Source organism: Eubalaena glacialis, chromosome 10 (assembly GCF_028564815.1).
Source record: "Eubalaena glacialis isolate mEubGla1 chromosome 10, mEubGla1.1.hap2.+ XY, whole genome shotgun sequence".
NCBI classification, from domain to species: Eukaryota; Metazoa; Chordata; class Mammalia; order Artiodactyla; family Balaenidae; genus Eubalaena; species Eubalaena glacialis.
In genome coordinates, this window is record NC_083725.1 from 117,228,057 (window position 1) to 117,295,397 (window position 67,341).

The following is a 67,341-nucleotide window of genomic DNA, read 5'->3' on the forward strand; positions in this document are numbered from 1 at the left end:
GAGAGAGGGACAAGACAAGCTAAAATGAACCCTGGAGGTCTCTGATGGTCCACAGGGCACAGGGATGGAGGGTGGGAGTAGGCAAATGCTCCTGCACACCCCAGGGCCATCAGGGAGGTTGAGTTGGGCTAATGTCTACTCAGAGCGATGGGAAAGGGACAGAGACCTGTAGATGCGGCCACAGCAGGACGGGTGGGGTAGGGGAACACCAGCCAGGGCCACCCCCCCTCCTCCACTTCTCCCCCTCCCCTCCCCTCCCCTTCAATTGCCCAGACCTAGCACCCTGCCTACACAAGAAGACCCTGAGGTCTGGCTGTCCCTGTTAGGCCCTGGAGAGCTCAGAGGAGGAGGCCTCAGTGCTGCCTGGTGAGACTTCAGTTCCTATCATTTTGCATGTGTGTGTGCAGGTGTGTGACAGTGTGTGAAAGGGTTGTGTGTGAGTGTGTCTTTGGAGATGGGGGTGTGTTGTCTTTGTCAGGGCTGTGGAATTTGCTGCAAAGAGAGAATGTAGCAGGAAGGGAACTGTTCAGGTTATTTTTTGATATAAAATTGCAACTGTTTCTTTATTTTTTTCTTTGCTCTTTGTAGCTCATTGAATACCAGACGTTCAGAACCGGGGAAGGTAAATTTCAGGTTGCTTTCAGCTCAGGTCAAAGGAGCAAAGGAAGCTCTTCTGGAAGAAAAAGAGGAAAAGGGTTTTGTGTGTTAAGGGATAAAAAGGGTGTTGGCGGGACCTGAGGGAAGAGGGTTGTGAATGGGGGAGGGGCGGAGACCCTAAGTCCTGGCCCGCTGGGCGGGAATCTGGAGCCTGTTCTAAGGCCCAGGCACTTGCTGCCGCCTTGGCCGAGCCCTCCCTGGGTCCAGAACTGTCTGCCTCAGAACAGTGCCTGTATGACCTTTGCCTGCACCACCTTTGCCTGCACTAGTCCCAGAGGGTGCAGTCAGGAAATGATCGTATCATTATCCACTTAGAAAGTTATAAATTGACGGTGTTTTTCAAGCTTTGCATCGCCCCTGAAGAATCACTGCTGGGGTGGGGAGGGCTGGGTGGTGTAGGAGATGTCAATAGTGAAGAAAGGAGAAGAGCACTGGTCCTTAAGCAGGAGTGTGGTTCTCCTGACTCCGCCGAACTCCTGCCTGGGTTTTCTTTCTGCCTCTGGACGCCCCCTCCTCCCTGCCAATCCCACAGACGCCTGGACTCACTAGGTCCAACACAGGACATACGATGTCCTCCCAGTGGCTGCCTCTCCTCCTGGGTCCCCATCTCAGTCTCCCTGGAGGCCTCCTTCCCCACACAGTCACCAAGTCCAGAAGCTTCCACCTCGATGTGTTTGGAGAACTTGCCCAGGGCCCAGCCCAGGCCCCACCTGGGGCCTGGCTCCCCTGCAGTCTCAGCCCTCTCAGCCAGCTCTGGGGGAGGGAGAGGGGTCTTGATGAAATACCGCCTGGACAACCCTCACTGAAGCTTTCTCCATCACTGCCATGGGGGGATCCAGAGTAGGGCCTGAACCCCCAGAAAGGGGTTGCCCGGTGGACAGATGGGGCTCAACAGCGTTGGTGCTCGTCGTGGAATCCTTTAAAATTGCCCTCAATCCTGATGGAACTGAAGGACGGTGACCAGCTTGGTGTTACCGTGCCAGAAATGTGTAACCTTGCCAGGGATACTTTTGAAAAGGGAGGGTCCAGTGTCCCATTGTCTAGATAGATTTCAAAAACCATATCGTTCTCCTGTCGTGATTTTTACCATGCCTACTTACCACAAGTGGTGCCCGCTTCCACATAGGGGAGTGAAACAGGTTTCCTGTGAAGGTAAGCGTATCTGAGTTGAAGAAATGAGGTAATTTAGAGAAAAAAAGTAAGAAGGAAGCAGCGGGGTACTCCAAACGGCAGATGGGTCTGAAAACCCAACTTGGGGTGTGAGTTGAGTGTGCGCGCGTAGGTGCACAGGGGATGTGTCCGTCTTTGTACAGCATCTGGGAACAAATGTCTACACGCAAGGGTTTGTGTCTCTGGGGTCTGCGACCCCAGCAGGGGAAGGGGCTGGACTGCGCGCTCTCTCAGGCCTCTGTAAGGTTCTGGAACCCAGCCCTAGCTGTGAGCCCATCAGCCCCGGCTGGAAGTTCGGCAATCGGATGCATCCGGCTGGGACTGGCTGCGCGGCGGGGTTGAGGGGCGGGGGAGCGGCTCACGGCCAGCGCGGTGACTCAGCACGGTGGGGCGGGCCGGAGCGGGGCGCGCCCACCCGTATAAGGCGCGGGGCCGCCGTCGCGGGCGCTGGAGTTCTGCCGCCGCCGCTGTTGCTGAGGTCCGCGTCGCCATCAGTGAGTCCACGCCGCCTGCGGCTCCCAGGGGGATTCCGAGGGGGCTCCCAGGGTTTTGGGGAGCAGTTGGGGCTCTCGGGGGGCCTACAGCGCCCAGAACAGGGGATGCGACCCCAGGGAGGACGGGCGGGCGCCCTCTCCCCCGTAACACGCCTCTCCCAGATGCTAACAGACTTCTCTCTGCATCCTGCAGTGCCGCCCTACACCATCGTCTACTTCCCTGTTCGAGGTAGGGGCCTGTGACGGGGAGGGAGGGGAGGCAGAGGTAGGAGGCTGCAGCAGCCCACGCCCCTCACCCACCTGAGGGCGTCCCCAACCTCCCTTTTTCCTCCATCACGTGGCTACTAGCTCCGCCTTCCCTGTGCCCCGGAGCTGCCCCTTGCTGGAGTACGCAACTGCCCGGCCCTGGCCCGTCCCTCCGCAATGTGCTGGGAGATCATCGGAGGAGTCCTCACCTCCTTGGCTCTTTCCCAGGGCGCTGTGAGGCTGGGGTCCCTGCCCATCCCCACTACCCCGCCCTCCCCTCCCTCAGGGCGCTGCGAGGCCATGCGCATGCTGCTGGCCGACCAGGGCCAGAGCTGGAAGGAAGAGGTGGTGACCATGGAGACCTGGCCTTCACTCAAGGCCTCCTGTGTGAGTACTTCTGTCGTATCCCGGGTCAGGGGCTGGGCACTGGGGGGCAAAACTAGGGTGGGGGGCAGCCAAGCTCAGCACCTCTGACAGAGCTGTGCATTCCCCCCAGCTGTACGGGCAGCTCCCCAAGTTCCAGGATGGAGACCTGACCCTGTACCAGTCCAATGCCATCTTGCGTCACCTGGGCCGCTCCCTCGGTGAGTCCTGAGGCTGCAGGGGGCCCAGTCCGGGGCAGGGGTCGGCGGGCATCAGTCAGAGTTCCTGAGCATCTGCTCAGTGTTGGCCCCCTGAGCCTCTTCCACTTAAATCAAATTGTCCTGCAACCCTGTGGAGCGGAGGCAAGTGGAGGTTATCTCACTCGCCTAAGGTCAGACCCGGGTCTGTCTAGCAATCCTTGCCCTGTAGCAGGCCACCTCCCACTGAATTCTGAGCATGGACTCAGATGGTCCTTTTCTTCATCCACATCCTCCTCCCTCCTCCCTGGCGGAGGCTCACAGGCAGCCACGTGGCCTGTCTGGTGGGTCAGGCTGTAGTGGCTAGTCAGGCGCCCCGTCATGCTGTCTGCTCTCCCGCCACCCCAGGGCTGTATGGGAAGGACCAGCGGGAGGCGGCCCTGGTGGACATGGTGAATGACGGCGTGGAGGACCTTCGCTGCAAATACGGCACCCTCATCTACACAAACTACGTAAGCACGGACACGGGGACGGTCACTGAGGACAAAGAAGAAAAGGGGCTGGCTTCCTTCTCACCCTACACAACACCTCTCACGCAGCTCTGACTGATCCTTCCCTTGGGCTGCTTCTGGCTGTGTGGGTGGGTCAAGAGCCATTATGGACTGGACACAAGACTCAGCCTCCCTGCCTGGGGGAGGGACCCAGTCAAGTAGCAGGCAATGGCAGAACAGCGTGAGGACAGGAGACATCCAGCCACAGGTGGTCCCCGATCCGCAGCTGGGGGAGGTCAGGAGCACTTCCTGGAGCCAGGTGCAGGAGGAGGAGCATCTACAGTCAGCTTCTAGAAGGGGTGCTGGCACTTGCAGGTGCACGAGGTATCAGGCACGGAGCACATTCAGGGACTTGGGACCAGTTTAGCAGAGGCAAGGCGTGTGTGCCTGTGTGTGTGTGAGAGAGAGAGAGGGAGGGAGAGTGTCAGGAGATGGAGCTGGAGGGGGCAGCAGGCCCAGGTCCTGAAGGCCTTGAACCAGCTGGCTTGGATGCTCTCTTTGGGGAGTCTAAGCAGGGCAGTATCTGTGAGATCTGGAAAGATCCTACAAGGCTTTTGCAACAGTCCGGTGAGCGATCGTGGCAAGACTGAACTAGCGAAGAATCGGCAGCTGTAATGGACAGGATGTGGCAACAGCCTGGGGTGGGGGGTGAGGAGAGGAGGGGCGGGGGCTGGGTGAGCAGCGATTCACTGAGATGGGGCAGACAGGAGGGGACGTCTCAGGGCAGGGGCAGAGGCAGGGCGTGCAGCTGTGTGAGCGTCAGGAGGATGATACGCAGTGGCATCTTTCTGGCAGGAGGCGGGCAAGGAGGACTATGTGAAGGCACTGCCCCAGCACCTGAAGCCTTTTGAGACCCTGCTGTCCCAGAACCACGGCGGCCAGGCCTTCATCGTGGGCAACCAGGTGAGCTGGCCCTGTCCCGCCCCTTCCCCACCACCCTCTTCTTACAGATGGCAAACCGGTGCAGAGAGAGCACATGAGCCATTGGTTCAGCAAAGCTGGGCAGACCAAGGGACCGGCTCAGGCTCCCTGCCTCACACCTCCCACACCCACTGAGTCCCTGCCCCTCTCTGCCCTGCAGATCTCCTTTGCCGACTACAATCTGCTGGACTTGCTTCGGATTCACCAGGTCCTGGCCTCCAGCTGCCTGGACTCCTTCCCCCTGCTCTCGGCCTACGTGGCCCGCCTCAGCGCCCGGCCCAAGCTCCAGGCCTTCCTGGCCTCCCCGGAGCACGTGAACCGCCCCATCAATGGCAACAGGAAACAGTGAGGGCTTGTGGCACCCTCAGCAAGAGGCAGGGAGCTGCCTGCTTCCCTTTCCCCAGGACCAATAAAGTTTCCAAGAGAGAAGCAGTGCTGTGAGCATTGAGTTTTCTGGGGAGGGGGCTCCCTGATCCTCTCAGGCCTGCGGGAGGGACAGGCAGCTGGACAGGATACTGAAATCCTAAAACACAGAGTGTCTTCCTGGAGCCCTCAACCAGCTCTGTGTTTACTGAACTCCAGAAACAAAGAGAAAAAAAAAAAAAAGAAACAGAGAAATCAACCATGGTCCCTGCTCTGGAGATCCCCACAGTCTACAGAGGACAGGATCACTTACATAAACATGCTTTCTGCTATTTCTGCTCTTAGCAGGCCACCTGCCAGAGGGCCTCCATCCAGGACTGCAGGAGCTGAGGGGCCCTTGGCCGAGGAGGGGCGTGGGGAGGAGCTGAGCCGCTCAGAGCAGCCCCGGGCTGGGTCGGTGGGAGGGTCAGTCACTTCTGCTCAGGTGGGGCTCTCCTTTCTTCCCTGTGCGTCGTGGGCATGGGAGCCACACTGGGCGATCCAGGCAGCTCGCCTCCTGCCTTCTCTCACCATCTTTGTCAGCTGGGCAAAGAGAATGACCCAGCCTGGGTGAGCTGGCTGTGGGGTGTCCACAGTGGGGAGGCATTGGGGTGCAAACAGGTTGTGGCTCTCGGGGCTCCCACGGATGGCTGGAGGGGAGGGCCTGTGGGAGGCCCCCTTGGTGCAGCCTGGAGGAGCAGACCCTTCTCTGGGGAGCCTTGCCCAGCATCAGAGCCTCCTGCCCAAAGCAGGGAACCTCTCAGTAAGTCAGCCTCTCTTATTGCTGGGAGAACTCAAAGTAGGTGAGACTTCCAGGAAATGTTATTTGAGGGCCCAGAGGGAAGCAGCTCTGCAGTGACTAAAGTGTCCTGCCTGCATGCTGCAGGGGTGGTGGGTTGGCAGAGAGGTACCTGCACCCATCCCACATACAGAGCCCCAGTTCAGGGGCCATTCATGGTGTCAGAGCAATCATGGCTCCAGCATCAGGGCAGCCATGAGTCAGTTCATGCCTAAACACCCTCGGAGCACCCCAGGAGCACAGAACAGCTGAGAGCAGTGCCATTGGGCAGGTGGCTGAGGAAATGGGTTAGAGGCTGGAACAGACGTTGCCCGTGGGGGACATTGGCTTCAGGAAGTGTGGATCAAAACTAAGAGGCATGTATCCCTGAACCATCTATAGCTGCCCTTGCAAATAAGGATAATAATTGCTAAAGCTAATGGAGTACCTTCGATGCCAGGCATCATACTAAATGCCTTAGTATATTACCTTCCTTAGTCCTCACCACCCTTGCGTAGGTACTCTTATCCCTATTTATGAATGAGGTAACTGAGTCACAGAACGTTTAACTTGCCGAAGAGTGAATAGAGGCACCAGCAGGGTTATCACCACATTATTGCCTGTGATCACAACAGGTTGAAAATAGAACAGGTGTCCATCAACAGGAAACTGCGTAAGTACATTAGGTGCACACACACAATGGATTTTGCTACTGTGAAAAAGAACAAGGAGGCCTGGATCAGGCCTTTTGGGAGCACGGGGCTGAGCCAACAGAGTGCAGCCCTCTTTGCAAGAGACTTTTTTCTATTGCTCACCAATGATATTTGGGAAAATGACACTTCCCTGACCCGTCTACAGTTGGGAGGGGCCATATAACATGTTCTGGCCGTGTTGGACTGTGGGCAGAGTGGGTGAATCACTTCCAAGGACACCATGGAGCAGGACACGTGGTGTAGTTGAGCAGTGGCCTTGTGGTTTTACACTGCTGGCATTTTACAGTTGTTATTGCAGCATAACCTGACCCATCCTGTCTGATCTATCCTTTTTTCTCAGCTCAGGCTAATGGAATCCAGTCATCTCCCAACTTTGTCCTGCCTCTGAAGGTGATCAGGGAAGGGGAGGGGGCTATGACTCTGGGGTATTCTCCCCACTCCAACAGTAGGCCCCTCTGGCTCTCCCAGACCAGACCCTGAGAGCTGTCAGTGATGGGGAACTGAGAAAGTGTCTTCATCTGGGAGTGGAGGAAGACACCCAAGCTGAGGGAGGTGATCAGAGAGAGACTAAAGGGTCCAGCCCTCTCCTTGGCCTGGACATTTGGCTGCAGGGCCAAAGTGGGACAGATTCTCCTGGAGACAGCACCTGGACCTGGAGACCATGGCTAGGTGACTTTGGCCACTGGGGAGAGCAAAGGATGGTTTCAGAGCCGGGCCGGGCCTGCTCCTTCTGCCTGGAGCACACCACCCTTGCACACCTCGTCCACTGCATCCCAAAGGCCCGCCCCCATGGACTGATAGAGACCTTCTGCACTCCACCATCTCCTGACCTCAGCACCTCCCTCACCTGTCTTTTGGAAACTCCACTTCCCTCCTAGCTGGTTCTAGCTGCCCTCTGTGAAAATAAAGACCAGCACATGACAGCAAGCTGTCTACTCAGAGCTGGCTCCAGCAAGGGAATCGGCCACTGCCAAAGGCTGGCTCAAAGGCAGGCAGAGGAGTGAAGAAACTTTATGGGGGAAAAGGGAGACTTCAGCTGTGCCCTGAATGGAGGCTGTCGGCCCGGGGAGCTGTAGGTGGGCTGACTGGAAGTTGGGGCATCCTATGTCACTGCTTAGGGGAGCAGATTTGGATTCCTCTGGTTGGTCCTAAGTTGGAAAAGGGGATAAAAATTAAGGAAGCTGTCACTTATTAATCAAGTCCTGGACATTTGGGGTGATTATTTACAAGGGTTATCATTGGCTTTCCGGATTGTTCCTAGAGATAGCAGTCTGACTTCCTACAAGTCTGACCTATAATGGGCTGGCTTCCTGTCCGGTTATTGTAGATAAGAGGTTGGTTTCCAGGCAGGTTGCTGCAGGTCGTGGGTCAGATCTTTTTCCATACATGGTCTGGCCATTCTCCGTTATGTGTTCAGTCTCCTCTGCAGAGAGGTGACCCCAGCTACAGCAACTGGAAGCCTTTTCCTCAGGCATTTACCTTGAGTGGAGAAGTCCCGTAAGGGGAAAGCAGGAACCCACACATTCTCCTTTGAGGAACAGTCCCTGGCTCATTTCTGGGCCCTGGAGGAGACTGAACACTCAGGGGGCACCAGAGGATCAGTCTCAGTTGCCCATGAGAACAGCGAGTCAGAGATGGTGTGCCAAACAGCACTGCTTCCAGGACACGTGAGGGACTCGGGAAACTGCAGGAGTTCGTGGTTCACGTTGCCAATGTGTCTGCACCTGCCACACCCGGCCTGGAGGGCCCTGGGGGCTAACCAGGAGCTGGGCTTCCCCAGGGCTCTGTGCAGCAGGGCTGCTGGCTCCGGCCGAGGTGGGCAGCCCTGAAGGGCCCTGGAGAAGGAAACTCTCCCCAGGGAAGAACTTTGAGTGGCACCTCTCACTGCCCACTTTGCCAGGAAAGACAGAAGGCCAAGGTCAGCATCCAAAGTCCTGGGCAGAGAGAGGCCAGTGCTCAGGAACTTGGAAGGGGCAAGATGCGGGGGCGGGGGGAAGCGGGGGAGGTAGGAGCCGGCGTTGAGGTTGTTGGCATAAAGGATTAAGGGAGGGCCTTAGGGTGGCCAGTGGGATGACCCTGCTGCAGAACAAGGCTCCAAACAATCGGGGGCGCTGACCTCTAGAAGGCTCGCTGCTTCCTCCTACCCCAACCGACCCAGTGTCTACTCGGTGGGTTTCCAGGCACCTATTGCTGCAGAGCAAACTTGGTGGCATCACTCTCTATCAGGAATCCAGGCCGGCCGCCGTAGGCCTGATGCTGCACAGGCCTGGTCTGGCCTCCCGCCCTTGGCTACATCAGTGGGCGGGGCTAGCAGCCTGCGAGCCGCGGGCGGGTCCCCAAGCTCCATGCGCGCCTCCGCCGTGCCCGGCGGCCCAGCTTCCGGAGCATGCGCAGAGAGGTCCGTACCCGGCTGGGCGAGCAGCGGAGGCCTCCGCGAGAAGTGGAAACTGATCCAATGACAGGGTCCGTAACCAGCAAACCTGCCACGAAGTTTGCAGTCCCCTCAGTCACCCAGAACTTCCGTCAAACTTCCTGCTCGCTCCTAACACGACAAATATCAACGGACAACAAACAATTGCCAGATATTTGAGGGAAATCTCATAAAAGAGAGAAACAATAATAAACAGGAGGGGGGAAAAGGAACTCAGAGAAGATACTGTGCAGGCTGTGCATGAGAAAACTTCAAATAAACTTTAATCAGTGTCTTCAGGGAGATAAGAAAAGTTATTACATCTGGAGGATAAAAGGAGGCTATTAAAAAGAGCGTTTCCCGGAAAAATTAAAAATATGATAGCAGAAATGAAAAATCTCAGGGGCTTGCCTGGTGGTGCAGTGGTTAAGAATCTGCCTGCCATTGCAGAGGACACGGGTTCTAGCCCTGGTCCGGGAAGATCCCACATGCTGAGGAGCAACTAAGCCCGTGCGCCACAACTACTGAGCCTGCGCTCTAGAGCCCGTGAGCCACAACTACTGAGCCCACGTGCCACAACTACTGAAGCCCGCCCGCCTAGAGCCCGGGCTCCACAACAAAGAGTAGCCCCTGCTCGCCGCAACTAGAGAAAGCCTGCGTGCAGCAACGAAGACCCCACGCAGCCAAAAATAAATAAAATAAATAAATTTATCAAAAAAGAAAAAAGAAAAATCTCAGACGGTAAAGTTGAAAAATACATATGAAAATAGAACAAAAAGATAAAAGCATGGAAAGATGAGAAAAACAGAGTATTATTCTAGGAAGTCTAGAGAGAGGGAGAGAAGAGGGTAGGGAAAAATCGGAGGGAGCAGATTATCAAATGAATAATACATTTACTCAGGACTGAAGAAGATGAGCTTTCACGTTGAAAGGCACAATGAGTGCCCAGCACATTGAATGAAGAAGGACCAAAGACTGATACAAAAGCAGATTGTGAGATTCCAGAGCCCCAGAAGGCAAATGAAGACCCTGCAACCTTCCGGAGAGAGAAAAACACCACACACGAGGGATAAAGAATTTGAAATCGCGTCAGATATCTTGTGGTGGTGATGAAACATGTCCACAAATACTTTGACGCTCCGGCATCTCTATGCCCTCCCGTGGAAGCTGGGCAGGACTTTGCTGCTGCCTCAGTGAAGAGAAAACAGTGGAAGCCACACGATGGGGCTTCCCAGGCTAAGTTTGAGAAGGTCACACAGCTTTGCAGTTTCTCTCGAGACACTTGCTTCAGTCATTGTGCAAAAGGTCCAGCCACCCTGAGGCTGCCACACAGAGAGCCCATGTGGAGAGACCAGAGATGGGGAGAAAAAGGGAGGGAAGGAGCAGTGATGAAGACACACCTGCTCCCAGCTGCTCAGCCCTGGAAGTGACACTCTTCACTTCTGCCCCATCCAGATACAAGGGGGCTCTGTGTCCAGGAGGAGGAAATAAGTTTGTCATATCTAGTCAGTCCCTACCACATACAACATCAGATCTATACATATACAGGAACTTGATGTGCGATAGCAGTGACATCACAAATACTGAATACGTTTGAAGAGTTATTTAGTATTAGTAAAACTGATTCACCGTACTGAGAAAAATGACTGGATTCTTATCTCACGCCATTTACAACAATAAACTCCAGATAGATCAGTTGTTCTCAGCTGGGGGTGATTTTGTCCCCCAGATTATGCTTGGCCACGTCTGGAGATATTTCTGTTGTCACAACTTATGGGGTGCTGCTGGCACTTAGGGATGCTGCTAAGCATCTCACAATGAACAGGACAGCCACTCACAGCAAAGAACCGTATAGGCCCAAATGTCCATAGTGTCAAGATTTAGAAACCCTGCCATAGGGTTCACCTATATGTGAACGAGAAAAATAAAATAATAACAGGAAAAAAGTAAGAAATTTCTTTATGACCTTGGACTGGGGATGAAGTCCTTAAACAAGGCCCCCAAATGAATGAACGTGACTACATCAAAACTGAGGATTTCTCTTGTACAATGATGATTACTATTTATCAGATTATCAGATAAATGATAAACTCAAAGGAAATATATTTGCAACATCTGACGGGGGAGGGAGGACCAGTGGTTTACAATGTTGGAGATGGTGTTCCCAGTAATCTTTCAGAATCCCCCCAAAGGGGGACTTCCTGGTGGCGCAGTGGTTAAGAATCCGCCTGCCAGTGCAGGGGACACGGGTTCCAGCCCTGGTCCGGGAAGATCCCACATGCCTCGGAGCAACTAAGCCCGTGCGCCGCAACTACTGAGCCTGCGTGCAGCAACTACTGAAGCCTGCGCGCCTAGAGCCTGTGCTCCACAACGAGAGAAGCCACCGTGATGAGAAGCCTGCGCACTGCAACATAGAGTAGCCCCTGCTCGCCGCAACTAGAGAAAGCCCACGTAGCAATGAAGACCCGACACAGCCAAAAAAAACAAAACAAAACAAAACAAAACACAAAACCCCAAAGCCACAAAGACCATAAAAAACCAAACACACACTCCATCTCTCATGTATGTAGGAGACATCTGAAGTGATTACAGTTATGAGCTTCTGTGCACCAAATAACATACCCTGACGTTCATAAAGCAAAAGCTGATGGGAAGACAGGGACTTAGGCAACTGGAAACAACAAATGTCCAACTCTGAAATAAGAAAACAGAGAAGGCACTGTCCTTTCAATTGCTCATGGGACGTTTACTATAGTAACCATATGTCATGGGGCAGGGAAAGTTTTAGAACATTCCAGAGGGAGAGAGAGGAACAGTACAGACAACAGTCTCTCATTATAAGGCAATAAAATGAAAAATAGCAAAACCCAGGGAACGAAAAGACTGTAATGTTTACAGTTATAATATTTATATTTATAAGTATATTTATAAATCTCTCTTAAAATGGCATGGGACTTCCCTGGCAGTCCAATGGTTAGGACTCCACGCTTCCACTGTAGGGGACATGGGTTCGATCCCTGGTTGGGGAATTAAGATCCCACATGCCGTGGTGGGTGAGGCCAAAAAAAAAGAAAAAGAACGGCATGTCAAAAAAGAAATCAAAACCAGAATTGCAGAACTTCCAGCAAATCATGATAAAGAAGCATCATAAATCGGAAGTGTTGGTCTGCTTGTCTTGATTACTCTAGCTTTATAATTAATCTTGCTATCTGGCAGGGCAGATCCCCGCAACCCTCTTATTCCTCTTCAAAATTGGTTTGGCCCTTCTTGGCCCTTTGTTCTTCTATATCCATTTTAGAATCAGTTTTCCCAGTTCCATGAAAAGCCTTGATGGGATTTTGATTGGAATTGCAAAGAGTTTGTAAATTAACTTGGAAAGATGTGATATCTTTATGACATTAAGTCACCCACCTGTTAAAGTCCCCTCAGCAGCTGCAGTACTGGCTAGAGGCAAAGGGAATATGGGATTCTTGAAGGACGAAGGCAGCCGTAAATACTGGCTATGGTGTCATGACCCATTGCAGAAGTGGCGCCCCTCCACGTGTCCTTTGTGGCTCTGAGTTTTGTGTATTGGGAGGAAATTGTCTTTGGAAGGTGCAAAGTGGCCACGGGAAGAAGAACATGTACCAGAAGATGAATAGCTCAACATGTCTCTAATAAACACTCAACTGGTTTTTCTTTTTGCTGATTTATAAGGTAGGGCCTGGCGTTTCAAAAAACTGAACCTTGAGTCTCACATTTCTAACAGCTTGGGATTAGTCAAGGGGTGTGTAAGCTCTTCCTGGTATCTGTCCTCCCAAATAGCCGTCAAGGGCTACACGGGGCAAAGAAGAGACTACAGCTTTTGTGTTAAGGGACAAAGGGGGTGTAGGCAGAACGCCAAGGGACAACTTGGGGATGGGAAAAGGACCAACATGGAGACACTCCAGATACCTAGACCTGATCTACTGGGTGTCTGAGTGTGGATCTGCTTCCAGGGAGGTGTTCAGGTGGGCTGAGCGGACTGTACCGGTCCCTGGGGCCTGTGCCCAACTGAGACTTCACAGGTCCTCCCTGTTGGAGACTGCAGATGGTGCCCAGTGCTTCAGGACCAGTATGAGCCAAAGAGGAACCCTGAGACACTGGCAGCCTGACAGGGAGTGGTTCTCAAGCCAGGACGAGAGTCTGCAGAGCATGTGAGGGCACCCTGCCCTGGAGAGCAGGGAAGGAGGCTGGGTCACATGCATCGTTAATTGTGTTGCTTGCCCCAAATGCACTCACATTGTCCTGTGTGTACCTCACCAGCCATGACTGATCGACTTTACTTTCTCGAACTTAAATTAATGGAAAAAAAGATAGATTTCCAGTTCAAGATATTAGAGTAGAACCTGAAATGCACCCTGTCCTTCTCAAACACATCAAAATCAGAGAAGGAAAAAAAGCGTTAATAATGATATTCCAACCACACAGAAATGAAAAGGGGAATTCTGTGTAGACTTGAAATAAGGCTCTCTTTGAAGGAAAGAAATAGGAAGAAACCCACAGCCTGGGGCGGGAGCTGAAGCCTTGTGACTTAGCCAGGAAGCAGGAACACAGCCAAGCCAAATGCACAGGCTTGGGGCCAAGTCTTCAGTCTGTACCCAGTGCTGGGTAGCAAGGCTGAGAGCCTCCCGTGACTGAGGCCAGGTCTCCACCAGGAGCATGAGGCAGGGGGCCAGAAATGCCCTCCCTGCCAGGTCACAAACAGGGCCAACCCAGAAAACAGGAGTGCAGAATTTGGGATGGAAGTAAGTACAGAGGGAAGCAGTATGCCTGTTTTTGTTTCATATTCAGCAGGAGGATAGACGTATGAACTAGCTTTTGCTGGAAAAAGAAATTTTGTCATGACTGTTAAAAATGTAAGGGAGGGGACTTCCCTGGTGGCGCAGTGGTTAAGAATCCGCCTGCCACTGCAGGGGACACAGGTTCAAGCCCTGGTCCGGGAAGATCCCACATGCTGCGGAGCAACTAAGCCTGTGCGCCACAACTACTGAAGCCCACATGCCCAGAGCCTGTGCTCCACAACAAGAGAAGCCACCACAATGAGAGGCCCGCGCACTGCAATGAAGAGTAGCCCCTGCTCGCCACAACTAGAGAAAGCCCACGCGCAGCAACAAAGACCCAATGCAGCCAAAAATAAATAAATTAATTAATTTAAAAAAAAAAAAAGGAAGGAAAAAAATGTAAGGGAAACCACTAAAAATAGAAATAAAATGTATAACTTTCAAACCAATACTGGGGAAGAAGGGAATAGCACAAAGAAAACTCAATTAATTCAGTAGAAGTCTGGAAAATAGAGGAAAAAGAAATAAAAAGAATGCTAAATAGAAAACACAATATAATATGGCAGATATATGTTCCAATGGCAATACCAATAAATGTAAACAGGCCAGACTCTCTTTTTAAAAGACAGAGATTGATTGAGTTAAAATAAAACAAAATGAAATTTAATTAGATGTTGTTTTAAAAGCCATCCCTAAAACAAGAGAAAGATTGAAAATGAAAAGAAAAAAAACCCCAAATACTAATAAAAAGAAAGCTTGTGTAGCAATAGTAATATCAGAGATCATAGACCTCAAGGCAAAATTGTTAAAAGAGATGCAGAGAAATATTTTATATTAGAAAAAGGAAAGATCCATCAAGAAAACATTCTTTAAAATATAGGTGTTCATGGACTTCCCTGGTGGTCCAGTGGTTAAAAATCCGCCTTCCAATGCAGGGGATGTGGGTTCGATCCCTGGCTGGGGAACTAAGATCCCACACGCCTTGGGGCAACTAAGCTCGCATGCTGCAACTACTGAGCCTGCACGCCACAGCTAGAGAGAAGCCCACGTGCTGCAATGAAAGATCCCACATTCCACAACAAAGATCCTGCGTGCCGCAACTAAGACCCGAAGCAGCCAAATAAATAAATAATATTTAATAAACTAAAATAAAATAAAGTATAGGTGTCCAAAATTGGCTCAAGGAAATAAACAAATAGCCATAAAAGAAATGGAAATGGTGATCAGATCACTCCTAAGCAGAGCCCCCAGTTTCAGATGGCCTTACGGTGAGTTCTAGTGACACTTCAGGAGATGATAACTTTTACCCTCAGAAAACTCCTGCAATGTATAGGAAAAGGTGGAAAGGGGCACACCTCATTTTAACAAAACTGGAAGAGATCTCCTGGAGAAAATCTGAGCTGGAGCTGGAGAGGTCAGCACGGGCCTTGAGTGCCAGGGCCGGGGACTTGGGCTTTGTCCTGAAGACACGAGGGAACCATGAAGGGTATCAGGTAGGAGAGGGGCAAAATGGATCCAAGGTTTACAACAATCCTGCTCGTTCCATGGTGCAAAGAAGTGATTGCGGGGGCCGAGACTTGAGGCTGGGGGACCTCAAGGAGGCTTTGCAAAATTCCAGGTGAAAGCTGATGGGGGTCACTGCCATGGGGCGGGGCCTGAAGGCACGGGAACAGGGTGTGTTCAGAAGGCAGAGTTGGCAGGATGCGATGGATATGGGGACAGGGAGGCATCCTGGATGCCTCCCAGCTTCTGGCCTGGAGGCTGGTAGGGGAGACAGACATGGACAGTGGCATAGGATGAGACAGGTGAGAGACAGGGTCTGGGATGCCTTGGAAGAGGGCTTCCTGGAGGAGGTGATACTGAGTGGAGCGTGGCAAGTGGGTGCTCTAGATGGGTGGGGACTGAGGGTCAGGAGACCTCAGGCCGAGTTCTGGCAGCTGTGCCGACTTGGGCAGGCAACTCAGCGTGGCTAATATACTCTGTCCTCTTCTGAAAACGGGGGCTCATCATTCCCATGCCCTGGGTTGTGGGAGGATTAAGGAGATAACACATGGCAAGTGCTTGGCACAGAGCCTGGCGCTGGACGAACTGGAGCTCCTGCCCCTCACTCTTAGTTTCCCACGGGCCCATGCCCAGCATCTCCCATCCACAGCATCCCCCGGCTGCCTTCTCCCCATGGCCTTGTGTTCCCTTGACCCCGTTAGACAGGGATGAGGAGAGAATGCACCCTCTGGCTCCATCTTGCCCCCCTTCTGCCACCCCAGAGGGAGGGATCCATGGACTCGGGTCTGAGCTCCGGATTAGCTGTGTAATCCCCAGCTCTGTCTGGGCAATCTCTTTCCCTGCCCAGGAGAGGGGGCCTGGGGCTGGCAGTCAGGACTGCTGGGCCCTGGGCCTGGTACTGCCCTACCCATCTGTGAGCCCTCAGACAAGGTGCCCAGGCTCTTGCCGCCTCTTTTTGGAAACACCACTGACATCCTGCAATGACTGTCACATGTGTGCCGTGTCTGGGGCACTTTGGGAAGGAAGAAAGGCCTGGGGTTGATTCTAGCTCTACCACTCAGCAGCTTCATACCCATGGACAAGAGATGAAACCTCCATGGGCCTCAATTTTTTTCATGTAGAAAATGGAGTTAACACTATCCAGGGCTACTGTGGGGAATATATGAGAAAAAAAGGGCATATTACTTTGTAAATGGCACATCTCTCAAGAGATAGGAAAGGATGGTTACAGGACAAGAGAATAGAGGAGCTGGGGAGGGCAGACCAAAACCGACATGCTTATCATGGGACTCAGAGCCAAAGGGTTCCAGAGAACTGACAAACTGATTAACATGAGTTCATCAGGCTTCCAAGACTTCAAGAGAAGGCAAAGAACAGAGGCCCTCTTCAGGTCACGGGAGCATTGCGGGGTGGGGAGGGAGTGGGCAGAAATGCCCTAAAGCCCCAAGAGGAAGAGGTCCTGGGGAGAGTGGGCATGATGTGGCCTGGGCCTGATGACCTGCATGATAGTGGCTGAGTCCTTAAATGCCAGGTTGCCGAGGCAGTAGGAGCCGTTCCAGGATTTTGTGCAGGAGCACCAAGTGCCAAACTCTCCTGACGGGGGCTGAGGAAGGAATGGCTGGGAGAGTTTAGCAGCACTAGCAAGAGGATGTGCCACTCACTGACTATCTCCACCCTCTTGGCCTCACCCCAACCTAGGACTCTAGACACACCTCCTCTGGGGAGACCTCCGTCAACAACCCCCAGTCTGCCCCGGCTCCCTGCGGCTAATGAGCAATCCTTCTCTGAGCCCAGGGGTGCCCGTAGTGGGTGAGGGGAAAATCAGAGTCTGGGAGGGCTTTGGACGGGGACGGAATAATTACAAGGCGGTCATGAGGGTCGGGCTGTCACCGATCTGATTTCTCCTCCTTCCCCCATACATTTGTGCATACAACAGGAGCACGCGAAATGCGGAACTTGCAGAAAACACCAGAACCAGCAGAAGGTGACATGCGAGGTTTGTTTACTTGGGGATTGAAAGGCTGGGGTCCACGGGCTAATGCGATGGAGCAGCGCGGGGGAGCGAGAGAGTAAATACCAATCGCGCGAAGGGAGAAAGGAGGTCCGAAAGCCCGCAGGACTGCATCTCCCAGCAGCCTCAGCGCCAGACAGGGCACTTCCGGCCTCTCCGCCCTCCTACGAGGAGGCGGGGCCAAGGGCGGGGCGGGAGCGGTGCAGGGGAGTTTGGGCGCGCCGTCGGCGCCAGGGCGCGTGACGTTATTCCTGTGCGCCGCCTAGCGTCTAGGTCGCGCCGGTTCCTCAGCCTCAGAGCCGTGAAGGTGACAACGGGAAGTGACAGGGTTGGCCCCCGCGATGCTGGCGGCACGGCGGCTGCTCGGCGGGTCGCTCCCCGCACGCGTGTCTGTGCGATTCAGCGGCGATACGGTGAGGCCTGACCTGGCTCGGGCCAGGGGTGCTCGCGGGCCGGTTCTCGCTGCCGCGCCTGTGCGCGCTCCATCCCTTGGGTCTGTAGTGCCTTCTGGAGAACATTCTCATCTCCGCAGCCCGGCAGGAAGGTTGCCGATCCGGCCTGGGTGTAGAAGGGGAACGGGTCCAAACGGGAGGCTGACTCACCCCTGCCCCCAGCCCTCCGGCACCTTGGCTTTCCTTATTTAACAGCCGCGCGACTTAGCGGAAAATTTTGCAGGTGGCAAAGCGTCCTTGTCTCATTCCTTTCCCGCCACAGCTTTGTAGGGCGTGAAGGGACCACTGACCCATTTTACAGATGCAGACAATAGCTTTGGAGAGGGCCGTGCGCCTCCTCGTTCTTCGTTCAGCGCTCCGATCCCCATATTGGCTTTTAAGGGGTTGGGTGTCTGGAAACCAGGTCCCCTTAGCCCTCAGCTGGGGTGCTCCTCACTGGGTCACGTGGAATTCCAGACCCATCTCTCCTCAACAGTTTTATCCCGAGCGGACCTCCCTCCGTCATCTTGTGTCCCAGCCGCAGTGAGGCATTTCTTTTCCTTCAGAAAGTGCATTTTGTCGCCAGCAGAGTTTAGTAACACAAGGCTTTGGCCTAACCAAGTTTTGGTCCAGCAGCACAGCCAGACAAGTAAATGGACATAGCATCACACTGGGCTCGGGGGTAGTATGTGCTGTGGCTCAGGTGTGGGCTTTGGCTACGGACACACCTGAGCTTAGATTTCATCTGCTCCTTTGGGCTGTGTGCCTTTCATAAGCTCATTTTGCTCTGAGCCTCAGTTTCCTCTTCTGTAAAACGGAGGAAAGCATTCCTGTCTCAAGGTTATGAGGATGAAATGGGGTCTTGGATATAGAAAGCTTAGCTTCGTGCCTGCTAACAGGAAGTGCTTACTAAGTGGTGATGGCAGCTGTGATACTACGAAGGGTTCTGAGGCTTAGGCCCCTGCCCTCCTCCCAGCCCAGCCCTCTCTAATCAGGGGGACTCAAAACTCTGTACCTTCTGGCCTGGCCCCTCATGACCCCAGAGCTCTGCTGGGCCTGCTGACCCTCTGTGTCCCCAGACAGCGCCCAAGAAAACCTCATTTGGCTCGCTGAAGGATGAAGACCGGATCTTCACCAACCTGTATGGCCGCCATGACTGGAGGTGAGATGGTGCCCTTAGGCTGGTTGTTCCCGAGGCAGGGCCTCCCCTTCACTGCCTTCCCCACTCTGTCCAGGCTGAAAGGTGCCCAGAGTCGAGGTGACTGGTACAAGACAAAGGAGATTCTGCTGAAGGGGCCTGACTGGATCCTGGGTGAGGTCAAGACGTCGGGCTTGCGGGGCCGTGGAGGTGCTGGCTTCCCAACTGGCCTTAAATGGAGCTTCATGAATAAGCCCTCAGATGGCAGGTGTGTGTAGGCAGGCAGAAATGGGGTTGCGGGAGAGACCTTGGGGGTGGCTGTGGCTTACCTGGGCCTTTGGGCTGTTTCCTTGGAAACTGAGAGTGAATGAAGTGGGAAAACATAACCAGAGCTCAAGTAGGCGGGACTCAGTTCTCTCTGGTCTTCCTCAGGGGAGACTTGGGGGGTAGCAGAATCAACACAAAATCTTGACTCAGTCAGACTTAACTGATCAATTCCTAGCCCTGCCTTTTAATCATATAGCTTTGGGCAGTCTCCTGGCCTTTCCGAACCTCGGTTTTCTATTCTGTAACTGGATATTATATTGTGCAGGGATGAAAGAGATAATGTTCTTACAGCTTTTGGCTTGCCCTTTGGTTGGCACATAGAAAGCAAAGGCTAAATGTCGGCTATTTTGCCTCCTTTTGGCTCCAGAGATATGGGGGAAGTTCACGGAATGCTCTTTGTGACCAAAAGCAGATTTGGGCTCTTGGGAAAGCACTAGGAGAGACATTTGGACAGAACAAAGACTTTTCCTGTGGTCATAGCCACCCAAATACGGAATAGGCAGTGAGCTCCCTGTCATCGGTGGTGAGCAAGCAGAGCCCCTGGGAACATGTCAGGAGGACAAAGAGGGATTGGCTGTCAGAGGAGGCTTCCCTGGGTGGAGTGGGGTGGCATGTGGTTGAAGGCCCAACCCTGGTGGCCCTGTAGCCCGACTGACCTGCTGGCCCCCACAGGCCCAAGTATCTGGTGGTGAACGCGGATGAGGGGGAGCCTGGCACCTGCAAGGACCGGGAGATCATGCGCCACGATCCCCACAAGCTGGTGGAAGGCTGCCTAGTGGGGGGCCGGGCCATGGGTGCCCGTGCCGCCTACATCTACGTCCGCGGGGAATTCTACAATGAGGCCTCCAATCTGCAGGTGGGCAGGGGCGGGGCGTCAACAGAGGAGAAGGTGCTCCGTGTGCACTTACATGCCCCAATCCTAGGCAGAGTTGTTCTGAGATTTTAGTTCCTGATCTGTCTGGGGTCGCACTAGGAGAGTGGCGATCACTCCTGCATGCCTTGTGTCCTGAATGGGACATGGCCCCCAATGCCTCTGTCTCTTTCTGTATGTTCCAGAGCGTCAACTTGGGCTCCATGACTCCTGGGGCAGGGGTAGGCTGGGGAACTCCCATATGGGCATTTTTCCTGAAGGGTCAAGGGGTCATTTCAGTAATTCTCAACTCAGTGACGCCTGTAGTAATTGGTCCAGGGCCAAAGCCTCACCTTTCTATTAGGCTCCTACACAACAGTGATGAAGGATGTGGGAATATTAACCTGGCACATGGTAGCATTATGTGTAAGTATTATTATTACATATTTAAAAATAACCCTTCATGGTCTTTTCCTCTACTCAGAAGCAGTACTTGCTCATTATGAAGATAGGAAACCACACACACACAAAAGAAAACTCTCCCACAGATCCACCACCTGGAGAAACTACTTGCTGAAATTTTCATTATTTCCTTAAAGTCTTTAAAAATACGTGTAGTTGGAGAATTTGTTAAATGTTATTACAGAAGTAGCACATGCATCGTAAAAATCCCCACCCCCTCCCAGAGCGTCCTCTGCTTGTGTCCAAAGGGAGCTTTTGCTCTGGACTTTGGTGATGGGCTCACTGGGCCAGTGCCCCTCCCTCCCACGCACAGTGTTCCTGGGCTCTTGGGGACCGTGCCCTCACACCCCTGTCCCACAGGTAGCCATCCGAGAGGCCTACGAGGCTGGTCTGATTGGCAAGAATGCCTGCGGCTCCGGCTACGATTTGGACGTGTTTGTGGTGCGCGGGGCTGGGGCCTACATCTGCGGGGAGGAGACAGCGCTCATCGAGTCCATCGAGGGCAAGCAGGGCAAGCCCCGCCTAAAGCCTCCCTTCCCTGCAGACGTGGGTAAGACCTGGCGCCTGGCCCGATCCTGGGCCTTGTCCTGTGTCCTATGGAGTCCGGGATCTGGTTTCAGGTCCCCACTGGTCATTCTTAGGGAATTTCTGAGTCCCTTCTGCACTGGGCGTCTGACACAGAGAGCAGGGTGGGAACAACGTAGAGGCTCCACCAGTGCCACCTGCAGTCCCTCATCCTGCCTCAGCTCCCACGTCAGATACCCAAGTCCTCTCCAACCCTCCGGGAACTTGGGGCAGGATGGTGAAAAGGCAGCGCATCTCCTGCTGGAATCTGGGGTCCAGTGGGGGACGAGAATAACAAAGGGGTGAAAGCAGGGCTCTCTGCCACCGGAGCAGGACCCTGGACACACCCCATTGCCAGGAAACCCGCCCCAACCTGTCCCCACCCACTGGAAGCCACCGATTTCTCATCCCATTCCCCCCACAGGAGTGTTCGGCTGCCCTACAACCGTGGCCAACGTGGAGACAGTGGCCGTGTCCCCTACCATCTGCCGCCGAGGGGGTGTGTGGTTTGCCAGCTTTGGCCGCGAACGCAACTCAGGCACCAAGCTGTTCAACATCTCTGGCCATGTCAACCACCCTTGCACCGTGGAGGAGGAGATGTCTATACCGCTGAAGGAACTGATTGAAAAGCACGCCGGTGAGGCCTGGGGCCATCCAGCAGGGTGGGAGAGCCTCAGGAGCTGGGGCTGGGGCTAGCAGAGGTCCTGGCCTCAGGGCTAGGCAGGTGTGCCGGCCCCAGCCCTGACCATCCATCCTTTTGGGGACTGACTGGGGCCCCAGGGGGTGTCACGGGTGGCTGGGACAACCTCCTTGCTGTGATTCCTGGCGGCTCGTCCACCCCACTGATCCCCAAGTCCGTGTGTGAGACGGTGCTGATGGACTTCGACGCGCTGGTGCAGGCGCAGACGGGCCTGGGCACGGCTGCCGTGATCGTCATGGACCGCTCGGTAAGGGCTGGCCCATGCTCCCCACCCAGTCCCTGCCTTATGCCAGCCTGGTTAGTAACCCTTCCGGGGCCTCTCGGAGAACTCCTGGCAGCTCTTGGGTCCCGGTTCCTGTCACCTGAGATACAGTGAGGTGGGAGAGGCGGGGAGCAAGGCTTCTCTGAGCGACAAGCCCGTGGAGCCTGGGCAGGGCGGGATGCCCAGGGCGGGTGGAGGAGACAGCCAGAGTGCCGCTGGAATCAGGAGGGTGTGCCGCCGGGGGGCGCTGAGGCTCAGGCCTTGGGTGCCTCCTCACTGTCCCTTGTCTCCCCAGACGGATATTGTGAAAGCCATCGCCCGCCTCACCGAGTTCTACAAGCACGAGAGCTGTGGCCAGTGCACCCCATGCCGCGAGGGTAAGCGCGCTGGGCAGGCTGGGGGCTTTCTCTGTGGCTCACGCCAGGCCTGGCCCGGGCACTGGACCCTGAATAAACAGCTGCTGCCTCCCAGCCTGCTGTGGCTGCTCTGAGCCCCACCCTCCCTGTGGCCCGCGCCCCTCGAGTCCCATCCCCCCCACCCCGGCTTAGGGAGCTCGTCAGGCCCTCTCTTGCTGCCACGGCTCAGGTGTGGACTGGATGAACAAGGTGATGGCCCGCTTTGTGAAGGGGGACGCCCGGCCGGCTGAGATCGACTCCCTGTGGGAGATCAGCAAGCAGATAGAGGGCCACACCATTTGCGCCCTGGGCGACGGAGCTGCCTGGCCCGTGCAGGTACTCGCTGCCCTGCTGCGTGGTGCTGGGGGCGGTGCTGAGAGCCGGGGCGTTGGGGGACTTTCAGGCCCTGCTGCACCCAACACCCCGACCCTCACCCCCAGGGCCTGATCCGACACTTCCGGCCGGAGCTCGAGGAGCGGATGCAGCGGTTCGCCCAGCAGCACCAGGCCAGGCAAGCCGCTTCCTGAGCCCGCTGCGCTGGGCTGGCATCCATCTGCCTGGACGGCTGGACAATAAAGCAAGTGCTGCCCACTCGTCGCGTCTTCTCTGTGGCCTTGCTCTTCACTCTGCCTCTGCGGCCCATCATTCCTGGAGGCTTATTTCCCAGACGAAGGTGGAAGTTTGGGAGGGATAGGTCAGCACAAGGTCTCGTTGTGAATTTACACTTGGCCTCCTGTGCGGTCAGTCTGTCATAGACCATCCTGAGCATTGACCCCCTCAGTGCAAGAAGCAGGGGTGGGGAGGGGGAAACTGTGGCCTGGGGTGCAGACCTGGGCCTGGCCCAGTGCAGGCCTCTGGAGGGTGGGAGCAAGGAGGACAGGGCCCAGTCTGCCCTGTGAGACGATGGGCAGGGAAAGAACCGGCTGTCCGGTCTGGTTTGGAGGAGAGGTTTATTCTTGCTTCATGATTTGGGAGTGGGGTGAATTTGAAAGGGGGGAAGGAAGGAAGCAATTGACTAGGGGTGGACATGGTGGGTGAGGCAGCCCCAGGTCCTCCGAGCTCCATGGAGGCGGCCGCGGGTCAGTCTGGGGGACGGGCAGTGAGCAGGGCCAGGCCGGGTGCCCCCGCTAGTCGCTGAGCTGGAGGGGCACGCCGTCCAGCGGGTGCCACAGCTCCAGCTGGTGGTCACTGTGGCCCAGGCATTCGCGCCAGTGCTGCTGGCGCTCCCCACGGGCCCAGCTACTCAGCTGCACCCCGCCTGGGTTGGGGGACAGGTCAGGAGCTGTGTGGGAGTCCATTGGGCGCCCCCCTAGCTCCCCGACATTCCCACTCACCAGTGAAGTCGTCAGCTGTGCCCGGGTCATCATTCCACACAGACACCAGCAGTGTCTTCTGTGCCAGCTCCTCCCGCGGGCCTGCGCAGGGGAACTCCTGCAGGGAAGGGGCAGGAAGGCAGGAGGGAGGCGGCCTTGGGTCCTTCACAGCCTCAGAAACAGACTCAGACAGGTGAATGGCTCAGGGTAGCTGGGGCCTGTTCCCTCGGAGGCGGGATGTTGACCCCCCTCCTCCCACCCCCCGCAGCCAGGACTGCCTCCCCCCAGCCCTGGCCTACCTCGTTGAACTCGGGGTTTGGGGTCTTCTTCCGAACACTGGTCTTATATTTCGATTTCTTCCCCCCATTTGGATGCAGGTAACTGATGGGGAAGAACGGGGTCAGCTCAGGTGCGGCCCTGGAGAGGTGAGCCCCAGAGGGGCTCTGAGGAACCCTCACTGTCTGCCCCTGGTCACACTCACAGGCGGACGAAGGGGTCCGAGTAGCCATTGGCGTCCGTGGGGGCGAGGTGGGCACACCCACCAGCAGGCCACCCCGCTGAGAGCTGTAGCACAGCGACTGCAGGATGCGCCCACGCTCCTCCCCGGCCACCTCAGCCCCCACCGCTTCCTGCAGGGGGTAGGCTTGGGGTCAGCTCCCGTGTGGCCCGCAGCCCAGCCACCCACCCGTGCTGGCCTGGACATGAGAACGCAAACTGGCTGCAGAGAAGTCAGGGGCCAGTGGTTTGATTTCATGATTCAATTTACAAAAACAGTCACTGGCTTAGTGCCCTGGAAGGAAACTTCCAGGTCAGCTCTATTCTCCAGGGCCCGAGAAGGGGACGGGCTTGCCCAGGCCACGTGACTGGCCAGTTTGGGGCATCTTTGTCGTGGAGGGGAAGGGAACTGATGTCCCTAAGGGCCACAAACATGCTAGGAGCTTCCTAGGTGGCCTTCCATTAGGTACCCGTCACCACCCTCCTGCAGGGTAAGCCTGGTGCCACAGAAGCAGCTCTAAGAGGCTGTTCTCTACCCAAGGACATACAGGTCTGTTCAGCTACAAAGCCCACCCTCCTCACACCCCGCAGCCCAAGTGGCCAGATTCTGAACGTCCTTTGCCACACTCGGCCCCCGGAGCTTCCAAAGGACTTGGGAGGATGCCTTGGAGAGAATGTGCTTCTCCCACACTTAACGAGGGATTTGATTTGCCGAAAGCCCAGCCACCTTGCTGGCGTTCAGCTCTCAGTAAGGGAGTGCTCCACGGGCCAAGGGGCTGCTGTGCGGGGTCTGGGCCAGGAAGTGCTTGTGGCGGGTCCCTGCCCCACCCGGTAGGGCTCCGCAGCTTCGCCTTGACTGACTGACAGTCGCAGCAACATGCGGCTCCACTAGGGGGCGGGGCAGCAGCACCTGGCCCTCTGGCCCCGGAGGAGCTGCGGAGGGCCCTGCCTCAGCCTTGCAGGTGCCGGGGACCTGCTGGGCTGCAGGGGTTCTGCCCAGGTCTTTGGTTTCCTATTGCAGATCCCCTGCGGTCACCATCACTGCCTCCTGCCAAGGGCCTGTCTGTGGCTACCAGCCCCAGGAGTGTGGTACCCACACTGCCTCGGGCAGACCTAGCAGCCGTGGAGCCCCACCGTATCCATTCTCTCCCGGACCTTGACCTGCCCTCCCAGCTCAGGCCATGGACAAATCCCACTGGCTCCAGCCTCTGCCTCAAGCTGGCCTGTGTCTCTGCCCCCTGAGGGCTTGTGCCAGTGCCCCACAGCTCCCCTGGGCTGCCCTAGCAGGGGAAGTCACCCTCTGCCCAGCCCCTGGGGCCTGGCTGTTCCCTGGGCCTATGAGCGCTCACAGGGCCGCTGAGCGAGATGGCCTCAGTTTCTCCAAGCCTGCCTGGGCCTGGACCCCTGTCCAGCCCACATCAATCCCTGCCTGACACACTTCAGCCTGGGCCACCCCAGACCTGCCCCCCCCAATCCTCGCTGGGCCCCGCCGTCCTACCCACCTCCTCATACAGAGACATGCCACGTGCTGTGTCCAGGCTCTCGGGCCTCTTGGTCTGAAAGAGCAGAGAGCCCGGTCCCCTTGGCTGGACACTGCCCAGGTCTCCCTCCCTGCCTGCCGCACCCTGTGCACCAGCCCACTCACCAGCCTCCGCCTCTCCAGATACACATAGAAGCTCCTGGCTCGGTTGGGCACCAGCTTCCCCAGGGGCACCCGCAGCTCCCCCAGGGGAGGCGCCCGCCACCGTTACCGTGGGTCCTCCCAGACGCACAGACTGGTGGCCACCCAGGTCAGACCTGGCCAGGCAAGCCCTCACCCCCACCTCGGCCCTGCCCCCTTGTGGCCCAGGCCCTATCCTCACCGCAGGGTCTTGCGCCGGGCGTCCTGGAGGGTGAAGCCATGAGTGTCTCCTCCCAGACAGGCCGCCTTGTGCCCCAAACCATGCGTGTCCGCGGCTGGCTGGCCTGGGGGCCGAGCAGGGAGGGTCAGAGCCTCATCGGGCCCCAGGGCCCCAGCCTGGTCCCCCTGCCTCATATGGCCTCTAGTTGCACATTCCAGCAACGGGGGGCTCCCTGTCTGAGGTCAAGACCTTGGGGAAGAGGGGCATGGCAGGCCAGGTGGGTGCTCCAGGCTGGGTGTGCGGCCAAGGGGCAGCAGTAGGGGCCTGTGTCTCACCCTCACCTTGCTGGCCCCGGGCAGCAGGTTGGCTTTGACATAGGTGTCCACGGAGCCCGAGGCCGGTGGCTTGAGGCCCTGGGAAGAGACAGTGGATGTGGGACAGGCCCAGGGCCCACGCCTGGGACCCAGGGATGCCGCCCCATCCTCACCTTGGCACGGTGAGCTGTGCAGTGCAGGGTGCTATTGTCCGTGTCAAAAAGAAGCGTGAACTCGAGGGTGCCGAGGGTGGCTAAGGGCAGGTGGCCGGCAGGTCAGCTTCTACATCAACCCCTGCCCCGGCACCATGCCTCCTGCCCTGCCCCTCCCCTGGTCAGAAGCCTGGGATGCCCCAGACCCCATCCTGGCTGGGCTGGGCCGGGCCCAGAGGGTCCCCCTTGTCCCCTGCGCCCACTCACTGCTGTCGTCTGAGTCTCCCTCTGGCTCTGGGTCCGGCTGGGACTGGGATGCAGAGCGGATGGTGGGGGTCACTGGAGGGCGTAGGTCTCGGGTGCGCACGACGGCTCAGCGAAGGGGTAGAAGTGCGGGAAGTAGTCGGAAATGAGGTGGATGGGCCGGATGGGGCCCGGGCTCACGTCAATAGCCACGTGTTCCTGCACGCTCACCCGCCCCCGGCCCGCCGCCGCCGTGCCCGCCATGGGGGCCCGGACATGGAGGGGGGACTCAGAGGAGCCCCTGAGGACCGGAGATGAGGGGACCGCAACAGGCCAACCAGACAGGGCGAGGAGGCATCACTGAGGATGTTGGCGGGGGGCGGTCCCGGGCAGCAGCTGGGACCTGAGGACAGAGCGCAAGGTCAAGGCCGGCGGGGTGGGGGCCTCCAGCCTGGAGGGGGACCCCGTGGGCTGGCAGGTAGGCCGGCTGGGCTACTTACCGCTCTGAGAGCTCCTCCACCTCGTTTGGGTCGCTGCCGGTGCTGGGTGTGCGCCTGACGGAGGTGACCTGGAGAGCCAGAGTGTGGCCCTGGGGGAGCTGGAAGGGGTGGGACTCAGGACTCAGGACTCAGAACACTTCTCTGGGGCCAAGGAGACCAGCAGCTCCCTGCCCTCCACCCCAAGGGCCCCTTCCCTAGTGCTGGGGCCCAGCCTCTCTCCTCCTCCCCCAACCCCTCCCCAATTCACACACAGCCGGGGAGAGTTATTTTTACCGCCATCACATGGCCCTGCTCCCAGGTGAGGAGGCTGGAGGGCCAGAGGTGACACAAGGGGTGTGAGGGGCAATGGGAGGGGAGTGTGGGGAGGAAGGGGTAGGTGAGACAGAGGGGTCGGGGGAGAGCGTGTGGGGAGGCATGTGGGAAGGGGGAGGGGTGTGGAGGGCAGGCTGGGGGGGAGGGGAGATGGGCGGGCGGGGAGGGCTCTGTGGAGGCGGCGGGGGTGCCGCTGCAACCTGGTCCCCTTGGAGCTCAAGCTTCTTAACACCTGAATCCGATCACTTCGGCACCTCTCTCCCCCTCTCCCAGCCTGGAATAAAATCCTAACCCATCACTGAGGCTTGCCCCCTTGGCCGCTCACTGGGGCCCCCTGAGTGCTGGGCCCCTTCCCCCCACGTCCGCATGGCTCCGCTCCGTTTCCTAGAACACCCCAAGCTGTGTGCATATGCTGCTCCTTCTGCCACAACTTTCCTCCCTTGCCCTTTGACCTGGCCTGCTCCTGCTTACCTATGGTCGCAAGGTCACTCTCTGCAGGGGAACGTGGCTGCCTTTACCTGCTCAACCTTCCCTGTCTTTTCCCAGGGGTCTTTTGGGGGCCACCCCTTCGCTACTCTCACTCTAGGAGGTTCACCCTGCTCCCCAGGCCTGTGCCCCAGACCCTGCCAATCAATGAATTCCAAATCCAGCAGCCACGTGACAGGCTCAGGGAAGGGCATGTGACCCGAAGCGGGCCAAAAAAGTACAATTCTGGGATAGACTGGCCCAGAAAGAGAAGCTGTTTTCTGTTGATGGGATGCTGGTACTGTGCCATCCTAGAGCTGTTGCCCTCTCCTCACCTCTCACCCCCGTGGAGTAGAGAATGCTCCTGAGAGTGAGGCCAGTACAGTGGAAAGCACAGAAAGAAGAGAGTCCCTGAGCTCCTGGATCCAGCTATGCCTGAAGCTGGTTTATCTCTGGAGTTTGTAATCACCATTCCTCCTTTGGCAAAGTCAGCTAGTGGGTGGGGTTTTCTATCACTTGTCCTGCCTAATACTGCCCAGTCCACCGTGTCAAGGTTAGACTGCCCACCCCTTCAACTCTCTCACAGAGATTTACATAATTGATACATAATTCCATTACATATCTGTGAGTAATTAATGTACAATCACATGATTATCTGTGTGACCTGGTCTAAGATCTCCCACAGACTGAGAACCCCCAGAGGGCAGAGTAGCATCTGGCTGGTGCACAGATGGGACCCCAGCATAGCACCTGGCACATGGTGGGAGCTTGGCACGTTAGAGGTTTGCAGTAGCATGCAGGGCTCCTTTCTGGATGCCTACCGCCCAGCACATGTTCAGCCAGGCACGGAAGATGGAACAGGAGCTCGTACAGTGTAGTGGCTAGGAGTTTGGTCTCTGGAGTCAGAGAGGGCCTGGTTCAAATCCCAAACTGGGGTGACCTTGGGCAAGGTGTCTACCCTCCCTGAGCCTCAGTCTCACCAGCCAGGGACAGCGTTGGCCCCATCTCACAGGGTTGTGGTGAGAGTGAAATGAGAAAAAAGACTCCAGGCACCTGGCACACAGTGAGTGGGCACAGCAAGTAACAGTGTGATTATCCAGAGGCACCCCAGCCAGCAGGCCAGCTGTCCCATGGGGTCTGCCCAAGGTCAAGGCTCCAGTGCAGAAGGTGCAGTCGCCACGGAGTTGGCAAAGGCTCTTTATTCAGTCCTGGAGTGGAGCTGGCGTGGCAGGGCAAAGGCAGGGGCTGCTCAAGGCCAGGTCATCAGCCCCTGGGCAGTTCAGGGCTGGTCAGGCAGGGCTGGTAGATGCCAGGTGCCAGCAGCTGCAGGGTGAACTCAGTGATGACGGCCGTGAGCCCCCAGATCCGGTGTGGCCCGTGCAGGAAGACAGGCAGTGTGTAGCGGAAGTGGCCACCATGGCAGAAGTGGGTATAGCCCTGGTTCTGTTCCTGCAGCAGATGGGCCAGGGGCAGTGCAAACACTTCATCTACCTGTGGGCAGGAGGCAGCGAGAGGGCAGACAGAGCACTGGCCACTGCAGCCTCCGCCCATCCGGACGACCCAGACTCCACCCCTAGCATCTCCCCACTCACCTCATCGGGGTTGGGCCTGAGGCTCTGGGGATCCAGTGGGCCCACGCCGGCCAGCACCGGCACCACAGTGGCCTTTTGCTGAGGCAGGAGGAGGGCAGGCAGTCAGGGGAGGCATGCCCTCGACGGGGCTTTGGGGCTGGGGCAGGGAGCCTGAGAGGAAGACTCCAGGGGCCTTTAGCAGTGCAGGCCAGGTCCACCCGGCCCCTGCCCTTGGACTTGCTCCAGCCACGCTGACTGACTCAGGCCCCCCAAACACACCAGACCCATTCAGGCCTCTGGGCCTTCGCTTTTCCTTACTTTTACTACCCTAAAATCTCCCAATGGTCATTCAGTCCCTGCCTACCCTGCGAAGCCCTCCCCAACCTTTGTCCACCGAGCAGAGCAGAGCTGATTCACCCTGGAGCCACCTCCACCCCAGGACCTGAGCCTCAGTATCCCTCGTGAAAGGGGATAAAATACCCCTGGCCCCTTCCTGACGGGCTGTGTGAGGCTGGAACGCAACTGCCAGGCGGGTGTCCCCACCGCACTCCGTGACTGCCACAGTCCATGACCACCCTCCTCGTCCCTGGGTCCCTGCTCCTAGCCCAGGGCAAGCAGAGGGGCTGAATGGGGCAAGGGCCGGTGGTGGTTTCAGGGCCTGGCGGGCTTACCTGGTCGTGCACGGGCCTCAGGACACCCCACACATGCTCCTCAGGCACAACCAGGCCCACCTCCTCACGGGTCTCCCTCAGGGCCGTGTGTACCACGTCCCGGTCAGCGGGGTCACACTTGCCACCTGGGAAACTGAACAGGCACAGGGAGCCTGGTTCTTGGGCTGCTGGGGCCGTGGAGGGGTGGGGGTGGAGGCTGTGGCAGTGACCCACCTAAATAACGTCTCTGCCCCTAGTGTGCAGAGAGGGCTAGGCAAGCCACACGACCTCTCCAGGCCCGGTTTACTTCCCTGAACAACGGGAGTAAGGGAGAGAGGCCCTGGGGCTCAGACATGCAAACTCTGCTTATGGTGGCCCCAGAGGCGCTGACATTGACCCTAGGGTGTCCCCAATTCCCGCCGGGGGCGGGGCCAGGGCGGGAAGCGAGGTAGCCCCGCCCCGCGCGCTTCCTCGGCTCGGGGACACGAATCTCCCAGTAGTCGCCGGAAGGGGGCGGAGTCCTTCCTTTCTGGAGGGGGACACAGATCTGAGCGAGATGTCGAGCGATCCGTGCGGCGCCCGGGCAGGACCACCTGCGGCGCCAGATTGGGGCGGAAGGACGTGGGTTGCTGACTCCCGCCATAGCCCTCTGCCGGACGGGCTCTCAGACCCAGGCCCATTCTACAGAGGCGGAAACCGAGGCTCGGAAAGGCTAAGTGCCTTGCCCACGACCCTGCGGTCTCCGGGTTCAGCGGCCTCTTCCTAGAAGGGAGAGGAGTTCCCGGCCGGTGTACCTGACGTCACCCTTGTGCCTCCCGGCCAGGCGGCTGGACCGCAGCGTGTAGAGCAGCGCCGGGACCCCGCGCACCGAGCACAGCGGCACGAGAACCGCGGCCGCAGCAGGTCGCGCGCGGAGCCGGGCCGTGGCCCCCGCCAGCAACCGCCGGCAGCGCCGCTCGCCCTCCGCCGACAGGCAGTCGGGCAGCATGTCCGGTCCAGCGCGGCCGGGACACCGAGGTCACCGGGCGGCGAGAGGGAAAGGGCAGAGCGCACACTGTAGGGTGTCTCGGGAACCTGGGGGGCGGGCCGTGGGAGGAGTCTGCCCGCAGGGTGGGGCTCCGTAGCGGCACCGGCCTCGCCCATGGGGCGGGGCCCGATTAAGGGGCGGGGCCCAGGCCGGGAAGGGGCCTCTCCGCGAGCTGTGGGGCGCGGCCAGAAGGGGCGTCACCAGATAACCTGGACTTCCGGTAGAGGGGCGGGCCTGGAGCGGGCCTGGGGCGGGGCGGAGCTGGCGTGGATGGTCTGGGGAGTGTCCCTTCCGAGAGCCTAGAGCAGCTGGGGTCGCGCCTGGCCCGGCGACCGGGCTTGGCCGTGCTGACCGCGGGGTTCGCGAGTCGGGGTGTCTGGCTGTTGAGGCCCCGCCGGGACCCACGTTTCTCCGCGCCCGCGGGGGTCCGGGACCTCAGAGGAAGTGCTCCAGGATGTTCGGGGTCGGCGTTTACGGGGTCTACGGGGCAGAGACGCCTGGGGCCGCGGGGGGAGTGCCCGGCCCTCCCCACCCTCCGGGCCCTCTCTCCTGGTTCCACTGGGTGGCACGCGCCGCGCCCTCTCGCTCCAAGGGTCTCACTCCAGCCCCCGGCCTTCTCCGTGCTTTTCCCGCCACCGGGAGTTCGTCTCTCCTCCCGTCCCCCGTCCTCCGCAATTTCTACTCTTATAGGTGTTGGTTTAAATGTCACTTTCCCTAGAAGCTCTCCTACCTGGAGTGTTGATCGGATTCTCAGACTCCTCCCGCCACCCTCACCTTGATCCCTGTGGTCACTGCCTGTGGTGTTGTGCACCCCTCGGCCAGACTCTGGCCCCTTGAGGACCACACACCCCAGCCTCGCACTTAGCACCTAAATGTGGAGTGGCAGATGTTCCATGTTTTGCTTCGACTTTGAGCAGGTGCTTCCCTGAGCTGCAGTTTCAGTCCTCATCTGGGCACACGAGGCAGAGGGCAGGAACGCAGCCTCCTTCACAGCCCTGCCACTCAGCATGTGTCGCCACCTTTACCATCACTCTGTGCTCCCAGGGATGCCAGCAGCACTGGGCAGAACTTTGTGATGTCTGCAGCCCAGACTCGGGGGTGTGGGCATTCCTGAGGCCCTCCACCTTGGCCTTCAAGGACAGAAGTGCAGCTGACCACCCATTCCAAACAGTTTAATGTTTCAGGGAAGAGAGAGGTAAAGCAGGGTTTGGAGGAGTCACCTCCAAGGCGGAAGAGGGCAGGTTGGGAGGTAGGGGGTCTGGTTCCAAGCCTGACACCATCCCAGCTTTGCTGGAACTCTGGGCAGGTAGCTTTCCTCTCTGGCTTCCACCTGCCCTGCTCTCCTTGTCAGGATGTCTCTGCAGAGGTGAGGCTGAAGAGGGTGGGCTCCAGGGTAAGAGCACTCTGTCCACAGGGCCCTACCGTCACTGCGGGTCCTGGCCAGGCCCCAGGCACACTGCAGTGGGGAAGAGGAGCTCCAGCCCAGCCGGGAAGTGGAGGCCCCCCTGATCCCTGTCAGCCTGGATATTGGGTAGGGGGTATGGTGTCGGTCGGGCCCTTGGGATTCGGAGGGGGCTTGAGGCTCCAGGGTACAGGCCCTGGTAGGTGAGGGGCCGGTAGGTGGCTGGGGCCAGCAGAGCCTCAGGGGGAGCCAGCAGCTGATGGTGGAGCCTGGCAGGGGTCCTGGAGGTGAAGGCTGGAGCTTTGTCTGAGTGGAGGAAATGGTCTGAGTGGACCCCAGACCTCCCCTCACACCTTCAGCCTTCCTGTCTCCTTCCCTGCTCCTCGCATCCCAAGTTGCCCACCGCTTAGCCTTTGCTCTTGCTCTTCCCTCTGCCTGGAATTTCTTCCCCACCTTCTGCCTCTGTCCAAACCCTTCCCAGTCCTCCAAGGCCCAGCTCGGGAACCACCTCCTCCAGGAAGTCTCCCCGACCCCCCTGCCCCTGCTCTCAGCACCTTGTCCCGGCCCTGGTCTCTCTGCCGTGGGTCCCAAATTGTCTCAGAGATCTCTGCCTCCCCCTCTCTGTCCACACAGATGCCCGGGGAGCTTGCTGAGCATGCCGAAGCCCCTTCCTCGGGGCCCCGGGGCCCTGTCCACTACGCAGGCTCTGGTCCCACTGTGTCTGTGAGCCTGGGGGCTGACCTTTCTCCTGCTCTGTGGAGCCCTTCAGCAGGCAGGGGCGGAGGCTGCTGCGACTCCGGGTCGGGACGCTGAGCAGGGGCCGTGGAGATATAGGCCTGAAGGTGGGGCAAGCAGGAATGGGGCAGGGGGTCAAGATGGAGAACCCAGGCCAAGGGTCATGGTCAGAGTCAGACAGTGGGACCCCAGGACAAGCCAGTGGGCGTGACCCTGAAAGAAGGGTCGGAGGCCTTAGGAGATGCCTGGGGATAGGGATGGGGTGAGGGGGTGTGTTAGGGCAGCTGGGCGGGACTGTCAGGGGCCAGACGGTACCAGGAGTCTGGGTCACTCTCCCTAAAGCCCTTGGCGAAAGGGTTGCTGGCGATTTTCAGCTGGGTGATCTGCAGAGGAGAAAGGGTAGTTATGGGCCAGCCCTGAGCTGGGGAAAGGCTGTGGGCCCCAGGCTCAGCCACCCTCTCCTCCCTGGACACCCCCGTCCCCAATCTGGAGGCCCTGGGACCTGGGCCCCCCAGCCCAGGAACCACAGAGCCAGTGGGCATGAAGGCAGGGGAAGGACTGTGGCTAGATGCCCACTGAGTCCGGGAAGGAGAGAAGGGCAGGGGTCTGTGTGCCTGTGGGGCCTAAGAGCCTGGTGCCTCAGTTTCCCCCCTGTGAGATGGGCTGGCAGCTGCCTCACAAGCTGTGGCCTGACCCACCCGGTGGTTCTGATACGCCGTCACGGCCGTGAACTGGGTCTCTGTGAAGATGAAGGACTTGAAGTTCTCCTGTGCGTAGCGCTCACTGTCTTTGCGTGGGTCCACGAAGACCACGTGGAAGCGCGGCTGGTAGCGGTGCATGGAGCTGAGAATGATCTGCGGGGGGTGCGGAAGGGGTAGGGCAGCAGCAAACCCTCTCTGAGGCCGAAGGCCTTCTTCCAGGGCCCGCTGCCCCCATCTGATAGTGGCAGTGAGGGGTCTGAACTTGAGAGTCTGCAGTTCTGTATCAAAGGCCCCTTTGTCTGAGCATCCAGGCTGCTTGGTGTCTCTCACTCCCACGTCCCAGCTGTCACGGAACTATCTGGGATCTGACCACCTCTCCCACCCCACTGGCTCCACCCCGCCCGGCCACCGTCATCTTTCTCCATCTTTCTCCTGGATTTCCGCAGCTGCTTCCTGGCTGCACTCCCTTCCCACAGCAGCCCCAGTGAGTCAGCTCAGAGCCCTCCTGTGGCTCCCGAGCTACACAGAGTAAAGACCAGAATCCTCTCCACAGCCAACTGGCCCTGCAGAGCAGCGCTGGACACCCCTAGGATCCCTTCCCCTCCCACTGCCCCTCTGAGCTCCACCCCAGCCAAACGGGAGTCTCCTCACAGCTTCCCCAACTCCCCAGCATTCTCCAGCCTCAGGGCCTTTGCACTTGCTGTTTCCTCTGCCTGCAACGGCTCCCCCGTCTATATGCACAGGCTCCCTCCTCCACTTCCATCAGACCCCTCTTCAAATAGCGCCTCAGCTGCTTCCTGAGCCCCCTGAACTCAACGGCCACCTCCGTCTCAGCCCCCCTCCCTGCTTCCTTTTTCTCCTGACATTTATCACCCTTCTGCCATCTGGATTCTTTGCTTACCATCTGCCCGGTACCCCAAGAGGTAAGCCCCCGTGAGGGCAGGGATCTTTGTCTGTTTGACACAGTGTCAGTGGTGCCGGGTTCCTGCACCTACGTGGGCCTCGCCCCACCCGCCTGGCAATCTCTGCTGTCCGACCCCCGGCCAGGTGAGCTCGGGCACCAAAGGCCCAGCCAGCCCTGGCTCGGGCTTCATCACAATCAGGCCCCAGCGTCCCCTGCCCTGGCCCAACCCCTCCCCACTGTGGCCCGGGCCTCACGTGGCCGTTGTCGTCCAACAGGTTGTTGGTCAGCTTGAGCTTGTCGAAGGACACAATCTGGCGCATCCACTGTGCGCCCTTGGCCGGCGAGTCGGGGTGGAAGTGCACGCGGCCAGGTGTGGTCGGGTCCGCCTTGCCCGCCACCAGCCAGGCTGAGCTATGGAAGGCATACCTGGGGACAGAGCGAGGTGGCAAGGGCGCCCCGACTGCAGCCCACGGCACCTCATCTGTTGCCCCCACCCGGAGCCAAGACTGACGGGGCACCTCTCCTACTGCCCATGCACTGGCCCCACCTGCACATGAGGATCCGGAGGCTCCAGAGCGCTGTCTGGCCTGGGTTCACCGTGGCTGCATCTGCTGCCCTGGGCTAGCCCACCCTACCTGCCCAGGTGCGCCCACTGCTGCCCAGGATAGGCCCCCCCCGACACTGCTCCGACTGGCCCCTGCCTCCCCCAGGGTGCTGGTGGGGGTCTACTTCCCCAACCAAGTGCCTGAGGTCTGAGCTGCGACCCCCAGCCAGGCCCGGACCTGTATCTCTTGTCATCCAAAGACACGAAGTCCATGAGCAGGGCGTAGTCAGCCAGCGTGTCCATGCCCAGGATCTTCACCTGGAAGGTGGGGAACATCCTCCTGCGGGAGGGGCTGCTCAGCAGCCCGAATGTGGTTCCGGCCTGCCCCCAACTCCCGCCACCGCCCGGCCGCCGCCCGCCACTGCTCATACCTGCCCGCCTTGGTGACAATCATCTCTGTGCCCAGCTGGTTGAATTCCTCCCACAGAGCCTTCATCTCCAGCTGAACCATCACACCAGACACACGTGGGTTCTTGGGGCCCTGCTCTGTGGGCTCAGCCATGGCTTGGGCCCCTGTGGAGCTGGTGGAAGGGCCTGATGGTAACAGGGAGTCCAGCTGGGGCTCCCAGCTGGAGCTCGTCATGGGCAAAGGGTAGGTCTCCGAGGGGGGAAATACCCCGAGGCCAGCAGAGAGGAAGGCTGGGGAGAGAGGACGGAGTGTGGGCCCCTGTTCACCTCACCCACCCCCACTCCACCCAGCCAGCCTTCATCTTTCAGGCTGCACCTAGATGCCTCTTCTTCCAGGAAGCTCTCCCTGATTGCCAGGCCTGTTTTCCCACAGGATCCCCAACTCGGCATCACTTCATGAGGTAAATGCTCACTTAAAGCTCCTGGAGATCAGAGACAGGACCTGTCAGGCTCCCCAGGGAACCTTTGAGCCATCAGGAGGCCGAGTGGCCTTGAGCAAATTGTTTCACCTCCCGGAGCCTCAGTTTCCACATCTGTCACAAGCGGTTCTTAATATCTGCCTTATAGGGCTGACGTGAGGATTTGTGAGGACACGCACGAGCCTGGCACACAGTAGGCCCTTCATAAAGGACATCTGTTATGGATGATGCGACACGTGGGGTCATGGGGGTGGGGGGTCTTTCTCAGCTCTGGGGAGACCTGGCTGCCTCGTGCTGCTTAAGGAATACTGAGCTGAAGGAGATCCCCGAATTACCACGAACGACTCTTACCCATCTCTGACCCCAAAAACTGGCCCAAATCCTGCCTCCAGAAGCTGGTTCTAACATCTTTCTGCTCTGGCCTCCTCACTTTTTTCTAAGGAGCCCACCTTTTGATCTGCAGTCCTGGCACAAGGCTTGGCCAAAAGCTTTGCCACAGCTCCACCCTTCTGATTAAAAAAAAACAATCCTAACTATTGATACAACGAGATACTACTTTACACCCACAGGGATGGCTATTACCAAAATCCAAAACAATAACAAAAACAAGAAATGAAACATTACAAATGTTGGCGAGGATGTGGAGAAATTGGAACTCTTGTGCATTGCTGGTGGAATCTAAAAATGGTGTAAACCCTGTGGAAAACTGCTGACAGTCCTTCAAAATATTAAAGATAGAATTACCATATGATCCAGCAGTTTCACTTCTAGGTATAAACCCAAAAGAATCCAGAGCAGGGACCCGAACAGATATGTGTACATCGGTGTTCATAGCAGCATTGTTCACAATAGCTAAAATGTGGAAGAAACCCTGGTGTCCATCGATGGATGAATGGATAAGCAGAATGTGTCTATACAGACAATGGAATATTATTCAGCCTTTAAAAGGAAGGAAATTGTGCCACAGGCTACAACGTGGATGAGCCTTGAGGATGTTATGCTAAGTGAAACAAGTCAGTCACAAAAATACTGTGTGATTCCACTCATGAGAGGTGCCTAAAGTAGTCAAATTCATAGACAGAAAGTAGGATGGTGGTTGCTAGGGACAGGGGGAGGGGAAGGGGAGTTAATGTTTAATGGGGACAGAGTTTCAGTTTTGCAAGATGCAAAAAGTTCTGGAGATGATGGTGGTGATGGTTGCACAACAGTATGAATGTACTTAACGCCACTGAACACTTAAAGGTGGTTAAAATGATAATTTTTATGTTATGTATATTTTAACACAATTACAATTTTAAAACTAGGAAAAATATCCTGAAAAACAAACTGTTAGTTTCTAGCAGCCCCATAAAGGGCTGAGGACCTGGTAAAACCATGAGATCCTCTGGGCAGAAGTAGAATTTTGGTGTTGGATGGATGGATGCATGGAAGGAGAGATAGATGGGTAGAGGGAGGTTCCTGGGATGGTATAGCGTGTGATGTGCTGGCCAGAGTCAGTGCACAGTAGTTGCCTGGTGAGAGTGTGGGGCTCCGGGCCCATGGCCCCATCCTTAGCAGCCCTGAGAGCCACGTGTGAGAAGTGGCACCTCACTAAAACCCCTGGGAGTTCTGTAGTCTGGAGGTGGGTGGGTCTCACTGAGAGGGGATGGGCCATATCGGGTCCAAATCCCCCAGAGGGGCACGAAGGGTGGTTGGGCTAATGTCCCCCACCACCTAGACCAGGCCATCACATGGGCAACTGCCCGTCACCCAGCTGTCCTGCTGGAACATGTACATCATCCGTAACCGATGCCAGCCCCCAGGGTCCATGGTGATGCGTCCTAAGTGGGGGAGGCTCATGGCTTTGCTGGGCCTGGGGGCTTCACAGGCTGGTTACTGGCTTCCAAGTCTACAAGCCTACACCCTGCCCATCCCAGTCAATGTGCCGCCCCTGAGCACCCTCAGTAACTCTGGGCAGGCGCCTGTCCTCTGCCCAGTTCCTCTAAAAGCCAGCACCTCCTGGGGTCAGGAGTTGACAGTTTCCCACCGGCATGAAGTCAGGTTTGGAGGGGAAGTTAGAGGCTCCTCGTCCAGCACCCCCCCCAACCTTGATCCTCAAGGGGTGAGGCCCAGAGAGGGGCGGGGCCAGGCCCAAGGTCACCCACGTCTCATAAGGCTTTCACTTCCCAGAAATGGCTGTGTCTCCCTGCCTGTCAGCACCCTTATATTTGCACTTGGGTGGCTGTGAGCACATCGACCCTGCCCTGGGGGGTCTGAGGCCTCAGCCTGGGGTGCCCCTGCCCCATGCTCTTGCCCAGGTCCTGGGTCCAGTGGGGTTTCCTTGGTCCCCACGCCCAGTGCCTGCCCCCCACCCCACTCACCCCAGGGCCTGAGCCCACCCATGGGGCTCCCTTGGCTGCCCGCCCCTTACCTGCCATGGGGACAGCCCGGACTTCCGGCTCCAGGAGAAGGGCGGCTCAGCTGGGGTCCCTGCCTGTCCCGCCTGTGGTCAGTGTCTCCCGGTCTCCCGGTCCATTCAGCAGCACGGCTCAGCTCTCGGGCCCTCAGTCCCCAGTCTCCTGGCAGGACTGTCCTTCCCTCCTCGATCGCCCAGGTCTTGGTTCTCCACCCAAGCCAGGCACCTGGTCTCTGCAGGCAGGACCCTGGCTCTGGGGTGTGCAGAGCCCCTTCTCCAAGCCACCCTCTCACTGGACTGTGCAAGGCCCCTGGCTGGGCTCGTCCAGCTCCAGGCGCGATGCCGTGCGGGAGGAGGGCAGGTGGGAAGGCTCTGACGTGGCAAAGCCTCCTCTCCCTCTCCCGGTCCCCCCTCCCGGCTTCCTCCTTCGCCAGCTAGGAACCCCCCAGCCACTCCTGATCAATGGGCCCAGACGCAGGGCAGGGGCCCATCTCGAGGACAGGCTGGGTGATCTGCAGGGGGCCACGCCTGGTTGACTGGAGGGGCCGTGGCTGACAGGGCCTCGGGGAGGTCAGGGGGCTGCGGTGGTGGCAGGAGCATGGAGGGCTGAATGGCAGAGGCGAAGCTCTCTCCCCAGGACCCAGACACCTGACCTGGGGCTGCTGGTGTGGAATCACCAGGGAGCTTGAGCAGGAAAGGCAAGGGGGCAGCAGCCGCAAGTACTAGCAGAGGCAGAGCCCCAGGACTGGGGATGGCAGGAAGCCAGGTCCTCCTGTCCGCTCGGCCCGATGAGCTATGCAACGCTGGCAGGACCCTGACATCCCCGTGCCTCAGTTTCCCCAACTGAACTAAGTGCATAATCCCTTCTGCCTGGGATGGGCTGGCCCAGCCTGGGGGGCAGTAAGCTGTCCCCATCCTGGTTGACGGTGCCTACACAGTCCCCACGGGGGGGTCGCTGGCCCAGGTCAGAGGCCTCTGGGGCATGTCCTGACCAGACACCCTCCCCAGGTGGCCCCTGCCCGTCTGGGACTGGGCATTCAGGGAACACACAGATCTCCAGTCAGGAAGGCAGAGGAGGGGGGTTCTCCGAAGCTGGTGTCTGCCATGTGCAAGGAGGGTCATCGGGCTAGACCCCGGTTAGCCCACTCCAGGAGGGAGCATCGCAGGCTAGCCCCCAGGCCGGAGCACTAGGTGAGAGCACACCGAGCTGGGCATGCTCGACTGGGATCCCCAAAGGCGGCTGGACCCCCGCACCTCCTGCAGAGTCTGGCATGGGAACAAGGGGTTGGCAGAGGCCATACATAACAGGGGGCAGAGAGGGTCTGCTCCTCTTGAGTGTGACACCCCGGCCCCTCCCAGAGCCACATGTCGCATGTCGGGGGCAGACCTCTCCTCCCTTCAGCTCAGGGAGGCCTGCTGCTTCCACCCCCTGTGCCCCCGGTCCCTGCCTGCCAGGCTGGGAGGAATGCCTCGGGGAGAGCATGGGCCGACCCCTGGCATGGACCCACGGCCAGCTTTGGGAGGAAGGCTGCACCAGCGCTGGGGTCTGCTGCTGGGCAAGATGGGGGAGATTCTCTGCGCCTGTGATGGGGGGTCCCAGCAGCTCCCAGGTGCGACCCTGTCCCAAGATGCACAGTGGGGCAGGCGAGAAATAGGCAGGTGATGGAGGGGTTTGGGGGATCTGCACCAGCCCTAGTGGCTCCCCCTCAGCCCGGACTCCCAGGGCCCCGGGGTTCTACTGGCTCCTGATGTGTGTGTGTGCTTGCACACGCCTTTGGTCTGTGTGATGGGACACCCCCCCCACACACACATGCTCATGCGTACGTGGGCACACTCACATGTCAGCCCAAATGCATAAACGAACTCAAGACCTGATGACCTGCCACCACTCCTGTGCACATGTGCACAAGCTCCTCTTACACACATGCACACAAACACATACACACCATGCACACAGGCATGCTTTCCTTTACAGCCTCCTCCCCGGCCAGTCTGCCCTTCCTGCCGGAGGCGCCTGCTGGCCCCCTGCCCCCTCATCCATCTTGCCTGCCAGCCTGTCCCTGGTGCCCCCATATCCTTCACACCTTCTCATCTCGCTGCTCAATAGCAGAAGTCAGCGTGGCAGCTGTGCCCGCGGGGAGATGGATGGGCCAGGCGGTGGGGGTGTAGAGGGGCCAGGGAGTGATGCCTGGAGAGGACGGAGCTCTGGGCTCCACCAGCCCCACTGTCAGGCAGGAGCGATGCTCTCAACACGGGGGTGGGGTGGGGTGCGGGCCCAGGGGGTGGAGCATGGAAAGGGTGAGGCTGTGTCCAGGCCCCATCCCACCCCATCCAGTTCAGCCCTGCTGTGGACACCCTGCAGAGAGTGTCTGGGGCAGGACTGAGGGGACCCCCGCCGCAGACCCTGTGCCCGCTCCCTCCCCGACGCTGACTTCTTCTCCTAGGTGGTGCAGGAGACTTCCGCCTGCCCTACCTGCCCTAGCTGCACCTCCTCCCTGCATCCCTGTGCCTGGACAGCTGTCCTGGGTGGGGAGAGCCTTGTCAAGCTGCACCCCTTCCCCAGCCTTGACGCCCCCTGAGCCCCCATGAGCCCTGAGCTCATTACATACCTGGAAATGAACATCTGGGCTGTGCCACCAGCCACATATGGATCCCCCTGGAAGAATGCCCAAGGTACTGAGGCTCTCAGAAACACATGTGTGTGCAGACACAGACACACACACCCCCCCCCCCCAACCACGGAGCACCTGGGGCAGGCACACGCCTGGACACCCACACACACGGGCACACAGAGATCGACTTTCTGGCCCTGGGAATGCAGAGGGGTTGGAGCCCTCCTCTGGGTCATGGCCTCCTCTGGAAGCCCCTCTGCTGGCCCCAGGACAGTATTTCTCCAAGTCCCCCCCCAACACACACACACACTATGGGATCTTCCCGCTGGGCACTGATGAAACAGCGTGGGCACAGAGACAGACACCCCTGGCCCCAGTACACACAGAATGTCCAAGACCACCCTGAGCCAGACCTGCCCCAGATCCTGAGGTCACAGAGAGGCGCCATGCAGGTGAGAGGACATGAACCATGGACCCCTGGACATCTTCCATTTTATAGAATGGGAAACTGAGGCAGGGAGGTGTGGGGATATGGCAAGAAACATGGTACACAGCGGGTGGCAAAAGGGGGGCCCTGGGCTCGAGATTGTGCCTCAGGACCCACTCACTGTTCAGAAGGGCGGGCTGAGGCCGGGCAGGTGTGGCCTGGATTAGGGACCCTGGCGGGGTGGAGGCCAGTGCGGGCAGGGCAGGCACGGAGAACGTGAGCTTCTCAGTCTGGATGAAGGCAATGCCCTCCTCGTAGTAGGCAACCTTGTTGATGAACACAGGGTCCATGGTGGACTCCCCCTCACAGAGCACGTCCTCACCTCTGAACATCTGGAAGATGGGTGCTCCAGGCCGCAGTGGCTCGAAGTCTCAGTCCTGGGAGAAGAGCCAAGGGCCAAGGTTGCTGGGGCCGACCTCTGCCCTGGCCCCAGTGCAGGCGACCCCAGGAGGGACTGCCTAAGAGATGCCCCTCACTTATGGCCCTGCCCACTTGCTCCTTCACTTCCTCGATCAATGCAACAGGGTGTCTGCTGAGATGCCAACTGGCTCTGTGTTTAGAAATGGAGACACCAGTCACCTTAGAAAGACGCTAGTCATTGTGGAAGTGTACCCTAGTGGTTACGGGCACAGATAGTGAAGCCTGCGTTCAAAGCCTTGCTAGCTGTGTGACCTTGAGCAAGTCACTTAACCTCTCTGTTCCTCAGCTTCCCCATCTGTAAAATAGGGATTATTCTATCTCCTCCTATTATCCTGAAGTCTAAATTAAACAGGTAATAGTGCTTAAAACAGTGCCTGATACATAGTGAATGTAATATAAAAGTTTATTAAATAAATTTTTAAATTGTGGGAGAAATCACTCAAAATGACTATTATCCAGCATCCACAAGGAAGATGGGCCTCTAGCCCTAAACACTGAAAGGATGGTGCCCCCTCCACCATAATGTTGTTACAAGTAAAATAACACCTCAAAATAAAATATGAAGCTGTAATAAGAGCAAAAAAGTCCAGCCAAGTTCTGATTTTTCCTACCGTTGTTATTTGGTCCTTTTAAAAGGACCACATTTTTGAAATGTCAAATTCTTCCTAATATTTATCTCTCTTTTGTGCCCATGCTTTGCTGTGCCCTTGGCTGGGGGTTCTGCTTGCCTTGGGAGCCAGACCACAGCTGCCCCTGTCAGGGATGGGCAGGGCTGACGAAGCAAGGCCCTTGAGCCGGAACCCTATCCTTGCAGAGGTTCAGCATTACCTGGTCAGCTCTGGCAGGAGAGGACCCTGCTGGCCCACAAAGACTCATTATGAAGGAGGGGGCTCTGGATGGTCACTGGGCTCAGGAGCAGGGCTGTGCGGTGGGTGGGGGAGGGCCGGTGCCAACAGAGCAGGTGGCTCTCTCTGAAGCTCCTCCCACCTCTGAAGGCCAGTTAGGGGGGCTTGGGGAACAGGTACTAAGCAGGCTAGGACCCTGCCGCCTGGGACTGCAGGACATAAAAGGCCACTGGAGGGCATGGGCACTGCTCAACAGCGACCCCATGTGGCAGCAAGTAGAGCAGGAGCTGGTGCGCTGCCCATTCTTCCCCACCTCCTTTTTCGCTAGGTGTAGAAGCAGGATTACCCCATTCCTGTGACAACGAGGAAAGGGAGGCCTGGAGATGGAGATGCTGGACTCCCTGCTAACGTGCATAGGGATGCTCGCGGAATTAATTGGAAGGGTTTAATTAAAGAGAGGGTTCTGTATTTGCACCTCTAAGCAGGTGAATTGGGTCCTGCCTGCTCCACATCCCCTCCCTTCCTCCACCTTCGGAGGCGAGGGAGGCGTATCCAGGCTGTTGAGGAGCCCCCCCTGCTCTCCGCAGGCGCTGTGAGGATCACTGTGGCCCCGAGTGCCAGGCCTGCGTGTGGGGTTCCCCGGGGGGCAGTAGGGGCCGGCATGGGGGGCCCAGCCTCCTGTCCTGCTCCTGATTCTGAGGTGCTGATGACCCACCCTGTGGGAGGCACCTGTGATCCCTCCCTCTGGGCCTCAGGCTCCCCTGACACCCCAAGGCTGTGACCCTGGAGTCTCACACACCCGCAGCTGAGGGTGCACGGTGCCGGCCAGGTCCCCGGCCTCGGTGCGTGGGAAGTCCACGCTGCCTACGGTTCCATATGCTTCCATCTCCATGCCTGTGCAGGAGGCTGGGTCTGTGAGCCCATCCCTCCCTCCAGGCCCAGGGCCGAGTGGGCGGTGGGGAGCCTGGCTCCTTGGTCCCGGGGCCAGGCCCTCTCCTCTCTGGGCCTTAGTTTCCCAGCAAGACCCCGGGGGTCTCTTGAACAGCTCGATGAAGTCTACAGCTGCGGCCACCAGGACCCTCATCCTGGTGAAAAGGTTGGCCCGCAGCACGCTTGAGGCCAGGGCGCAGCTCCAGGGCTGAGGACCGAGAAGGGAGGGGTCAGGCCACGCCCGAGAAGAGGGGGCGTTCCAGACCTCAGGCCCGGACCCCGCCCATCGTCTGGCCCCGCCCTTCCAGGGCCCGCCCACTTCTGAGGTCACCACCTACCCTTTCCCTTCTTGTTCGCAGTGACTCTGCTCTGACTCTCCTCCCACCGCCACTGGTGCGGGATGACCTGGCCAGGAGCTCAGGGCCCTGCAGCCGGGGGTTGGGGGGGGCGGGTCAGGGCCCCAGGCTGCTCGGGAGTGGAAGATGAGGCGGGAGTGGGGTGAGGGGGGAGAGCCTGGAGGGAGCACTCGCCTCCCTGTGCCCTCCTGTGGGGAGGGGAGAGAGGGACCACAGGGCCCGGAGCACCGCAGGCCCCGGGGACTGAAGCCCAGAAGAGGTGGCTGGGCAGGGCCTCTGTCCCCTTCCCCCCCTCCCCTGCTGTGTACGCTGGGAGGCTAGGGCCACCTGTAGGTGGTGGCACAGATGCATGGCATAAACGTTGTAGGTGCCTTCCAGGTGAGGCCGTGGTGTTGGGAAGGTCTGGGATAAGTAGAAGGCCGGCCCGAGGCCCTGGGCCCCAGCAGCTGGTTCAGGTCTCTGGCCCTTGACACCTCATGTGGGTCATCCGGGTTGGCCCTGGCATTTCAGGGGTGAAAATGTAGTGTCAGCCCCTGACAGTCTCAGTCAGTGATCAGAGGGTCAGAGTGTGTGAGTGGTGCGGGGGAGGGCAGCCTTGTGCCGATAGGAGTGAAGCCCCTGAGACCCTGCAGGAGGGACAGAGCAGTTCAAGGGCTCATGTGGATGCCTGCCCCCTTGCACGGCCGGACACCCTCGGCCTGGCCCTGCCCACCCACCTCATCAGCTCTCACGCCGGCCACACCTCCAAGCACTGTGCTGGTCTCGCCTTCAGGCCGCGTACCTGCTGGGCCCTTCCCTGGAACTCCTTCTCTCCTCTCTACCTGGTTAACTTATACTCACCCTTTGGGGCTTGGCTGAGATCCCGCCTCCTTCCGGAAGCCTTCCCTGACTGCCCTTGACCAAGTTAGATGCTTCGTGTAGCCCCCACCCCTGCATTTAGCCTCCTGGTTTGTGGTCGCTGAGTCCTTTCTCTGTCTCTGTTCTTTCTCTGTCCTTAGTAAGCTGAGGACAGCGCCTCAGTCCTATTCCCCATTCTCTCACCCGAGCTGGCCTGAGATGGGGCTCGGAGATGGGGCTCGGCCAGTATCCACTGAAGGAAGGTATAAACAGCGGTTGCGTAAACGCAGCCTGTGGGGGGCTGATCTGAGGCAAGCCCGGGGTCTGGGGAACCCAGAAGAGGCCTCGTCTCAGCCTGGGATCAGGAAGGGCTTCCTGGAGAAGGTGACATCAATCTGAATTTCTCTAAACTGAAAAGGGAGGAATGGGCATCACAGGCAGAAGGGTGCCTCCTGCCGGGTGGAGGGACTGGACCAGCTTAGCAGGTGGGGGCCCTACAGCAGCGGGGCAGGATGCTCACTTGAGGAAGGACCCGGTGAAGGCATGACTGAGGTCATGGCCCACATAGCGGCAGCAGGCAGCTGAGGCCAGCGGGTTGGCCAGCAGCACAGGCATGGTGGAGAAGCTGAGTCTCTGCACCTCCCCTGGGACCTGCAGCCGGTGCCGGGCCAGGTAGGTGCTAGCTGTCTCATTGCCGTGAGTGGCCCTGGTCACTGCCACGTGGTGCAGGGCCTCTCAGGGCACCAGCAGCCAGCACATCGCCATGTGGAGTGGCGCACCTGGTGGGTGGACCTGCTTAGGCAACCCTGGCACCAGCACAACGCCCAGAGCTTAGAGCTGGGCTGGTGGTGGTGAGCTCCCTGAGGCCTGAGGAGCCCAAGCCAGGCGGGGCGGTTGCTTGTCCAAAGCCGTGGCTGGATGTTAGCTCAGTGGTGTCCCACATGCACCTCCAGTGGCCCAGGTTGGTCCCTCCTGGTGCCTGCAGTCCCTCCGTTGGCACCCTTCCCTTGAGGGTAAGCATTGCCCTCCCCTGCCTTTCTCTGAGGAGATCATTTCTCTGCTCCCTTTGGAGAGAAGGAGTTTCTTTCTCGCAAGTTGATAAAAGGGGCCCAGACTTGGGAAGATGGATTCACCAAGGCACACTCCCTATAGCAAGAGGGCTGTGCTCCCATTTTACAGATGGGGAAACCGGGCACAGCACGGGAAGTGGACGGTGTCACAGGAGCTGGCTGTGGAGTGTCGGGTTCCAGGCGACTCCTGCTCCTTTCTGCCCCTCCCCCATGCTCCTCTGAGCTGGTGCAGGGGCCTTAGGGAAGGGGTGGTTACCTGCCAATGCAGGTCTCAGCTTCCTGGGCCACCAGGGCTGGGGTGTGCACCTCCTGGAACGATGGGTATTTATGGGCCAGGAGATCCCTGGGCAGGAAGTGTCTGTGCTGAGTTGGTGGAGAGCAGGGGGCAGGAGTGGGTGATGGGCTGAGGTCCACCCAGAGGTCAGTAGTGCTGGGGTCTCCCTGCCTGCCTCTACCTCACACTGTTGCTTGCTGCTGCCATGGTCCATTGAGTCCAGGTCCTGCGGCCAGGCCCCTGCCCTTGCCCTTGGTCCCTCCTCTGGGAATCTCAACATCCCCGCCTCCTGGGGCCAGCTGGGGCTCCCGCTGGGGAGCTGCACAAGGCTTTGGGAAATTGCTTTCAAGGACTCTTTAAAGCCTGGGATGAAGACTACCCCCCCAGAGAGAGCCCTGGAGGGCTGCCAAGTGCAGGCCGTTCATTGCCCAGGTGTCCAGCCAAGGGAGGGCAGGCCTGGAATCCACCACTGGCTGAGCCATGGGCCACTACAAGTTGCCTGTTGAGGCGGTGCCTTGGTGGCCACCCAGATGAGGAATATCCCCCTCCCTCCATCCCTTCAGCAACATGCTTCTGTCCCTGCAGCCCTCAGAGGGCCAGGGTCACTCCTGGGTCACCCTTTACCCTAAAGGGCTATGAGCTGTGGGGTCCCAGCTTTACAGCTCTTTGATGCTTTAAACAATTTCAAAATATTTCATTGTTTTTGATTGTTTTCAGGGACAGGTATGACTCAAATGATTCAACTTGCTTTGTTTTGGAAATGACTCTGAGATCCATTTTATAGATGTGGAAACTGAGGCTCAGACAGGATGCCCAAGGGTACCCAGGGCACTAGAGGCAGAACTGGAATTGGAACCTGGGGGGGGTCCAATCTGAGCCCACTCTCCTCTTGCTGCTCTCAAGGGACAAGGGGGGAAGGATGAAGACTAAGTCCCCTGCACGTGGCCCCAAGTCCTGTCCTTTCCCCCGGAGCCAAGGGCGGTCCAGTGGTCCCTGAGGAGAGAGGCACTGCTGGGCAGTGACTGTCAGGTCACCAGTGCCTACTGTGTGCCAGCACTGGGGCCCTGAAGCTGGGGCCTCCCCCAGGCGTCTGGTCCCAGGCCTTCTTCACGACCAGGCTGAGTCCTCCCAGGAGGTGTCAGCCCTGCTCCAGAACCAGGCCCAGCAGCTGGGGCTCCCTCCAGGCCAGCCCTCTTTGCAGCTGCTCAGATCACAGGCAAGGGCTGGGCTCACCCTGCACTTTCCTGCTCTCCTGCTCACCCCCATAGGTGGAGCTGTGGGACCTGTCAGGCCTGCTGGTACCTCAGTAGGGTAGCTGGGGGGGTGGGGTCACTGAATCTTCATGGGCGATGGCCCTGGCGGCCGCAAACGGAGGGCAGCTATCATTCGCTCTGTTCGTGGGGCTGGACCTGGGCTCTGGGAGGTTGAGCGACTCAGACGACCCTCTGGCCAGTGGTAGTGGAGCGAGTCAGTGGGGTGTCTGCCTCCCTCCGGGTCCCTGCTCCCCGCTTCTCTCAGGGTGGGGACCTCGAGGCCCCGCTTTCTAAGGCAGAAGCCGCAGTCTTTGAGAGGCCCTCCCAGGCTGCCGGGATTCTGCTGATTCTCTCGGTTCTGGGCCTCTTGGGAAGGAAGGAAGGGCCTGAGCGGCAGCCCTGGCTATTTGGGGGGTTGCTGGAGACCAGAATGCTTCCTGCCAGGAGGTGGTGGGCCCCCAGCTCTGGGGAGGACAGCCTTAGGGGGTCCTGGAAAGTTTCACTTCCCCTGGCTGGGGTCCAGCGTCCCCGTCTTAGAAGGTATATATATATATATATATTTTTTTTTTTTAATTAATTTATTTTTTTAATTGAAGTATAGTTGATTTACAATATTGTGTTATATATATATTCTTTTTAAAATTCTTTTAATTTTTTAAATTAATTCTTCATTATAGGTTATTACAAGATATTCAATATAGTTCCCTGTGCTATACAATAGGACCTTGTTTTTAATTTTATATATGGTAGTATGTATATGTTAATCCCATACTCCTAATTTATCCCTCCCCCACTTGCTCTTTGGTGACCATAAATTTGTGTGTTTTTTAGTTTTTGTTTTAAATTTATTTATTTATTTAGGCTGTGCCGGGTCTTAGTTGCAGCATGCATGCAGGATTTAGTTCCCCAACCAGGGATCGAACCTGGGCCCTCTGCGTTGGGAGCACGGAGTCTTAACCACTGGACCACCAGGGAAGTCCCCATAAATTTGTTTTCTACGTCTGTGAATCTGCTTCTGTTTTGTAAATAAGTTCATTTGTACTAATTTTTAGATTCCACGTATAAGTGATATCATATAATATTTGTCTTTCTCTGACTTACTTCACTTCGTGTGATAATCTCTAGGTCCATCCATGTTGCTGCAAATGGCATTATTTCATTCTTTTTATGGCTGAGTAATATTCCATTGTACATTTGTACATTACACTGTACATTCCTTATCCATTCATCTGTCGTTGGACATTTAGGTCGCTTCCGTGTCTTGGCTATTGTAAATAATACCACTACGAACATTGGGGTGCATATATTTGTTTGAATTAAAGTTTTCTCCAGATATATGCCCAGGAGTGGGATTGCTACATCATATGGTAACTCTATTTTTAGTTTCTTTAAGTAATCTCCATACTGTTCTCCATAGTGGCTGCACTGATTTATATTCCCACAAAAAGTATAGGAGGCTCCCCTTTTCTCCACACCCTCAGAAAGTGTTTATAGAATGGAAGGGCATCTGGGAGCTGGGGCAAGAGCTCCCAGGAACAGCAGCCCCCAATCCCAACTGAGTGTGCAAGCTCGTGCGTGTGTGCGCTGGTGTCTGTGTGTCTGAGGATCTGTGTATTCACGTCTGTGCTGCATGTACCAACGTGTGTGCGAGCCACAGCAGTGAGAACAGTCTGAAGGTGGGCCTGCTGAGTCACACCTCTGAGCCCCAGGAAGTAGAGGGGGCCCCCAGCCCCCACTGGCTCTGACACCCCTCCCTGACAAGCTGTGTGACTTGGGGAGTCAGTGCCCTCTCTGGGCCTTGGCTCCTGCCTGTGAAATGGGAATGAGGCTCCCTCCTGGGTCCGGGCAGCTGTGAGGAGTGAGGGAGCAAAGGGGCAGGTGCAAGCTTGGAGAACGGACACATGCACAGCAGACCCTGGCCTGATGGAGGGCAGAGGCATCGTGAGTATCCAAAGGTCCAACTTCTTCACTGCAGTTGAGGAAACTGAGGCCCAGAGAGGGGTCAGAACCTGAACCATCCCACAAAATTGTAAGTCTTGGCTCAGGAGAGCCACGTGACCTGGGAGCCACACCTAAGGGCCACTGTCCAGTGGCTTTGTTTTTTTTGTTGCTGCTGTTGTTGTTTTTGGCCACGCCGCGACATGCGGAATCTTAGTTCCCCAACCAGGGATCAAACCCGCGCCCCTTGCAGTGGAAGCACGGAGTCTTAACCACTGGACTGCCAGGGGACGCCCTGTCCAGTGGCTTTGGAGCCCCTGCCTGACCCTCTACCACCCTGACCAGGCTCTGAGTCCCCCTTTGGCCTCTGCTCACCCCCTCCTGTCAGGCTTTCACAGCGCCCTCATATCGGGTGTTCCTTTATGCCCCCCAGGACCACCCTGCCCACTCCTTCTTGCGGGCCTAGTGTCCTGGGGTGGGGGTGGGAGGAGGACTCACCCCATATTGTTGTTTTTCTTAATGACCCACTCTGGACTGTGGCCTATTCCCAGAGTGGAACCAGCATCTATGGCTGAAGCTGACCTCTGAGCCCTAAGGGACACTGGGACCACCCCCAAGCCTTGGGACAGCAGCATGCCATGATTGCTGGACAAGCAGAGGCTGCTGTCACAAAAACTGTGACTGTGACAGAGCCCTGGGAAGCTCTGGGAGGTGTGTGGCCAGGGGCACCTCTGCAGCCAGGGCCTCTGCCCAATGCTGGCTTAACTTACATGAGGGTCTGGACTCTACTATGTCCGGGGTGGGGGCCCCTGGGCCCCAGACACATATGATCCCATTTAACACTCACACCAACTGTAAGAGGTAAGTGGGAACCCCATTCTACAAGATAAGGCTCAGAGAAGTTAAGGGACATGCCCAAAGGCACCCAGTAACAATATGGCCACGGAGTGACGCAAACCCAAGCTTTCTAGGTGACGGAGCTACTGCAGGGACGGGTAGGGTTCTGTGTGAGCCAGATGAGGGCCATGAGACCATAAATCCCACTGTCACTCAGCTCTGCCCTGCTTTACCGTATAAACTCAGTTCAGCCCTATCCTGGCTCTAAATCTGTTTTCCCATGTGTCAGATGAAGAGACCAGATTTAGATTCTGCCTGCCCTGACCTCCTTCTGGGAGAGTAGAGCAGGAATGACGGACGTGGCCAGCATGCCCACAACCCCCTCCTGTGCCCGTAGCAGACATCACTAATCAACCATTGCACTCCTTCCTATAGATTCCACACACACCATCAGAGTCCTTGTAAATAATGCACTTCAGGCCGACACCCCCGACTGGCCAGATCTGAGTTCAAGACCTGATCACTTCAGGTCAGACAAACCCAGCTCCCCAAACCAGGTGTGACTGGAGCTGTTAGAAATCACTCTGTATTTTGGGAGCTTATTTATAGATCTGACGTGAGGGAGTCTTTTCTAACCACCAGAGCTGCCCAACCTTGGGGGTGAGTTCTCTGTCATCAGATATGTTCAAGCAGAGGGTCAACAAATCCGTCAGGAGGCTGCAGAGGGGACTTTGGCCCTGAAAGGGGCTGGACCAGTGTCCCAGAGGTCCTGCCCAGCCAGGGGTCTGTTCAGACAAAGCCCCAGGAGCAGGATCTTTGTGTTCCTGGACAGGACACCTGCCTTTGGGGGGCCACTGAGCGCCTGGGCAGGGAGCTCAGGGAAAGCCAGGCCAGTCTAAGAGCCATTTTGCAGATAAGGAAACTGAGGCCTTGAGAGGCCTGGGGCCTGGATCCACAGTGAGGGAAGGCAAAACTGGGCCTTCCTGGGTCTGGGGTGCCAACCTGAGCTTCCCTGGGAGTTGGGGCTGGAGGGTGAAGGAGGGCAGGGCTCACCGACTCCCCCTAGTGGCAGGGACGGCAGAGTCAGGTAGATGAAGCCCTCCTTGCCTCCAAAGGGGCCGCTGCTGATCCGGTGCAGCATCTGGTTCACTACCTGGTGGGAGGAGGGAGGCCGGGGGCGGGGGCGGGGGTGGGGTTGGGTGGGTGGAGGGTAGACTCGTCATTCCACAGGGAGCAGAGGAGCCTCCCCTGTTTCCATCCTCTACTGAGTGAGTGTCGCCCCTCTGAGCTCACAGAGGGGAGTCCGTGGCCCTGAGAAGCGGCAGCGAGGGTCACAAGCAGCTGCAGTGCACAGGCTCCATGGCGGCCAGCCTGGCCCTGCCTGCCGGGCCCCACCTTTGCTCTGCCCCATCCCCCTTCAGGGACTCTGCTCGCCCATGCAGAACTTTTGCACGATTGAGGAAGAGAGAGCTGCCCCGGGGCAGGCCAGAGAGAAGGAGCATCTCCTCGTCCTGGAGGGAGCTGCCCCGGCCAGGGCAGACAGTTGGCCAGCCACGTGTTGGCAGCTTCTTGACGCTGCCCCCTGTCTCTGCCAGGCACCTGCGTGCAGGGAGCCGTTGTCCAGTGGCCTGGATTATAGTCACACTGGAGGCACCTGCTGCCCTAACCCTCACAAGTGGGCCGGGAAAGGGGAGGTGAGCAGTCTCACTCTTTTGGGCCCCTCTGCTGCCCCCACCTCTGCCCAGCCCCACCTGGTTGCTGTTGGAGAAGGTGTACAGGGCCAGGGGCTTCTCCCGACGGTTGATGAAGTCGATGGCCTCGTCCAAGCTCCTCACATTCACGATGGGCAGGATGGGCCCGAAGATCTCCTCCCGCATCACCGGCTCCGTCTCCTGCACGTCCACCAGCACCGTGGGAGCTGCCCGGGCACAGGGCACGGCTCAGCTCCAGGGGTGGGGCCTCGGGCAGGCAGGGCCCAGGGACCCAGGGCTCCGGGCTCAGGGACCTTCTGGGGAAGGTGATCTCCCCACAGCCCCCGGGAAGTGACCTTGAGGGGCTCCCCAGCCTGGCCGGGGCCCGTGGGGCCCAGAGAGCCCCTCAGCCTTGGTCTTACAGTCAGAGGGTGACCGGACCTGAGGTCCCAGGTCCCAGCCTGTTGGGGAGCAGCGCCACCCTCTGAGCCGTTCGGCCCAGGAGACTGGGGCTGCTCTGTTCACAGCATAGCGGATGCTCAGGATGGGCTGTTGAAGTTCAGAACCAGGGACCGTGGGCTCATAGGAGCTGGGGTCGTGGCCCCCTGGAGCAGCAGAGCTTGGGGCTGAAGTTTGGAGCCTGAGCCCTAGAACTCTGGGGTCTGAGCTTGGAGAATCCAGAGCCTGGGCCAGAGTGCCGAGTCGTGGGGTCACAGGCTCAGACACGGCAACGCGGAACACTAGTGTCACAGAATCGTGGCACCAGAGCCGTGGACCAGGCTGGGCTCTAGCAGTGGGGTCGGGGAGCCTCAGGGCCCCAGGTTACAGGCTGGGCCCAGACTCGGGGCCCAGCTGTGGCCCCCAGCGTGGAGGGGCCATAGCTGGGGTGGGCTGGGAGTGGGGCACAGTGGCAGGGAGGGCGGGACTCACCGATGTAGCGATCGCTTTCATCACTCTGGCCCCCGATGGCCACTCGGCCACAGCTCAGCAGGCCCCGGAGCCGCTGGAAATTCTTCTCACTGATGATGCGGCCCAGGTCTGGGGAGCTCTGGGGGTCTTCGCCATAGAAACGGGTGATGGCACTCTGCAGGGCAGGCAGCAGTCGAGCCTGCATTTCGGGGCTGCACAGGATATAGTCGGGGGCCACGCAGGTCTGGCCGGAGTTGAAATAACGGAAGAAGGCCACGCGGTTGGCCACGGTCTGGGGGTCGCAGTTGTCGTCCACGTAGCAGGGGTTCTTGCCCCCCAGCTCCAGCGTGACGGTTGTCAGGTGCATGGCGGCTGCAGCCATGACGATCTTGCCGACTCGGGGGCCCCCTGGGGACATGAGCGTTGACCCCAAGCCTCAACTGCCCTTGGCCAGATGGTTCAGGCACCACCATCCCAGCCCATCCTGGCTCACCCACTGGGTTATGCCCCCTGCCCTGCTACCCCAGGATCCCCCCGTGCCAGGCCCGCCTGCCTAGCTTGATTGCCACCTGGGATGCTCCACCCCACTGGCCACCACTTCCTCCTTCCACGGCCTTCTCCATCCCGTTCTCAATGTCCCTCTCCCCCAGGACACTGGCCGGGGCCACCCTCACTCGTGAAGAGGATGTAGTCGAACTTGTGCTCCAGCAGCTGCCCTGTCTCCTCGGGCCCGCCCAGCACCACGGCAAAGCAGCTCTGCAAGGGGGGACAGACGGCTCAGGGGACACTGCAGGACCTCCTACCGGCAGGGGTGCGGGTGTGGGACGCAGGTGCTGAAGGAGCAGGCGCACCCTCACCTGGTCCAGGTATCGGGGCAGCACCTCGGCCGGGACCTCCTCAGTGCTCTTGCTGATCTCCGAGGCCTTCAGCAGCGCGCAGTTCCCTGAGGGGCGGGGCGGGGCGGGGAGAGGGGGGTGGGGCAGGGCGGGGCGGGGAGAGGAGAGGGCCAGTTGTAGCCGCTCCCCGTCTCCATTCAGTCCTCACACCTGCAGGGCAGGTGCCGGCCTCACTCCACCTTCAGGTGAAGAACATGGCTCAGAGAGGTGCCGTGCCGGTCCCAAGGCCACACAGCCTGGGGATGGTGGGCCAGATGGGAACCAGGCCTTCTTAGCCACCTGGTGCCCCTCTTTCCTGGCTCTGTGGGCGGCTGTGAGGCCACGAGGCTGGGGGGACTGGCAGGGGGCAGGAAGGAGGAGGCTCTCTTTCACCTGCCGCGAGGGCGCCCACCAGGGGCACCAGGGGGTAGTTCCAGGGGGCGGTGATGAGCACCGGCCCAAGGGCTCCTTCCGGATGAAGGCCGGGTCCAGCTGCGTGAGCTGGGGTGTGGGACGGACAGTGAGGCCCCACCGAGGATCACCCCAAAGCCCACCCCCCCCAGAGTCCTCGAGCTGCATGTGCAGTGGCGTCCCCACAGGGAGACAGAGGTCCCGAGAAAGTCAGAGACTCTCCCTGGGCCTGGGCAGAGCCGCCCTGGAGTTGCCCCCGCCTGGCCCGCGGGCTCACCGTGTTCTTGGCCACTGGCTCGTCCTTCATCCAGGTGTGCAGGTTCTTGAGAGCCAGGTCGACCTCGTTCTGGCAGAGGATGAGCTCCGAAATGTCCCCGCCAAAGGCCAACTGTGGTGGTGGGATTCGGCGGTCAGGCCTGGGCGGGATGGGGAGGGGATCTAGTGCTTGAGGTCCCCAGGAGTCCCCAGGGTGGGTATGGGGACAATCTCCAGGGGCAGCACGGCCGGACTCCTGGGAACTGCAGTGAGGAGCGTGGGTCCTGGGGTCCCACCCCAGCTCTGCCACTTTCTGGCTGTGGGACCTTGGGCAAGTGACTTAACTCCCACGTGCCTCACTTTCCCCATCAGTGACATGGGACAGCAGTCAAACCTGTCTCTCAGTTTTGCTGAGCTGATGCAGAGCACCTGCCACGCACGGCAGGCCAGGGAAGGGTCTGCTAAATACACAGGACTGAACTGGGGACGCAGCCAGCTCCCGCCCCCTCCCCCGCCACCTGGGGCAGGTCCTGCGCCAGCGCCTCCTGCAGAAGCTCCTGTTCTCTTGCAGGAAGCGGCTCAGGCCCTTCAGCTGGGCAGCCCGGAACTCGGCCAGCCGCGCGCACCCCGAGCCGAAGGCCTCCCGCAGCCGCTGCAGCGTGTCGCGAAGGGGTCCATCCTGCCAGGCGGGGCAGCGTGGGTCGGGGCGCCCCACATCCAGGCACCCTCCACCGCTCCTGCCTGCACCTGCGTGGGCCCATGGGCAGCCCCATGGGGACGCGGAGGGTTCCTTGCCTCAGAGGCCACAGAGCTTTCATGGTGGCAGATGGGGAAACTGAGGCGAGGTGTGCCACAGGTCCTTGGAGCACGAGGACGGCTCAGTGTGCTCTGGGGAGGTGGTCCTGGAATGGGGTCTCAAAGCAAGGGGCAGAGGGGGTGCTGGGGCAGGAGGGGCATCCATGGGAAGGCCTGCGGCACAGCTGACTGCGGCCTGGAGCCCATCCGGGCTTTGGCCTGATGCCCAAGGGAACCCCAGTGGGGCTGAGAGTGGAGAGGGATGGGGCATGGGGGTGGGAAGAAGGAGCCCAGCAGGGCCTCTGGGGGGAAACTGCCTGGACCTTGAGCAAGAAAGCGCTCTGAGCACCCCAGCTGGGGCCACAAAACCATACCATTGCCTGTGCCTCCACGTCTCTGTCTGTCTGTCTGTCTCTCTGTCTCTGTGTGTGGACGTGAGTCATCCTCAGAGTCCAGCAGCATCCCACAGGCCTGAGCCCAGGACCTCTGCCTCAGAGCGTTGGCCGTGGAGTGAGCTGGGTCTCCACGTCCCCCTGGGCACCTGCAGGCCGGGGCCCCGTCGGCACCTCCCCCTCCTCCTCTCTGGAACTCAGTCTCCTCACCTGGGAAGTGGGGACAGCGCTCCTCCACGGGCGTGTGCAGCACAGGCCTGGCCACTGACATTATTATTCTTAGGAACCATAAGATGGGGAAAGCACTGGTGCCCGGCTCAGGGGGCCACCCAAGCTGAGGAGTATGGGGAGATAGGAACAGAGACTGGGCACGTTCCCGGGCAACACCTGCAGAACGACCTCCCTCCGCTTGGCAGTGAGGCCCTCATTCCCGGCACTGTCCATCCCCTCGCCCCATCCCACGGCCTGGGGGAGGCCTCCTCCTGGTTTACACATCGGCACCCCCTGCACCTGCCTCACCCGACCTGGCACAGCTGGCCTGGGAACAGGTCTGGCAACTCCAGGCTGCTCTGTGATTGCCGGGAGGGCCTGGCAGAAAGTTACCTGATAAGGAGAAAGATAAGGTTATAGGATGGAAATATCAGTGGGGCCCTGGCAGCCTCCTCCAGGACGCCCTCAGCCTGCAGGGCTCTTCGGCCCACCGAGGCCCCCGCACCAGGTCCTCATGTCTATGCCCCCATCCCCACCCTGCAGGGCTCCTTCATTTGCACTCTCCTAATGTGCCCGACTGGCATCCTTGGGGCAGAGGGAGGGGCCCTGGCAGCTGTAGAGAGAGCCTGGACGGGCTGGGGAACCTGTAGCTGCAGGGCGGCACACCTCGTTCCTTTTTTCCCTTATTCTCCTGTTTACTGTGTGACCCTAGGCAGGTTACTTAACCTCCCTGAGCCTCCCTGGGGTAACATTTGCACTTAATTGTCATGGTTCTTGAGAGGATCACATGAGAAGATGAAAGAATAGACAAGACATTTCATAGCTCCTGGCGCAAAATCGGTGCTCTTAAGTGTTGGCTACTAATGTTTCCACGAGTCTTTCTTGAGCACCTGCTAGGTTCTGGGAAGCAGAAGAATGCGCTCAGGCCCCACCGCTATCCCTCGTGTATGGTCTGACCCTGTCCCCCCGCCAACCTCCAGCCTGTCCCAAGGGACCAAGAACACCCACGGCCAAGGGCTGTGGAGAGCCGTTCCAGGCAGAGCGTGAGAACCCTCTTGCGTCGTGGGCAGGTGGGGTGTCTGAGGTCATCCCTGGCTGTGACTGGAACCAGGCCAGCGGGAGCCACACAAGACACCAGAAGGGAAGACAGGGCTGGCAAGACCAGTCTAAGAGCAGGGCGCGGAGGCTAGTGACTGAGGAGGCCCACCTCCCTGGAACCATCGGATTTTGTGCTTCAAACGGGTGAATTGTATCTCAGTAAAGCTGTTAAAACTAAACAAGCTAGGGCTTCCCTGGTGGCGCAGTGGTTGAGAATCTGCCTGCCGTTGCAGGGGACACGGGTTCAAGCCCTGGTCTGGGAGGATCCCACATGCCGCGGAGCAACTAGGCCCGTGAGCCACAACTACTGAGCCTGCGCGTCTGGAGCTTGTGCTCCGCAACAAGAGAGGCCGCGACAGTGAGAGGCCTGCGCACCGCGATGAAGAGTGGCCCCCGCTCGCCGCAACTAGAGAAAGCCCTCGCACAGAAACGAAGACCCAACACAGCCAAAAAAATTAAAATAAAAATAAATAAATAATTAATTAAAAAAAGAAAAAACAAAAAACTAAACAAACTAGGGAATCCCCTGGCAGTCCAGTGGTTAAGACTCCACGCTTTCACTGCCGAGGGCGCGGGTTCAGTCCCTGGTCGGGGAACTAAGATTCCAAAAGCCGCACCTCGCAGCCAAAAAACAAACAAACTAAACTGAATGGAACCGGTAAGCGGCCTGAATAGCCCGCAAGCAAATGAAAATATGTCCAACCCCCAGAGTGACTGTGAAATGCAAAATAAAACAATTGTAAGATGCTTTGCAAACCCATTGGATCAGTTTCCTGTGGCTGCCCTAACAAACGGCCGCAACAGCGGGCTTACTGTCTCCCAGTCCCGGAGGACAGAAGCCCAAAATCCAGGTGATGCCAGGGCTGCACCGCCTCTGCAGGCTCCAGGGGAGGATCCTCCCTGGCCCCTTTGGCTTCTGTGGCTGCTGGCACTCCTCAGCTCCTACCACACCCCTCCCAGCTCTGCCTCTGTCCTCACATGGCCTTCGCCGTGTGTGTCGAATCTCCTTCTGCCTCTCTCTTACTGGGACACACCTCCTCAAAAACCCGAAAGGTCTCCAGACACTGCCAAGTGTCCCCAGGGGAACAACATTGGACCCGGTTGAGAGCCACCGCCCTAGATGATTCTTTCAAGAAGTTCTGCTGCTCTAGGGAAGCAGAGAATGGGTGACGGCTGATGGGCGGGGTGGGGTAGAGAGGGGTGGTCCAGGGACACGCTGGGTGCTTACAGGATAATCCCCTTGATGGGGATGTCACCGGGGGTGGCGTGTGTGGATGTGGGGTGGGGCATTGCAGAGTTGGGGGTGGGAGAATGAGGGGCGATTTCCTCTGGGGGTTTCTGTGTTTTCCAGGAAGTAACCACCAGCCAGGGTAGGGGAGTGAGGGATTTGCTGTGACAAATCTGAGGGCAGAGCAGCAGACTCTGGTCTAGGCCATGACCTTTCAGTGAGATCTGACAGACTCCTGTGGTCTGAATGGTGTCTCCTCAAATTCATATGTTGAAGCCCTAACCCCCAGTGTGTGGTATTTAGAGCTGGGGTCTTTGGGAGGTGATTAAGGTTAGATGAGGTCAGGAGGTGGGGCCCCTGTGATGGGATCAGTGCCCTAATAAGAAAAGACACTAGGGAGATTGCTGGCTCTCTCTGCCACGTGAGGATACAGGGAGAAGACAGCCATCTGCAAGCCAGGAAAAGAGCCCCCATGAGAAACCTAATCAGCTGGTACCTTGGTCTTGGACTTCCAGCCTCCAGAACTGCAAGAAAGAAATATTTGTGGTATTTTGTTAGAACAGCCCAAGCTGCCTAAGATACGGACCTGGCATGATTCTCCACCTGGTGGGTGGGGCCTGGAGAAAGGGACCCTCTATTCCCTCAGGTAGGAGCGGGGAGAGAGCCAAGTTGCTGGGTGCCCTGTGAGGGGGATACTTCTTGGGGGGAAAGAAACAGCAGTGTCCAGGACTCCAGGACCTCGGCCTCCTCAGTGGGACTCAACAGGTTAATTCAGGGGCCCTCAAACCTCCCTGGGGACCTGAAGATTCCAGGGCCCACTCTGTGTTTCTGCCCCAGCAGGTGTGGGATGGGCCCTGGCATCAGCGGTTTTAACCAGCTCCCAAATGATCTCGAGGTTCAGATGGATTTAGAAACTACCACTGGATTCCCTGGGCAGAGCAGGTGGTTGCTCCCTGGTCATTCCTGGGAAAAGCTACCCGATAGGTTTGTGACAGATCTGGGGGCCCCTGGCAGCATCCCTCCGGGCCTCTTCCACGTGGAAGCTCTTCAGCCAGGAACCAACCCTGTCCAGAATGCCCAGAGCCTCAGTCTCCCCACCCATAGAATGGGGAAAAAGAAGCAAAAATGTGACATCCATCCGACAAGGTTGCTGGGAGGTAGTTACAGGACCAGGTGGGATGCTTCCAGAAACTTCAGAGCACTGCAGACAGTGAGAAGCCTAAGGGGTGGTGGGAGGGACAAAGGTCGATGTGTCCTCTCCAGCCCCAAGGACCCAGACAGGTGAGGGTGTGGCAAGGAGCAGAGGCAGGGCCAGAGGAGCCTGCATGCCCCTCACACCACGGGGCAGAGGGGCAACTGGGGAGCTGTGGTCCCAGGACGGGCTTGAATCGTAGTGAGCGAAAACCCCAGAACCACTCTGTTTTAGCACCGTGGACCCAGGGAAATGTGTAGTCTTGAGAGCTCAAGCTCTTCTTAGCCGCTCTAAACTTCAGCATATGGAGAACACTAGGATTTGAGACACACAGAATCCTCTTTTTTTCTTTTTGCCTTATGCGATGTTTCAAGCATACAAAAAATACACAGGATAACATATAATCATCCATGTACACACCACCCAGCTTTGTCAGATCTTAACGTTTGCCTTATGTTTATCACCCTGTGAGTGTCATCGTGCTCTCGGTGTATATCTGCTGTCATTGAACATTACATAGGATTGCTTTGCGTAGCTTAAGCATTAGACCACTAGTGTCATATTCTACTTATCTTTCTGCAATTTGCTTTGTTCCTCAACATTTTGTTTCTGAGGTTTTCCCACCCTGGTCCGTACTTACTCATACTGTGGTTGAATAAACACACCACAGTTTACTTACCCGTTCCGCTGCTGGTGGAAGTGCTCCCTTTTTGAGGATTACAAACATTGCTGCGAGTAACATTGGGTCACGTCTCTTGGTGTGTATCTGGGAGTGAAACAGTTAGGTGATGCGGTTCGTACATCTTCAACTTTCCCAGGATTGGGGATGCTGCCTCCAAAGAGACGAATTAAAAGTCCTCTTGACAATTGTGTGACAGTTCCCCTTGCTCCATATGGTCTCCAACACTTGGTATTGTTGGACTTTTTACTTGTTGCCAATGAGTGTAGCAGGTTGAATGGTGCCACCCTTCCCCACGAAGATAGGTTCATGTCCTGGAAGCTGGGAATACGATCTTATTTGGAAAAGTGGTCTTTCAAGATGTAATCAAGGGAGTTCCCTGGTGGTCTAGTGGTTAGGATCTGGTGCTTTCACTGCCGTGGCCCGGGTTCAATCCCTGGCTGGGGAACTGAGATCCTGCAAGCCATGCAGTGTGGCCAAAAAAAAAAAAAAAAGGTGTAATCAAGTTAAGGATCTTGAGATGAGATCATCCTGGATTGTTCAGGAAAGCCCTAAATCCAATGACAAGGGTCCTCATAAGAAAAAGGAAGAGAGAGATTTGAGACAGAAGAGGAGAAGGCCATATGAACACGAGGCGGAGATTGGAGTGATGCCGCCACACGCCAAGGAACGCCTGGAACCCTCAGAAGCTGGAAGAGGTGGGAAGGATCCTCCCCTAGAGGCTTCAGAGGGAGCACGGCCCTGTGACACCTTGATTTCAGACTTCTGCCCTCCAAAACTGTGAAAGAATAAATATCTGGTTTTTAAGCCACCAAGTTTGTGTAATTTGTTACGGCCGTCCTAGGAAATTGATCTAATAGATGTGCAAAGGCATTTACAATTGTTTTATTTTACATTTTCCCAGTTGCTATTGAGGTTGACCATATTGTCATTGGCTTGTGGGCCATTCAGGTTTCTGGTCAGTTCAGTTTTTTGCTCAGTTTTCTATTGTTTTATTTTTCTTTTGTCTTATTGGTTTGTAGAAATTCTCTATATATTCGCAACAGTAATCCTTTGCCAAGCATCTTTTTAAAATTAATTAACTTTATTTTCTAGAGTAGTTTTAGGTTTACAGCAAAACTGAGCAAAAAATAAAGAGAGTTCCCTTTGTCCCCCCTCCACACACCCCGTCAACACCCTCCACCAGAGGGGTACATTTGTTACAACCAACAAACCTCCACTGACACCCCATCATCACCCAAACATGAACGTTGTCCAGACCACAAAAGTGACTAAACGTTCCACTATCCTGGCTAATATGAGTAACTGCTGGACCAATTACAGCTTTACCCTCATTCTAGTCTATACTCCCTACAGATAAGATTTATTCAGATACCCAACCGTAGAAATAGCCCTGCTTCTTGTATTTTTTTAATTAATTAATTTATTTATTTTTGGCTGTGTTGGGTCTTCATTGCTGCGTGCAGGCTTTCTCTAGTTGCGGCGAGTGGGGACCATCTTCATTGTGGTGCGCAGGCTTCTCACTGTGGTGGCTTCTCTTATTGCAGAGCACGGGCTCTAGGCGCATGGGCATCAGTAGTTGTGGCACGCGGGCTCAGTAGTTGTGGCTCGCGGGCTCTGTAGCTGTGGCTCGCAGGCTCTAGAGCTCAGGCTCAGTAGTTGTGGCGCACGGGCCTAGTTGCTCCGCGGCATGTGGGATCTTCCTGGACCAGGGCTCGAACCCGTGTCCCCTGCATTGGCAAGCGGATTCTCAACCACTGCGCCACCAGGGAAGTCCCAGCCCTGCTTCTGATAACACCCAATCCAGAGAAAAGTCCAACTTCCTCAAATCCTCCAAGTCACCTGACATAAACATGAGTCTTATAAGTCCTTTCTAACGCCCTTCTACTGAGATGCCTCACAGTTCTCCAGGGTCTCACGAGCAATAAGTCCAACTTGTTCAAAGATAAGTATGTTCTCAGTGGTCTTTGGCTGGAGGACATCAACAATATAGTCCAATTATTTTTTTCTTTAAGATTTGTGTTTTTTATACTTTGTTTAAGAAATCCTTTTCTACCCTAAGTTACAAAAAAAAATTTTTGGGGGGTGTTTTCTTCCAAAAGTTGGCTTTTCACAATAAGTTCTGCTAGAATTTATGCACTTTGTAAGTGGTGTGAAGTAGAGTTCCAATTTAATGTTTTTCCCATCAAGATACCCAGTTGTAGACTTCCCTGGTGGTGCAGTGGTTAAGAATCCGCCTGCCAATGCAGGGGACACGGGTTCGAGCCCTGGTCCGGGAAAATCCCACATGCCGCGGAGCAACTAAGCCTGTGCGCCACAGCTACTGAGCCTGCGCTCTAGAGCCCACGAGCCACAACTACTGAAGCCCACGCGCCACAACTACTGAAGCCCGTGAGCCTAGAACCTGTGCTCTGCAACAAGAGAAGCCACCTCAATGAGAAGCCCACGCACCATAACGAGGAGTGGCCCCCGCTCGCTGCAACTAGAGAAAGCCCGCGCGCAGCAACAAAGACCCAACGCAGCCAAAAATAAATAATAATAAATAAAATAAATATTTTTTTTTAAAAAAGAAATATCCCTGATGGCTGCAGCCTCTACTGTGTTTTGAATGATGAACTTCTTTTTTTTAATTTTTATTTATTTATTTTTTGGCTGTGTTGGGTCTTCATTGCTGTGCGCAGGCTTTCTCTAGTTGTGGCGAGTGGGGGCTACTCTTCGTTGCAGTGCACGGGCTTCTCATTGCGGTGGCTTCTCTTGTTGTGGAGCACGGGCTCTAGAGCGCAGGCTTCAGTAGTTGTGGCTCACGGGCTCAGTAGTTGTGGCACAGGGGCTCTAGAGCGCAGACTCAGTAGTTGTGGTGCACGGGCTGCGTTGCTCCGCGGCATGTGGGATCTTCCCGGACCAGGGCTTGAACCCGTGTCCCCTGCATTGGCAGGAGGATTCTTAACCACTGCGCCACCAGGGAAGTCCCTGAATGATGAACTTCTTAACGGATTTGCCCTTGGGCACACACTGGGCACAGTTGGTGCAACGAGTAGGCTGCATGTTGCCACAGCCCTTTTAGGCACGACTATTGTTCCTTCTTTTCTTGGTCATCTTGGAAGCGGGACCTGAGAGCTGGAAAACTGAATAATTTTTAATATGGCAATATTCCCCAAAGCGATCTATGATACAATGTAATCTCTATCAAAACTCCAATGTTTTGCAGAAATGGAAAAGCCAATCCTCATACATAATTGCAAGGGGCTCTAAATAGCCAAAAATATATTTAAAAAGAGAAACAAAGTTAGAGGACTTACATTTCCTGATTTCTAAACTTACTGCAAGTTACAATAATCAAAAACAGTTTGGTTCTGGCTTAAGGACAGACATATAGACCAATAGAATAGCACTGAGAGACTAAAAAGAAACCCAAACATCTATGAGCAATCGATTGCCAACAAGGTGCCAAGAGCATTCAGTAGGGAAAGAATAGTCTCTTCAACAAATGGTGTTGGGATACCAGGACAACCACATGCCAAAGAAGTTGAATACCTACCTCACTCCACATATAAAAATTAACTCAAAATGTATCAACAACCTAGTATTGGAGCTAAAACAATAAAACTCTTAGAAGAAAACATAGGGGTGGGGGGACTTCCCTGGTGGTCCAGTGGTAAAGAATCTGCCTTCCAATGCAGGGGACGCGGGTTCCCTGGTCAGGGAACTAAGATCCCACATGCTGCAGGGCAACTAAGCCTGCACGCCGCAACTACTGAGCCCACGCGCCTCAACTAGAGAAAGAAAACCCCCCACACCACAACTAGAGAGAAGCCCGCACACTGCAAAGAAGATCCCGGGTGCTGCAACGAAGACCCAACGCAGCCAAAAATAAAAATAATAAATACATAAATAAATTAATTAATAAAATAATAAAAGAAAATAAAACTTCTAAAAAAGAGAGAGAGAATACAGAAGGAAATATATTGCATTCTACTTAAAAAAAGAAAACATAGGGGTGAATCTTCATGACCTTGGATTTGACAATGGATTCTTAACTTTGACACCAAAAGCACGAATAACAAAAGAGCAAATAGATAAATTGGGCTTCACAAAAATTTAAAACTTTTGTGCATCAAAGGACATTATTAAGAAAGGGAAAAGACAACTTACAGAATGGAAGAAAATATTTGCAATTCCTATATCTGGTAAGGGTTCTATATCTAGAATACATAAAGACTCTCACAAGTCAGCAACAAAAAGGCAAACAACCCAATTTAAATATGGACAAAGTACTTGAATAGACATTTCTCCAAAGAAGATGTACAAATGACCAAAAAGCATATGGAAAGACGTCTAACCTCATTGATCATTATGGAAATGCAAATCAAAACCACAATAAGATACCACTTCACACCCATTAGGATAGCTATAATGAAATGACAACAATAAAACCCCATAAAAACAGAAAATAACAAGTCTTGGTAAGGATGTGGAGACATTAGAATCTTCATACATTGCTGGTGAGAATATAAAATGGTGCATCTGCTTTGGAAAACAGTTTGGCAGTTTCTCAAAAAGTTTAACATAGATACCACATGACTAAGCAATTCCATTCCTAGGTGTATACCCCCCAAAACTGAAAACAGGTGTTCAAACAAATATTTGTTCACAAATGTTCATGGAAGCATTATTCACAACAGCCCAAATGTGGAAACAACCCAAATGTCCATCAGTGGATGAATGGATAAACCAAATATGGTATATCCATACAATAGAATATTATTCTGCCATAGAAAGGAATGAAGTTTTGCTGTGAACTTAAAACTGCGATAAAAAATAAAGTCTATTTTTTTAAAATGAAGTAGTGATACATGTGCTACGATATGGACGAAACTTGAAAACGTTATGTTAAGTGGAAAAAAACCCAGATACCAAACATACTGCATGATTCCTTTTACATGAACTGTCTAGAATAGGTAAATCCATAGAGACAGAAAGCAGACTGTTGGCTGCCAAGGTCTGGGGATAGGAAAAATGGGGAGTGATTGCTGAATGGGTACAGGGTGTTCATCTAGTGGTGATGAAAAAGTTTTGAAACTAGAGAGGGGTATGGATTGCATAATATCACAAATGCAGAAAATGCCACTGAATTGCAAATTTAAAATGGTGAGTTGCGTGTTATTTGAATTTTGTTTCCACGAAAATAAAAGACTGTTGTTCCATCGGCTCATACTCTTTCTGCTTCTTCTCTTGTTTACTCCTGTCTGAGCCCTGAGATGACTGGAATTCTGGCTGATGCCTTGACTGCAGTCATATAACCTCAGTGCAGGATAAGTGCCATAGACATCCCTGTTAAAAGAGGGAGAAAATGTGAGGCACAGTGGACCAGACTGGTCCAAAGCAATTCTTTTTTTTTTCTAATATTTATTTATTATTTATTTTTATTTATTTATTTTGGCTGTGCCGGGTCTTAGTTGTGGCATGCAGGATATTTAGTTGAGGCGTGCAGACTTCTTAGTTGTGGCATGCATGCAGAATCTAGTTCCCCCACCAGGGATCGAACCCGGGCCCCCTGCACTGGGATTGTGGAGTCTTACTCACTAGACCACCAGGAAGTCCCACGGTCCAAAGCAATTCTGCAATCCAGCCAGGAACATGCTGGAAGTTCTTTGATCAGCTTCCAAGGTTTGGGAAGAATTCTCCATGGCTCTTGGCTCTGCTCTCTGGGTCCTGGTCATCTGAGTCCTTCCTTTTTCATGAAAGGAAGCATGTGTTTGCAGCTGAGTGGTTTTCTCAGCCTACTTCCTGCCGGTAGAATTTGATGGATTGGGGAGGGTTCTGATGGCCTCTTTTTGTTTTGTATTGTCTGCGTCCTTTCAGTCCAAGCTGGCGAAATTTCTCAAAAACTTTGTGGGAATTCTGTGACTCTCACTGAAGTTCAGTCCATGTGATGAAAGGTACACCCACAGTTCTTTCTGAGGTAAGTCCTTCTCTCTCTTGAGCTCCAGCAGAGAGGGCTGAGGGATTACCCTGTTAACCTTCCTGGAGGCCCCACTGTTCAATCGGGGCTCTCCCATGTGGCACACCGTCACTCTCAGCAATTTGCATTCACCTTGGACCAGGCACAGTACACCTGTGTTCCACTCCCCAGGATACCTGAACAGCCCAGCTGTGGCATGAAATCCATGCAGACAGACCCTCGGTCACATGTAGTTGTCCCCAGAATCCAAGTGTGACATTTTATTGACTACACTTTCCACAGAAGTGTCCAAATGCTTTTTTTTTTTTTCTGGCTGTGCTGTGTGGCTTGCAGGATCTTAGTTCCCTGACCAGAGATTGAACCAAAGCCCTCAGCAGTGAAAGCGTGGGTCTTAACCACTGGACCACCAGGGAGTTCCCCCAAATGCTTATTAAAGAGTTTTCTAATAATATTTCTTGGGCCTACTTGGATTTTTGAGGTGACATATTCCCCTTTACAAATTTTATGAAAACTATTTATACAAGCAGGATACAAGATTCATACCCACAAATCTGTTGTTTTTCTATACACTAATAATGAAACATCAGAAAGAGAAAGTTAAAAAAAATCCCATGTAAAATCGCATCAAAGAGAATAAAATACCCAGGAATAAATTTAACCAAGGAAGTGAAAGAACTGTACACTGAAAACTATAAAGCATTGATGAAGGAAATTGAAGATGACTCAAAGAAATGGGAAGATATCCCTTGCTCTTGGATCGGAAGAATCAATATTATTAAAATGGCCATACTACCCAAAGCAATCTACAGACTTAATGCAATCCCTATCAAAATACCCAAGACATTTTTCACAGAACTAGAACAAATAATCCTAAAATTTATACAGAACCACAAAACACCATGAGTTGCCAAAGCAATCCTGAAAAAAAAGAACACAGCTGAAGGTATAACCGCCCAGGCTTCAGACTATACTACAAAGTGACAGAAA

At 56.5% G+C, this 67,341-nt stretch overlaps 6 protein-coding genes and 1 pseudogene across 6 annotated transcripts; 2 read left to right on the forward strand and 5 right to left on the reverse strand.

Annotated features, from left to right (window-relative positions):
• The first annotated feature begins 2,212 nt into the window (after window positions 1–2,212).
• LOC133100009 (glutathione S-transferase P) lies at window positions 2,213–5,028 on the forward strand. The gene is made up of 7 exons (XM_061203851.1): window positions 2,213–2,321; window positions 2,515–2,550; window positions 2,854–2,954; window positions 3,064–3,151; window positions 3,536–3,639; window positions 4,474–4,581; window positions 4,760–5,028. Coding segments are annotated over exons 1-7 (627 nt in total). The 5' UTR covers window positions 2,213–2,320; the 3' UTR covers window positions 4,949–5,028.
• A 12,449-nt stretch (window positions 5,029–17,477) lies between these two features.
• NDUFV1 (NADH:ubiquinone oxidoreductase core subunit V1) lies at window positions 17,478–22,938 on the forward strand. Its single transcript, XM_061202165.1, has 10 exons — window positions 17,478–17,631; window positions 18,729–18,811; window positions 18,885–19,055; window positions 19,787–19,970; window positions 20,787–20,976; window positions 21,415–21,627; window positions 21,771–21,937; window positions 22,248–22,329; window positions 22,538–22,683; window positions 22,788–22,938. Exons 1-10 carry the CDS (start codon window positions 17,560–17,562, stop codon window positions 22,872–22,874), a joined length of 1,395 nt encoding a protein of 464 aa, XP_061058148.1. The 5' UTR covers window positions 17,478–17,559; the 3' UTR covers window positions 22,875–22,938.
• A 353-nt stretch (window positions 22,939–23,291) lies between these two features.
• LOC133098881 (double C2-like domain-containing protein gamma) lies at window positions 23,292–29,062 on the reverse strand (annotated as a pseudogene).
• A 101-nt stretch (window positions 29,063–29,163) lies between these two features.
• On the reverse strand, window positions 29,164–31,271 carry NUDT8 (nudix hydrolase 8). Its single transcript, XM_061202166.1, has 4 exons — window positions 30,998–31,271; window positions 30,225–30,357; window positions 29,575–29,652; window positions 29,164–29,473 (listed from the first exon to the last, which is right to left on the reverse strand). The coding sequence occupies exons 1-4, from the start codon at window positions 31,189–31,191 to the stop codon at window positions 29,246–29,248; spliced, it is 633 nt and encodes a 210-aa protein (XP_061058149.1). The 5' UTR covers window positions 31,192–31,271; the 3' UTR covers window positions 29,164–29,245.
• A 1,383-nt stretch (window positions 31,272–32,654) lies between these two features.
• On the reverse strand, window positions 32,655–38,820 carry TBX10 (T-box transcription factor 10). Its single transcript, XM_061203795.1, has 9 exons — window positions 38,814–38,820; window positions 38,134–38,223; window positions 35,948–36,215; window positions 35,755–35,856; window positions 35,227–35,398; window positions 34,066–34,221; window positions 33,683–33,750; window positions 33,374–33,468; window positions 32,655–32,938 (listed from the first exon to the last, which is right to left on the reverse strand). Exons 1-9 carry the CDS (start codon window positions 38,818–38,820, stop codon window positions 32,655–32,657), a joined length of 1,242 nt encoding a protein of 413 aa, XP_061059778.1.
• A 2,899-nt stretch (window positions 38,821–41,719) lies between these two features.
• ACY3 (aminoacylase 3) lies at window positions 41,720–46,044 on the reverse strand. The gene is given in 8 exon segments (XM_061203796.1): window positions 41,720–41,742; window positions 42,019–42,274; window positions 43,962–44,088; window positions 44,188–44,300; window positions 44,478–44,517; window positions 44,820–44,861; window positions 44,863–44,955; window positions 45,809–46,044. Coding segments are annotated over 8 exon segments (930 nt in total).
• A 4,756-nt stretch (window positions 46,045–50,800) lies between these two features.
• On the reverse strand, window positions 50,801–56,256 carry LOC133099973 (aldehyde dehydrogenase family 3 member B2-like). Its single transcript, XM_061203798.1, is given in 12 exon segments — window positions 50,801–50,823; window positions 51,711–51,810; window positions 52,409–52,575; window positions 53,279–53,665; window positions 53,932–54,013; window positions 54,115–54,200; window positions 54,526–54,588; window positions 54,591–54,633; window positions 54,821–54,931; window positions 55,317–55,357; window positions 55,360–55,545; window positions 56,196–56,256. Coding segments are annotated over 12 exon segments (1,350 nt in total).
• Window positions 56,257–67,341: the final 11,085 nt, after the last annotated feature.

What these genes read in the sequence shown, in the direction of transcription:
- LOC133100009 (XM_061203851.1), top strand. An exon ending in CTTCACTCAAGGCCTCCTGT is followed by an intron (nt 2,955 to 3,063) that starts GTGAGTACTTCT and finishes CATTCCCCCCAG; the next exon opens with CTGTACGGGCAGCTCCCCAA. An exon ending in CCTTCATCGTGGGCAACCAG is followed by an intron (nt 4,582 to 4,759) that starts GTGAGCTGGCCC and finishes TCTGCCCTGCAG; the next exon opens with ATCTCCTTTGCCGACTACAA.
- NDUFV1 (XM_061202165.1), top strand. Translation starts at nt 17,560, where the DNA reads ATGCTGGCGGCACGGCGGCTGCTCGGCGGGTCGCTCCCCGCACGCGTG. An exon ending in TCCCTTCCCTGCAGACGTGG is followed by an intron (nt 20,977 to 21,414) that starts GTAAGACCTGGC and finishes TTCCCCCCACAG; the next exon opens with GAGTGTTCGGCTGCCCTACA. An exon ending in GAGCTGCCTGGCCCGTGCAG is followed by an intron (nt 22,684 to 22,787) that starts GTACTCGCTGCC and finishes CCTCACCCCCAG; the next exon opens with GGCCTGATCCGACACTTCCG.
- NUDT8 (XM_061202166.1), bottom strand. Translation starts at nt 31,191, where the DNA reads ATGCTGCCCGACTGCCTGTCGGCGGAGGGCGAGCGGCGCTGCCGGCGG. An exon ending in AGGCACAAGGGTGACGTCAG is followed by an intron (nt 30,358 to 30,997) that starts GTACACCGGCCG and finishes GTGCCTGTTCAG; the next exon opens with TTTCCCAGGTGGCAAGTGTG. An exon ending in TCAGGCCCAACCCCGATGAG is followed by an intron (nt 29,474 to 29,574) that starts GTGAGTGGGGAG and finishes TCCTGCCCACAG; the next exon opens with GTAGATGAAGTGTTTGCACT.
- TBX10 (XM_061203795.1), bottom strand. An exon ending in TTGGATGACAAGAGATACAG is followed by an intron (nt 35,399 to 35,754) that starts GTCCGGGCCTGG and finishes CTCTGTCCCCAG; the next exon opens with GTATGCCTTCCATAGCTCAG. An exon ending in GAGAGTGACCCAGACTCCTG is followed by an intron (nt 33,469 to 33,682) that starts GTACCGTCTGGC and finishes CCCCACCTTCAG; the next exon opens with GCCTATATCTCCACGGCCCC.